Source organism: Bidens hawaiensis, unplaced genomic scaffold, assembly GCF_021521415.1.
Source record: "Bidens hawaiensis isolate Kalapana, Puna unplaced genomic scaffold, B.hawaiensis_p1.1 tig00022519_1, whole genome shotgun sequence".
Taxonomy (NCBI): Eukaryota; Viridiplantae; Streptophyta; class Magnoliopsida; order Asterales; family Asteraceae; genus Bidens; species Bidens hawaiensis.
Window position 1 is genome coordinate 236431 of NW_027493510.1, and position 72089 is coordinate 308519.

Consider the following 72089-nt stretch of genomic DNA (forward strand, 5'->3'; position numbering starts at 1 on the left):
TCCTTACCCTCACATATTATTATCTTCTCCCACAAATACTTATTCTCACACCGGAGGGTTACCCCAAAGAGGACCCCTCTGTCCCTTTCATAGGGGTAAGTTTACGGTGCTGTTCATTTTGTAGGTGGAAGAATCCAGATCCAGGAGAAACCATCGGTGAAATAGCATAATCACACCCGAGGAAAGTAGATCGTCTACCAGTGAGTCGATTCACGTTTCTTCAGCTACCAACTGAATCTCGTTGCGTACCGCTGCAACGCATGGCCTCTTCTACTCGTATAAGTAAATATTTATTCATAAGTCCGTATTAATACTTTTAATGTAAACGGATACTTCAAAATAAATTATTAAAACTTTTATCTGAAATTTTATTTTAAATTTTCAGCTAGAATTAACAATTGGTATAAATTAATTTGTAAATGCATTAGCTAAGCATGTGCATGTCAAGAAACATTGGCTCTACATCTAGAATACTCCACGCGTTTCTACTTCTAGTAGGAGTGTACATAAGGCAACATGGGTCAGTTTTTCCTCAAAACTTTAATCATTTTGAAGGTTAAATAAACCAGTTAACTACGAATTTAGTATAGTTAAAAAATAGCTCAAAACGATATATTTGAACATTATTTTAACCTGAAAGTTTGAATACGAAATATTTTAACATAATAACAAATTGTAATTACGTATTTGTATATATTGTTATGTTACACAACGATAAAAAAACATACATATAATTGGTTTGGTTTAGTTTGGCGGATATGGAGACCTATATTAATCGTAGCCAACCTACTATAGTCATTTTAAAATAATTCATTTAACCGATCGCCGATTTTCGTATTATCTGGTTTCAACAATTAATTTGGTTATTGGTTTAATAATTTGATTTTGTATACACCTTTGGTTTCTAGTAAGACCAGACATACTGGTCTCGCTATGGAGGCCAAAACGTGATGAACACCGCCCCCACCCTTGTTTCCTCTTCATTTTGGCCAGGGTGGTTGTGTAACAACGGAGGTTAGGGGAGGGTTGGCCAATAAAAACTTTTTAATTTTAATTTATATTAAAAAAATATTAATTGTGCAAGGATTGAAAAGAAGTTACGAAACATTTTTTCACTAAGCCAGTTTTACAAAACAAGCTATTGCTGACTTGTATGTCACATGTCACACAATTTTACTATACGCATGAGCGTTAGTCTTAAATTTTTATCTTGTTTAGTAATTAACGGTTAATTCAAAAGCAAAAAAACAATATATATATCTCATGGAAATATGATAACTTGTAAATATAAAAATAATAAAAATCAAAGAAGATAAGGGCATGAAATTTGAAAATTGTATATTCCAATGCAAATACAATACCAGACGTCAACCTAGAATTCAGCAAACCCATTCAATATTCCAAACTTCATCCTTCGGTCACCAACAACACTTTGCACACGTGTCAAATTCTCCTTCATTGAACATCTAACCACACCGTCACGTTAACCTTCTTTAACGTGCAACATCCGCTATAAATAGAACCCTAATTTCACCCCCAATTCTCATCTCATCAATCAATCAAACAATTAATAATAATTCTTCATCAATTTCCTCTCTCAGATCTCTTCAATTCTCTCAAGGTATGTTTTCGCTTAGATCTAGCGCCATTGTATCGATTATTAATCCTTTTTGTGTATTGGTATAGTATGAAATCCTTTGATCTGCTCTCAATTTGTACGATTTTACGTCTGATTTGATGCGCTGGTTTAGATCTAGCAGTCACGTATATTATTAAGATCGGATCTGATAATTACACTACGTTTTAGGTATTAGTGTGATGATTATGAACGGCTTTGTGCTAATTATATGAACTAATCGATTATGGATATTGTCAGATCTAAAGATTACGTTGTGCTTTCATGTTGATTTTAAGCATCTTTATGCATAGATCTTGTAATTTTATTCATTCGTTATGAATCTGTTTTGGACCTAAATTTAATATTATAGCGATGCTTGTAGTTTTATATTGTTAGGTTATTTTTATGTTATAGAATTCTAGGTCAAATTTGATATTTGATATAATGATTATTAATCTGTTTGTTTGTTAGAGAATTGCTTAATGATTTTGGGGTTCTTTTTGTTGATTCCGAACCGTTTTGTTCAGAACTATTGATCTGATTGATTGTTGATTCAGCTTTTGTTCGAAATTATCACTTGGATTAACAATTAGTTTGATTTATCGAACTGAGTGCAAGATTATTTTAAAATGAGTTTTGTATAGGAACAAGTGAATTAATCAGTTATTGAAACTGATTTATGTTCATCTTTGTGTATTGTAGAAGGTGAGTTTGTTTCCATATTGTTATTAATAATTCTTATTTGTTGTTTTTGAACAGATGCAAATCTTCGTTAAGACTCTTACCGGTAAGACCATCACTCTCGAGGTCGAGAGCTCTGACACAATCGATAACGTCAAGGCTAAGATCCAGGACAAGGAAGGAATTCCTCCGGACCAGCAGCGTTTGATCTTTGCTGGTAAGCAATTGGAGGATGGCCGGACTTTGGCTGACTACAACATCCAAAAGGAGTCAACTCTCCACCTTGTCCTTCGTCTTCGCGGTGGAATGCAAATCTTCGTGAAAACCTTGACCGGCAAGACTATTACTCTCGAAGTTGAAAGTTCGGATACTATTGATAATGTCAAGGCTAAAATCCAAGATAAGGAGGGTATCCCACCAGACCAACAGAGGCTCATCTTTGCTGGTAAACAACTTGAGGATGGCAGGACTCTTGCTGACTACAACATCCAAAAGGAGTCCACGCTCCACCTTGTCCTCCGTCTCCGTGGTGGCATGCAAATCTTTGTTAAAACGCTCACCGGCAAGACTATTACTCTTGAAGTTGAAAGTTCGGATACTATTGATAATGTGAAAGCTAAGATTCAAGACAAGGAGGGTATTCCACCAGATCAACAAAGGCTTATCTTTGCTGGTAAGCAATTGGAGGATGGTCGAACTCTTGCAGATTACAACATTCAGAAAGAGTCCACTCTTCATTTGGTTTTGAGGCTGAGGGGAGGTATGCAAATCTTTGTGAAGACGTTGACCGGCAAGACAATTACTTTGGAAGTTGAGAGTTCGGACACCATTGATAATGTCAAAGCCAAGATCCAAGATAAGGAGGGTATCCCACCGGACCAACAGAGGCTCATCTTTGCTGGCAAGCAGTTGGAGGATGGCCGGACTCTTGCGGATTATAACATCCAAAAGGAGTCTACTTTGCACTTGGTGTTGAGGTTGAGGGGAGGTATGCAAATCTTTGTAAAGACATTGACCGGGAAGACAATTACTTTGGAAGTTGAGAGTTCAGATACCATTGATAATGTCAAAGCCAAGATCCAGGATAAAGAGGGTATCCCACCGGACCAGCAGCGTCTCATCTTTGCTGGAAAACAACTTGAAGATGGCCGGACTCTGGCGGATTATAACATCCAAAAGGAGTCTACTTTGCATTTAGTGCTGAGGTTGAGGGGAGGTATGCAGATTTTCGTGAAGACGTTGACGGGCAAGACGATCACCTTGGAGGTTGAGAGCTCAGACACTATCGATAATGTCAAAGCAAAGATTCAGGATAAGGAGGGTATCCCACCAGACCAGCAAAGGCTGATTTTTGCTGGTAAGCAGTTGGAGGATGGTCGAACTCTAGCGGATTACAATATCCAGAAAGAGTCAACTTTGCATCTGGTGTTGAGGCTTAGGGGAGGCATGCAGATTTTTGTGAAGACATTGACCGGTAAGACCATAACTCTGGAGGTGGAGAGTTCGGATACTATCGATAATGTGAAGGCGAAGATACAGGACAAGGAGGGCATTCCCCCAGATCAGCAGAGGCTGATCTTTGCTGGGAAGCAGCTTGAAGATGGACGCACACTTGCTGATTATAACATCCAGAAGGAGTCCACCCTTCACCTTGTTCTGCGTCTGCGTGGTGGGTTTTAGAGGTTTGTGGTGAAGTTGTATTTGATTGTGTTGGTTTGCTGATGTTTGGATATTGAAGCAGTTGTGTTGCGATGTGGTTTCTGTTTCTTTGAAATTGAATAATAAATGGTTTTTGTTGTTTTATATTATGTGTTTGTGTTGAAACTTGAAACAAATGTGTGTTTGGTTTCTGGGTTCTGGTTTCATGCTTAATGTTTGACAATTATTGATAAATCACACACACTTACCACTAAAATCTAACAAAATTTTGTGTGTATCCTATATTTAAGCTCAACACGGTTCACATGGCACTAAAATTAGCATATAAATTCTGGCACAGTTATATATAATAAAGTGCATATAATCTGTTAGCAATGTTACGTTATTGTAAATGGCATGAATTGGTAAACAAAAACATAAGTAGCTTAATTGTTTGTTTGGTAAGCCATAATATTGCATGTAACCATGGTTCAATGTTTTGGCCTTTTAAATTTATTTGTGCTTTTTCTATGGTGTTTGTCACAACTCAGATTTACGAAGTACCATTTAGGTAGTTTTTTCTTTTCAATATGTTAAAAGTTTTCTCGTAGCTTATTTTTGGACCTTCAAATTCACTTTCGATATATAACCCTCGGGTGCTTTGTTTATTTATTCTAACGAATGAAAATAATTAAAAAGAGAAATAATGACTTTTAATGATGATAGTTCAGTTAGACAAATAAGTTTCAGATTCTTCAACCACACAAGAAGAAATTGTAATAGGATATAGTATATATTCATTTTCTTCAATCAAGCCGTCTATGGACTTTTCTTACATGCCAAATACTGACATCTTCCAAACCCATAGACTTCCACGCATCTTTTTAATTTATAAGTTATCTTTTACAAGTAAGAGGCCGGTGTGCATGATCAGTTAGGTTTTTATATAGAGATGAAACTAAATTACAAGATAATAATTAACGATAAAATGTGATTTAACTATCCCAATATTCAAAGTAGCGAGGGACTACTGACTAGCAATCATGCTAAAAAAAAACCAATAAATTCTACAACAGTTAACAAACTTGGTGAACACACTGATTACACCATAGTTGCGATGAGCAATACACTAGAGCTGGAAGAAGCTAGTTGAGTCCTCTGGGATGAAGCACAAGCAAGAGCCGTTTCATTCTTTGGTAGCGTACACCAGTTATCAATGTAGGCCATCGAGTACATATCTATGCAAGGAAGTTGACGCGCTTTAAGGATCTTCTTCAATCTACCAAGAAGTTGAGCAGCAGACCAGATGCTATTCGCCCTCTCCTCTATTGCATCGTGATGACACTTCATTTTTATGACACGTGGTAAGTTGGTAAAACAAGCACATAATATGTCCGAGATAATAATAGATATAAGGTTGAATAGTTCTTCATCATTTTCCCAATTTTGTTGCTCGCTGCACTTGAGCAGTATGGTTCGACTGATTTTGTACATGGAAGTCGCTGCAATGAACTCATGAAGTGAGTGATCTAGACCGTCCCCTTTGCGGCTCTTGAATTTTATCACAACTTTTACGGCTTCGTCACCCAAACACTGAAGAATCTCCTTTGACGTTTTTGCTTTGCAAGTCTTCTTTTGAAGCTCAATGTGTAGCCACCTGTTGTATACTTCAACTTGTCCACAACCATCTAGCTGATTTTCTCGCCTTTACCAATTCACCATTTGTATTGAGACTTTCTTCAATATGATTTTCAATACGGGGGCCTTCCCTTATGCTAGAAAGTAACCCTTTAACATGGTCATTCGCAATGTTCGGAAATGCAACGGCAATGGCTGTTAAAGTCACTACTACTAGGCTCCAAGAATTTGGCAGTTCGTCTGAATATAAAGGTGGGACTTGGTCATTTTTGAACTCCACAACTCCTTTGAACCCTGTGGACTTCTCTGAAAGATTTATAAGATTTCGTGGCTCCTTTGTTTTAGACTCTTGAAGAAGTCGGTTCATAGAATCGAGCATATTTCTTAATAAGTGCTTTGAAAGGTTCGCCTGATCTTCAAATTGTTGAATATAGCTAGCATACATTTCCATCTCTGATCTCGAATTGTTGTTAGATGCATTTGATGCATCTTTTAACCTTTCAAGAAATGAGAACAAGACAATAAAAGATGCTGGAACAACACATATTAGTTTACATATAACCACAACTATTGTTTGAATAACTATACAAATGTTTAAAATCATGTTTTTGAAATTATGGAAAACTATTTTGCAACGACAGCCTGGAATATGTGAACGGACATGGATGTGCTTCCATTGTTGAAGGCTCCAGGTCCAATATTTTTCGACTCTGAACATGTTTAGATGGTTCATGCTCCGTCTTTTGGTGATGTTGAAATAGAAAAAAACGGTGAAACATCTAGCAAGGGGTGCTATACAACCTATTAAAATCCCAAATAATTGCACACCAAAAATGGCATAGCTTGACCACTTGTAATCTGATTTTCCATACCAAAAATTTGATGTGTACCTCATCTTGTTTACCAAAATAATGCTTACATAAATGACGGTGAATGAGCACATAACCCCTAGAGCATAAGAAACTGGTGAGCAAGCAATCACGAATTGGGGATTACCTGTCTGTGCCATCATCCAGTACTTCTTGACATAATGTACAAGTTCCTTGGACGAGAAGTTGATTTCTTGGTGAGACGTTGAATCTAGTTTGAGAAACTCCTTTTGCCGATGTATTTGAATTCTCCTAGACGTTGGAACTTCCAACGCTACCGAAAATATCCATGTAAGAGGATATATCAAAGTTATGAGACCAAACATGTTTAATGAAAACACCCCGGTAAGGGACTTGATCCATGCATTTACATTAACGGTGATAACGAGGATCCCCAATGCTACGACGTTTGCTAGAAGTTCCTTGTCGCCCATAAGCCCTAACGACGGGACAAAGTTGGCTAGCATGGTTAACAAGAAAATAAGGCTCCCCTCCTTAGCCATAAAACCAATGTAACCGACATCACTCATGTCGGTAGTTAGATCTACCGGCAGCTTCATTGCTATTGCTATTAGCGTGATTGAAGCAGCATTAATGGTGAAAAATTTGCATGGAAACCACAGTTTTTGTTTTCGAATGCCATCGATGGCATCGGCTGCCATTGCAAGTGTGCACACTAATGATGCTCCGAAAATATACAAGCCCAAGGAGATCTCATCTTGCTAAATAATATAAAGATTTAAAATTTAAGTTTTAGAGCTTGATACTTATAGGAATATAAGACTGATATGAAAAGTTATTTGCACCTTCTAGTAAAGGAAAGAAAATTGAAATGGTCATCACTTTTTGTGACTTGTACCGATCAAATTGTTGAAACTTGAAAGATTAGTAAACGCCTTACTATATAAGTCAAATGTGTGAAAATAATAGTAAACACGTTATTGGGATATATTCAAAATGAAAAAAAAAAGAAAATATGCAAATTCAGATTTCCTTTCTAGAAAGAAATACGTATACCCCGTTATATACTCGTGTAATTACATATATACCCAACTCTAAAAAACCACTATGACGTCTTATTCTTCACCCCACAGAGGGCTTAGAACCTTTATGTCTACCAACTTTGTCAAACTTGCTTTTAAAAAAGTACCTCATTTCTCAATTTTCAAATGCACCAGCAAGAAATAAGGATGATGGAAAGAATAATCTTGCGTTTAGAAACCAAAGAGGTATGGATCCAGATTAGGGTACAATTCGAGACAACCAACGAAAGATGGGTCCAAGTCATTGAAAGGAAAACGCCGAAGGGAAGGGACAAACTATAGGCTCGTGATGTAGTCTAAAATATACGTATTATTATATAAATATTCCCTACTTTTTAAATACTTTTGAGCTAAGTTTTTATTAAATATTATTAATATTTGGTTCACATGTGATTTTAATGGTTTTTAAAGATAATGAGCTAAAATGGAGCACTTTTACTAAACTTGAAACCAACGAATGAAGGGTCGAGCATATGTTATATATTACTAATTTCTATTATTATTATTATAATTAACTATTATATATATTAAAGAAAAAAAACGTATCATAACAACAACAACAATAATAATAATAATAATAATAATAATAATAATAATAATAATAATCATGTGAGGTGATGTTAAAAGTTCGATAGAAAAAAAAATAATAAATAAAACAAAAGAGATATATTGATTTAACTGAAGCCTAGATATTTTCTTGAACCCTACATTGGCAGAAAAAATTAGGAAGAAAGAATTAAACAGGAGCAAAAGGGAAAGCTGGGTGAAACCAAGGACAGGAAAGAATTTGCCACCAAGTTAAATTATTATTTTCGTGGTGAGGTTTTTTGACAATGCATCGTAATATTTATTATATTTTTGTGTCGTTGGTTATGACTATTGGCTAAACCTTTATAACTACCTCGGTTGAGATGAATATTGATTTTATTTGACGGCTTATTTGGTTTTGACTTGTTACACGACGTGATTATTATTGAAAAGTTTTATATAATTTGATCTTGGATGTGTTAAAATATTGTTTTTCTATAATTATTTCTTTTGATTCCGCGTATGATTTTAATTGATTGACTGTGTGTCATTCAGTTAGGGTTCTACGTTTAGGTCATAGACTTGGTGTTTTTGATCTTGTTTTGGTTAGCGCGACCATAAGAATCTTTTGTGCAATTAATTATTAAAATTCAATAGGTTCACCTTCCTTGTGACCGAGAGGTAATAGGAAGTCGGTCTGTCTCGTTTCTTTATTCGGCTATGTTAGAATTGTGCGAGAGTGAGTTTTTGTCTTGTCTGGTTTAGATTTGCGTGCAAATAGGTGTCCTAGAGCAAGTTAAATATTGTTACCCCTTTATCCCTAGAGTTGCTAGTACCAACTTTTAGCGGGTTTTGTGTCGTTGAGTCCGAGAGGAGATGCGTCATTAGGGTACCTTAGTAATCCTTACCCGATAGGTTAATCTAATCTTCTTAGACTCGTGAGGTTTAGTTGGTGAGACCAAGAGGTGATCTAGTGAACTTTAGTGAGCCTTAGTTGATTTAGTATTATTTTTTATTAGATCCCGATGTCGTATGATTAGTTAATTCCATTAGTCGTTGAACTGTCAATATGATTCTGATGTGCGAATATATATATATATATATATATATATATATATATATATATATAGAATGTGATTCGCAACTAAGCTTTAAAACCAAACAACTTAACCTAGTTCACACAATCGGCAAGTGTACTGGTCGCGAGTAGCAAAGACAAATGAAGTCCGGATATCGAACTCAAGGACACGTGAGGTGGCTCGAATAATAAGCCCTAACTAAGAACTGCCTAATAACAATATTTGATTAATTATTAATTTTTTTTATTATTTTATTTTAATTAATTTAAACTAATTTAACTTACTAAACTTAACGAAACTAACGAGAAAACTTAACGACACTAACGAACTGTTAACGAATGACGCATCTCCTCTCGGACTCAATGACACAAAATCCGCTAAAAATTGGTACTAGCAACTCTAGGGATAAAGGGATAACAATATTTAAATCTAGAACACCTATTTGCACGCAAATCTAAACCGAACAAGACCAAAACTCGCTCTCGCGCAATTCTAACCTAGCCGGATAAAGACACGAGACAAACCGACTCCCTATTACCTCTCGGCCGCAAGGAAGGTGAACCACTTGAATTTTAATAATTAATTACACACAAGATTCCTATGGTCGTGCTAACCATAAACAGATCAAAAACACCAAGTCGATGACCTAACCGAACGACACAAAATCAATCAAGGAAATAAGGGGAATCACATGCAAAAATTATATAAAAACAATAATTAACACATCCAAGATCAAATTAGATAAAGCTTTTTAATAATAATCAAATCATGTAATTAATCAAAACCAAAAAAACCGTCAAGCAAAATCAATATTCATCTTGACCTAAGTAGTTAGGGGGTTGTATCCAACAATCATATTCAAGAATGAAACAAAATAATCTGGTTTAAAGTATGAATTCATAATAAAAATAATAAGATAGAACCCAGAAAATAATGTTTGGATGAGTAGATATAAAACCCGAGCGCTTCTCTTTATTTTCTTTCTCTTGCTTCGAACTCCCCTAGATCTCTGCTGGTCGGAAACTAAGGGCGGCTCCCACAAAGACAGCCAAGGGCTGCCGTCAAACCTCCTGATGGCGGCTCGGCTCTTGTTCCAATCAATCTCCATCTCACGGCTGCCTTGTCTTTTCAATTATTATATGTTTTGTGGCAGTAATAATTCCTCCCTTCATGCTGTGCTAAAATCTCTTTTATAATATGTGTTGACCTGGCTTAAAGTCTTTCACAATTGAGCCCACTTTGTTTGCTAGCAGCCCATTACGACGTTATTTTCTTTTCTTTGATGACTACAATTGATTTTAACCCATTTAGTCCACAATTTATCATTTAAAATCTCGTAACCTTTATTACAAACTAGCTTTTGAACCCCTATATCACACGAGATTTGTTAAATAATAAAAATAAATAAGGTACGTTTTTTTAAAGAAATGAACAAAATTAAAGGTAAGAAGAAAATGAAATATAAACTACAAATAATAAGCAGTCTATAATCTCAAATTTATAAATTAGAATGAGATGAACCATTACAAGTTTACAACAATATACAATATTTGTTAAAATTATTTTGACTTATTACCTATGGATATATAATGAATGAGGTGATAGATTAGAAAATTAGAAGAAAAATTATAACCCATTTGTCAAAATTGTTTTGACTAATAACCCATAGATATATGTAGGATAAATAAGATAAGGAATTAGAGAATTATAAAGAAAATTATAACCCTTTTACCAAAAATTTTGACCCATGACCCATGAATAGATAGGATGAATGAGATGAAATATTAGAAAAGAAAATTGTAACCCATTTAATAAAATGGTTTTGCCCATAACCCATGAATGGGTAGAATGAATAAGAAGATATATTAGACCAAGAATGAATATGGGATTGCCACATCATTTTTATTATTTTCTTTTATTAGTTAAGTTAGATTTGCAATTTTTAAACAAACAATTAATTGTTATCATAAAAAAAATTACCTTAACTCTCAAATATATTTATTTCCAACTTAAGGGTATCTTTAATCAGACTTGACTCAATGAAATTAAAAACTAATCATGATATACAAATAACATAAAAACTTGAACCCATATTAATCAAATTAGCTCGTTGTCTCTTAAAATCTTAAAAACCGACATAAGAATCAAATAATAATATTCAATAAAAGCATGACCCAAAATTAATTAAAAGTGTAGGAAATATTTATATATTTATATGTATATTTTAGACCACATCAGATTCTTACCAAGGTAGTCGTTTCTCCATATTCGGTAAAAGTTCGTTAGCGTCGTTAAGTTTTCCCGTTAATTTCGATAAGTTAAGTAAGTTAAATTAGTTTAAATTAATTAAAATAAAATAATAAATAATAATAATTAATCAAATAGTGTTATTAGGCAGTACTTAGTTAGGGTTTATTATCCGAGCCACCTCACGTGTCCTTGAGTTCGATACCCGAACTACTTTCTCTTTGCTAAACGCGACCGGTACACTTGTCGATTGTGTAAACTAGGTTAGGTTCTTTTGGTTTTTAAAACTTAGTTGCGAATCATTTTATTAATTATATATATTTTCGCACATCAGCTCTCACCCTTGAAAGACCAACATGGAGAGTTGGAGACACCACCTGAATAGAAGGTACACATGAGGACCACTACGACAGTACCAGACAACAATGCAGGAAGAAATAGCCCGACGGGGAGGCACCACATGTACATAATTTACGGCCGCAACAATTGTACAGCGGAGACAACCCTACACACAGTGGGTCCTGCGCAAAACGGCATCCACTATCTACACTACGTCGGTCACAGACCTTCGACTCTCACTTATTATTACTCCACTGCTTGCTATACTGATTCTCACGCGGAGAACGGATACAGACCCCCCCCCCCCCCCTTTTTTTCCTATAACAAGGCCAACGACGTTGTTAGTTATGCATATCTAATTCATTCTATCAGATTTACGACTTTCGATCCCCATTCACCCTTTGGAAATAGTCATTTAGACTTCTGTTTAGATTCGTGTTTCTTCAATGTTGCAACTGAATTATGAAACTCAACAAGATGTATGCATATAGCTAGCTAAAATCAGTGTTGTATAGGGTGTTAGAACTTATCATATGGACTATGGAGAGAGCTTAGATGATAGGACCTTCCAAACTAGAAGCCACAAATTTCATATTAAATTCATATCGTGCCATAAATTCACACCATTATTTAAATCCTTTTAGTTTGGGCAAGAATTAGTGGTTCCAACAAACAAACAAAATAACAAATAAATAAACCTTTTTACACTTTCCTTTAGTCGCACTTAATGTCCTAGTCGGCCATCATTACAAGTTTGACTCAAATACCACTATTTTGATATTAATCTACATAAACTATTAGCAAATTCAAGAACAAGTGTGATTCGCTAGTGAGATCATTGACACGTATGGGCCATGAAGATAATTCTTGAAATTGCCCATCTCCAAATTCCAATCGTTTACTCATGGGCCTGAAGAAAGCCCAATACTGATTGGTCTGCCTAAGCCCAACATATAAAATAAAGCTGTCCAAATTGAAACATGACACGTCACGTTCCCGGGTGATTGTTCTAGGATCCGAGAAACTTGTCTAGTCCTTACCATTAACCAGGCCAGGTCAGTCTTGGCGTGTAAGACCCGTTTGATCACCCTTAGCAACGTGAAGTGAAGGCCTAAAAGCTCTTTTTCAATAAATTGACTTGACCTACCGGCATCAATTGTTTTTCAACAAGAATGGCCCATGAGAATGAAAAGATAATAAAAATACAAAAAATAATTTTCAACAACTCTGGCCTATGAAAATGAAAGGATAAGAAACATAAAAAAAAAAAAAAAAGTTAAAAAGAAAAAAAAATGGAACCATCACCATTCACCACTATTCCTCTTTAACTTGTGGGAAATATTTTTCTAAATGTTCCTACCTTTCTTATACTTCTATATGCATCAAGCATAGGTAATTCTTGCTCTAGCAAATAAAGTGAGTTGTTTTATTATTGTTTTAAGTTTTGTCTAGCAAGATGACATCTCCTAAGGATGCTATGCCATGAGTGGGTTTGTATATTGGTGGAGCATCTTTGTTTTGCACTCTTGCAATGGCGGCCGATGCCATTCAAGCCATTCGACAACGAAAACTCTGGTTTCCATGCAAATTTTTCACCATCAATGCTGCCTCGGTCACACTAATAGCAATAGCAATGAAGCAAACAATGGATCTAACTACCGAAATGCCTGGATTTTACGATAAGCAAGCGAAGTATTTTGGCGTCTATTTCTTGTTCACCATGTTAGCCAACTTCCTTCCTTCTTTAGGGCTTATGGGTGACAAAGAACTCTTGGTAAATATTATAGCACTAGGTATCCTCATAATCACCATAGTCGTAAATATGTTAATCCAATCATGTACACGAGTAATTTCCCTGTCCTCTATAGATATGATATATTTGATATGTCCCGTTATATTGCCATTTTCCCTAGCTTTGATGGTTCCAACATCTAAAAGTATTATAGAACACAAGTACGCGAAATTGCAAGAATTAGATTCAACTTTACGGAAGGTGAACTTCTTTTCGAAGGAACTAAGACGTAATGTCAAGAAATGTTGGGTGATGGCAACGACCGGTAATCCTCAGTTTGTGATTGCATGTTCACCTATATGTTATGCTCTTGGAGTTATGTGTTTAGGTGTGGCTATTAAGACACTCTTTGTTTTAGTAGACTTGTTTAAGAATGCATCATTAACAGTTTTATGGTATGGAGAATCAGATTATAAGTGGTCAATTCTTTTCATTTTTATCATGCAATTATTTGGGATTCTAGTAGGCTGTATAGCACCTGTTGTTAGATGTTTCATCGATATCGGATATTTCAACGTCTCTATAAGATGGAGTGTTAACCATTTAAACATGTTCAAAGTTGAGAAATATTGGACTCAAAAGGCTTAAGCAATGGAGACACATTCATATTGATTCACATATTCGAGGCCGTCATTTCAAAATAATTTTCCATGGTTTCAAAAACATGGCTTTGAATGCTTGCATAGCGCTTCAAACAACAATTGTGGTCATATGCAAAACAATATGTCTCGTGCCCAAATCGTTTTTTATCGTGCCGTCATGGTATTGTTATTTATGCACACCTTTGCTAGAAAGGTTAAAAGAGGAACCAAAAGCATCTAACTCCAATGCGAGATCAGATATAGAGGAATATACTAGTTATGTTCTGCAAGTCGAAGAGGAGACAAAGCTTTCAAAGTGGTTGTTAAAAGATATTTTAAGTTCTATAGCTCGACTTCTGCACGAGTCTGAAAAGAAAGATTCGATTAATCTAATGAAGCTTCTCGAGAAATCTAACGGATTCAATGGAGTACTACAGTTCGACAATGACCAAGTCCCGCCTTTACATTCAAAAGAAAACCAAAATGCATGGAGTCTAGTAGTAATAACATTAACAGCCATTGCAATTGCACTTCCAAACACACCGAACCAAATTGTTAACGAGTTACTTGTCGGTGTTGGACAAGGTCTTGAATTTGTTAGACACGTTGAAGAAAATCTCAATGCAAATATCGAAGATTTGGTGAAAACAAGAAAAGCATCTACGCGTGTTTGGACTACAGTTGAGTCATGTTGCAAGTGGCTACGAATTGATCTTCGAAATGATGCACACAAAGGAAAAACATCTAGGGAGATTCTTCAATGGTTAGGTGATGAAGCTGTAAAAGTTGTGATACAGTTTAAGAAGTCTAGAATGGATAGCTTAGATCACTCGGTACATAGGTTCGTAGCTGCGAATTCCATGTACAGAATTAGCCAAACCCTATTGTTGTACTGCAATGACCAAGAAAATTGGCCTAGTGATGAGGAAATATTTGAGTTGGTTATAAGTATGATTGCAGATATATTATTTGCTTGCTTTACGAACTTACCACGTGTCATAAAAATGAGTTGTCATCACAAGGCAATAGAGAAAAGAGAAGACGACATTATAACTGCGGCTCGGCTTCTTGGTAAGTCTAAAAAGATCCTTAAAATTCTGAAAACACGCCAACTTCCCGACATAGATCTAGACACAATGGCATGCGTTGATCAATGGCGTGTATTAACCAAGAATCAAATATCTAATGATTGTGTTTCTTCAGTCACGATTTAACGAGGTTCTTCATATGATTATGTAACGAGTGTGGATGTATCATATTTCACATCAAGCATATTATGTAACGTTCGTTCGTTGAAGCCAGTCAATATTATTTACTTTGTCCTTAAGGGGTTGAAGATTTGTTTCTTGTTGGCCAAGTAAAAATTTTCCACAAGGAAACACATCATTGTATTACTCCTACTCAAGCACACGTAGTTGTGGGGTTCTTTTTTTCATCCGCATCCAATACACCAAAAATGTGTTGATGGTATTTGAGGCGAGATCTCATTTGTCCACAATCAACGTGGGATTTGCCTATGGTGTTACTCTCATCCTCGTACGAACTCATAGTCCTCGACAAAGTTTACTCCCTCTCAATCACGAAAGTTGGATTCCCCTAAAGTATTCCCACAAACACCATGAGGACTCGTATGCCTAAAGGCTTACGCTACTATACCTGACGATACAAAACATCTCTGATACCATTTATAACATTCAACCTCTCGTACCAAATGTATGTTTTCTTTCACCCACCAGTTCACAGATTTACCTCATTGATCTTCAACACAAAAGAAATCCAAGCCCTTAAACAGCATACAGTATTTCTTTTTACCAAAACCGAGTTTAATAACGAATATAATACTATACATGACCTTAATAAACCCCTACAACATATTTAGGTCTAAAAAAAACCAAATTTTCATGAAAACAAAAACAATCAAAAGAATGCAGCCTAGAAACACAGCAGGTTCCAAACAACTTATATAAACACCGAGCGCTACCGACAACAATAAATAATCTTCTGACTTCAAACACGGGCTTGATTCAACAAACTGTACATATATCATCATAATCATAATCATAATCATAATCATCATAGCTTCTTGGGCAAGTTGTAGGTTTTCTTGAGAAACTTTGAAGCAGCGTCATCATTTCGGTAACACAAAACACGTAAAAGCGTGTTCGGGTCAGAAGGGCCCCACTGGCCCGTGGTTGCAGGTAACGGGAGTCTAGATTTAGCAGATGACCCGTAAGTCTCTAAAGTCAAACGTCTAAACCGCTCGATGATGTTTTCAGTTTCGGTTCTGAAAAGTGGAATAACGTCTCTTGCAGTACTCGAGAACTTGTTAATGACATCCATTGGCAACCCGTCACCATTCGCCCAAAACAAATCTTTAATCGACTTGAAATCGTCTTCAATTATTTGACAATCTTCTCGGGTAAAAGACCGAGACGGGCCACCCGCAAGTAAAACCAACAAAAACCCTTCGAGAGACGCTTTCATTATTTCAGCAACAAACCGTGTCCGAACCTGCTCGTGAACCGTTTCGGCTATAACCATTAAGTTCTGCTCAAGCTCTTGAATAAACTGTTCGATTGTGGAAGACGCGGGTTCACCGACATACAAACCGTCCCATAAACAATGGCTAAGATCTTGGAACACGATCTTGTAAGCTGCTGACTCACAAAGTTGTTGGATTCCTTCTAAACATGCACCGGGTGTGAGCTCAAAGCGTTTTGATAACCCGCTTGAAAAGTCTTCGACGTGGGCAGATTCAGAGTTTCTTAAAAGGGTTATGATTCTTTTTTCTAGAACTTCGAGCTCGGTGCGTATACGTTGGAGTGTGTTTATGCGTACGCATAGTTGTGGTACTCCAAACCCGTTATTGTTGTCGCCGTTTGTCGTGGCGACTTGAGAATTCCTTCTTTGTAAGTTGGTTGGTTTTTCCTTTTTCTTAAATACACCGTGGAATTTTGCCTCAGTTGCACATCGGGTTAATGCTGGCATCTGTGGAATAAATGTATTCCTTGTTCCTGCACATAAATAAATAAACAGTGAATACTAAATATAGGGGATGCAAATGAGCCAAGCCAGGGTGGGCTTGAGCTCGGCTAGTTCATATTGATAAAGCTGAAATGATGAGCATGAGCACAGCTTGTCAAAAGCTCGAGTCAGCCGGTGGATCGTCAAGCCGGTTTTTTTTTTTAAGAAGACCTTGGATTTTTAAATTTTATATTTTGCACATAATTGTATATATAAAAACAAAAAATAAATCTGTAACATAAAATTAATGCAGAATTTGTAAACTGCAGAATTCATATATGTACTTTAAAGCCGTATGACATTTTTAATGAAAAGAATAAAAAAATATAGAAAATTCTCTTAATACTGAGATATATACATGCTTGTGTATATATAAAACTAGCTTTTGAACCCGTGTATTACACGGGATTTGTCAAATGATAAAAATTAATAAGATCCGTTATTTGAAATAAGACACAAAATGAAAGATAAAAGAATTGAAATATATAGTCTAAACAATAAGTCTGGAATCTCAATTTTACAAAGTGAGAAATCTCTTTATATTTTATACACAACATTTGTAATTCTATCATAAGTAGGTACTATCCAATATTATAGGACTATAAAACATTTTTTATTTTATGTTTTTATTTTGTATATTTTTTTTCTTTCAAATAATTCACTTTATTAATTTATATATTAGCAAATCATATGTATACATGGTTTTAGAGCTAGATAAAATAACAAATATGATCAAATGAATTTATTTAGATTTACACTCATAGCCTATTTTTTCTCTTAATTCTCTAAGTTATAACCCTTTTGTCAAAAAGGTTTTAACCCATGACCCATGGATAGTTAGAATGAATGAGAGAAGAGATTAGAGAATTAGGAAACAAATTTAGGCTAGGATTGAATGTGGTTATGACTCCTAAGCATCATTATTTTTGTTTATTAAAATAGTAAGATTGGGCCTTGATTTAAACGATCCAGCTAACGAGTGAGCCACGAGCCGAGCCGACCTTGGCCTTTGCTCATTTACAGACTGAGCTGGCCCGGCTCTTGTTTACAAATGAGCCATGAGCTTTTTGAACAGCCCAAATTAAAATTAAAATAACCTAAAATAAAATGTTTTATCGATAAAAATAAAACAATTACCACAGCCCGATTTTACTTTGCTTGTGTAATACTGTAAACATCTATCAAGGCCAACAATCAAATCAGGAAGTAATGCGGGATGCATTGGAATTGGCAGTTGAAAAAACGCATCCAAAGTTTCATCAATAATTCTTAGCACTTCAACAGCCGAAGGCGCGTATCCATCTTGATTGGCTCGGGGATTCCATACCTAATTATTAAAGAATTATTAGCTCGTGACATTTAAACATGAAATAATTACTAGAAGAAACCAAATTAAATGGGGCCACCTCTTGTTGAAGATTTCGGTCAACCCACTCCTTCAATCTATCCAATCTCAACTTAGTCCACCCTTTTACCAAATTAGCGATTGCAACTTCTGCTTCAAACGGTGGCATTTCACGAATGATCCCTTTCCCACCATCATCACTATCAACAGAATCTTCAACTGCTATTTGCACTAGATCTTTTTCTAACTTATCTGCAGCTCTTAAAACTTGTACCAAATCGGGCGTTAATTCAGTTATACCAGAAATAAACTGTTTTAACTCGTTCCCGTAACAAACATGAAGAGTTGCAACTGCCACACCAGCAGCAAGTGGGTGCCATCTTTTTAATATTGGACTAAACATTTTCTTTTCTTTTGTCGCTAATTCACCGACATCTTTTGCAAGAATAGCAAGAATTGGAAACGGGTTCGGTTGGTTTCTAGATGCCCGCCTGCTTGAATCTGCTTTCTCCATTATCTGCATATTAACAGGTCAATATTGAATATTAGGGTTGTAAACGAGTAGAGAACACAAATGGAGCATGTTCATGATCGTTTGTTACCTTTCACCGAACAAAAGATCGAACACAAACAATAAATGAACATGACTTTCTTGCTTGTGTCCGTTTGTTAAGAATATGAACATGTTAGCGTTTGTTTATGTTTGTTTGTTACCAGTGAAAAAAACTGTGATGGGCCTAAAAAGTTATTATAACTAGACTAAGTTGTAATGGGCCAAAAAGATTAGAATGAATATATTAACGAACGTAAACTAATGAACTTACACAAACATAAACTAACGAGCATAAATGGATGTAAACTAACGAGCATAAATTTAAATGAAAGAGCATAAATGAACGAATGAGACATGTGTTCATGTTCGTCCGTGTATTAAATAAACGAACACTTCGGTTTGTTTACAGGCCTATTGAATATATTTACAACTCTAACAAAAACACTTTTTTGTCGATATTTAAATAAAAAGCTAATGTGATAATTACCCAAATTAACACATTCATAACTAAATAGGTCAAAAATACTGACTTAAAATTATCAAGGCATAAATGATGGGTATATTATTTATATTAGAAATGTAGAATCAAATCAATAACTAACGTGAAATCATTAATGACTCAGACTACAACTTTCTCGTTAAAAATATAGAATAACAATAACAAAAACAAAAGGTGTTCATGTTCGTCCGTGTATTAAATAAACGAACACTTCGGTTTGTTTACAGGCCTATTGAATATATTTACAACTCTAACAAAAACACTTTTTTGTCGATATTTAAATAAAAAGTTAATGTGATAATTACCCAAATTGACACATTCATAACTAAATAGGTCAAAAATGCTGACTTAAAATTATCAAGGCATAAATGACGGGTATATTATTTATATTAGAAATGTAGAATCAAATCAATAACTAACGTGAAACCATTAATGACTCAGACTACAACTTTCTCATTAGAAATATAGAATAACAATAACAAAAACAAAAGGTAAAAATAAAAAAATCACCTGAGCAAAGGCCGTTCGCAGTGATGATCTAATGTATGTATCGGTCCTACTTCGCGCCACATCAGTATCAGTTTTCCTTCTTCGGCGATACTCATTAGATATATCTTCAACTAATATTTTAGCAGCTGATACCCCTAAAGAAACAATACTTTGCATAGATTTAATATTCCCGTTATCAAACGTATCATGATACGCAAGGAGTCGTTGTTCAGCCCACCCCAGTATTGAAGTCAACGTGGAATTTAATATTTTAGCATATGTTGGATCCTTTGTTGTTTTTGCATCTTTTGCAACTTCCACTAACTGACAATCAGCAGCATACAACAAATCATTATCTATTTGTCCGGTTGCAACAAACCGATTAAACAAAACCCATGAAAAACATATGTTGTGAAGCATTTGGTTAATTCCCAAAATGCCCCATGTTTTCTTAATGAGTTCCATAACCTCATCAACTTCATCTATGATTGATGACTCATCATTAGCATCGAAGCAAGTTTCTAGAAGGATCTCATAAAGTCTGAGATTTAAAGGGTACCCGTCTGCCCAATGGCATGAGTCGGATGACCCATCGGTGGACCGATTGGCAAGTGACATCACTACGCCACGTAGGATTTGTAACGTCTCGTTGTTTCTTCCGGTTTCAATTGGTTTTTCCAGTGCATTGTGAATGATTTTTTGTAGCCGTTGGTATGCAGTTGTGGAATTGCCAAGTGGCACGTGAGGGTGGAGAAGAAGTCCCGCTTCTAACATTTTTAGGTTTCGTTTCTGCCACGCGTCGTACTCTTGTTGGTCGGTGAAATCTGAAGATTTGAACTGCTGTAATAGCTCTAGCGGAAGAACCATCATTTCAACTCGCCTTCCAACCTGTTATTATGGTAAGTAAATATATTTTCAATTATAAATAACATATCTGGTATTGACATTGATGGTTAATTAATATTTTAATCAATGATCAAACTAAGAGAAATTGTCAATTGTCACTATTATGGGAGTATGACAAAAGGAGATACAATTTGACTTTTGAGTTCTAATACGTATTTCAATAATGAATGTAGAACTTCAAACACACATGTGACCCATCTTTATGCTTGTAAGAAGTCCAAATTGATTTAGGATTCGTAAACTTCGAAGGTTCCAACAAAAAGATATAAACTTTAACCGATCATATACTCATATTGTCATATGATCATATCACACAAGTCACTTTCGGTCAACCAAATTAACGAGCATGAATCATCAACGAGTAAGATTATCATCCACGAGTAAGTTAATTAGGTTTAGATCAACAGAACATGAATACCTTGATATGATTGGCAGAATGGAACCATATGATTAATAACTAAGAATTTCATCAAAACTTATGTACACTTAAATCTATTTTGACTTATTACTAGACTTTTACTACAATTTCAAACACAATTTAGCAAATTGTCTTTTTATACCACAAATAGTCAACTCTTAACACTTAATGAAGCCCATACAGAAATAGACAAATATCTAAAATTAAAGTAAGGTAATTTCCATATCTAATAAGTTAATGAGTATTAAACATCAAAATTATGCAAAATTCTCTAATCTAGGCATTCACAGTAAGTTTAAAGCAGAATATAATCCATTAAGCATATACCAAGTTTAAATGCATTATCTTCTAAGAAATCATAAAAACAACAATTCACATCACTAGATTTAAGCATCTAAAACTTGTTACCAGATACTAGTACCATACCATACCCAACTTGTACCGACTGAACACCATCAGTACCGGTACTTGTATTCGTTTTTTCAGGTTTTAAGTATCAGTCCCATTCAGCTTTAGTATTTTTCAGTATTTTCAATGGTACCGATGAAGTATAAAAATCGGTACGGTAATCAGTATACAGCTTTACTCGTTTTCAATATCGTACCGATCTCATTCCTAAATTCACATCAAATTTAAGGCAGAATAGAATCATTAAATCCCGCAAATTAAAAGCATTATCTCCTAACAAATTCACATCACCAAATCTAAAACCCTAACATTTCAACCAAAACTCAATAATCAATTAATCACACACAAATCACACCTGCAAATTAAAAGCATTATTATATATATTAATATCCAACCAAACACCTCAAAACAACAATTCACATCATCCAAATCATACCTGTCCAGCCGAAATCCTCAATAAGGCCCTACGAATCCTGGAATCCGCAGCCTCAGACACCTTCATCTGACTCCTCATCAACTCTCCAACCGTCTTCTTCACCTTTCCACCAGATCCACCACCATTACCTGCACCTGATCCACCAGAGCCAGGACTTCCGGTACCAGAGCTAGATCGGAGCCCTAACGCCTTCTTCATCTTGGAGGCCGCCGCTGACGTCATCGATCTCTGCAGCGCCGGCGACTGAGGTGACCGGTCGGAAACACTGGCCGGAATGTAGGCTAACGGTTTGGCGGTGGAGGTACGGCAGGTGGCGATGAAGATCTCGTAGGCGGTTTCACGGAGGTCGGTGGCGGTTAGGGTTGGTGTGAGGGTGTCGAATGGAGAAGGGAGGGGATCCAGTGTGGCGGCGGTGCAGGTGGACTTGAAGCTGTTGATCGTGGCTGAGCCGGAGTTGGAGCCGATGGAGTCGCGTTTGGAGTGGCCGAGTATGCGGTCTCTGCTAAAGAGAGAAGCCATTGGAAGAGAGAGAGAGAGAGAGAGTGAAACAAAGAGTTGTTCCAAGTAAAAGGTGTGAGATATTATGATGAATGATGATGACGGATTAGCTGTTTTTTTTTTTTAATACTTATATTGTGGTTTAAATTAATATAATTTAATATGGTTATTTATTCTTTTCATGGGTTTATTAAAACAGAAAGTATAATTTTTTAGGAAGGATAAGTAGTAGTTATTACCATTAATTTTGAACATAGAGGTTGAGATTAGTTTACGGGGAAATTAAGTGTGAACATAAGGGGAATGGTATAAAAGAATAACACATTTGTTGTCTTTCTCTCTCCATATACAAGGCACATGTCAAATTCCTCATCATTTTAAAACGTTCGTAACTTTTAAAACGTAGTAACTTTTTTTACTACGTTTTTATTGAAAAACAAATTCACCATAATAACGAGTGTCTTTTTATCTTTAATATGAGTACCATATTGTAATATAAAAATTAAAAAAAATTAGTGGGTTTTTTACAAATTGTGTTTTACCAAATTGTGTTTTACAATAGTATTTTTCATTGTGTTTTTTTTTTCATTGTGTTTTTTTTATTGTGTCATACAATTGTGTTTTTTATTGTGTTTTTTATCATTGTGTTTTTTTTTCATAGTGTTTTTTTCTATTGTGTTTTTTACATTGTGTTTTTCATAGTGTTTTCCATTGTGTTTTTTCGGACTTTTCCGGCGAGGTGGTGGCGGCGGGTGACGGGTGTGGTGGCGGTGGGCGGTGGAGTGGTGGTGGATGTAAGAGATGAGTGAAGATGTAAGTGGGTTTTTGAAATGAATGTAAGTGGGTTTTGAGATTAAAGTAAGTGAGTTTTGATATAAAAGTGTTAAGACAAAAATACCCTTCTTCCTAGCCTTCTTAGAAAAATCAAACTTCCTAATTGAACCTAACCCTCCTTTTCATAACAATAATCTATATTTTTTTTGCTTGTTGATTATGTAAAACTAGTTTATGTTAATGTCACAATAATTATCGGTTTTGATGAAAAAAATAGCCATAATTAATATGTAGGTAATGGATAACCATAATTAGAGGTGCATAAATCGGTTTCAAACTTTAAATAGGTTCGGGTTGAAACTAGTTCGGTTTGGTTTGCAAAAGTCAAAACCGGTTACGCTCGGTTTTTTTGTTAGTTTTAGCCGGTTTCAAGTCGGTTAACCAGTTTCGGTAGAGAGAATTACAAACAGATTCCAAACCTAATGTTTTAATCAATTCCAAACCGGGTTTTAGATATCAGTTTCAAACCAGCTCGAATTTTAGGGCAATTCGGTTAACTGGTTTTTGTGTCCCCCTCAAACCATAACCATAGTTGATCGGTTATGGAGATTTCAATTAATCTTTTTTAAAGATTATAGCAGGTCTGGTAAATATGAATTTGGGTATGCCTAAAACTAGCTCAAAGCAATAAAGTTTGATATTATTTGGGCTTGAAATATTTTACTATAGATAAACTGTTATTACACATTTTTATATAGTTTGACTATAGTATATTACATGGTATCAAGAAAAACACATATACCTATTAATATTAAAATATTTATATAATAGGTTCGGTTTGATTTTTCTGGTTTTGTTAACTATAACCAACTGATTATTATCGGTTTCTAAAAAATCGTTAATATGACCCACCGGATTTTGTTATTGTTCTGTTTCATCGGCTAATTTAGTTATAGATCAATCAAATTGATTTTATACACACCGCTATGTCACATTATTGTATAAAAATAGTTAAATGATTTTATTTGAAGTATAATAGAGTATAACGTGTGCTAATAGTAAATTTTGTTATTTTTGGTTTATCAAACCAACTATATGGTTTTTCGTTTTGATTCTACGTCATGTTATTTAGTGTTAGTTTCGCTTTTTGTCCATGAAATTTAGCCAATTTAAATGCTAAATACTGATTTTGCTAGTTATTACATCATATGTTTATGCATGTTTGCATATAGATTTTTTTTATAGGTTACATATTCTTACTCATTTTTAGATCTTAACGTCATCTTATAAATGGACCAATTTGAGACTTTGTTAATAAAGAACTTTTTTGATGGGCTTATTCATTTTCAAGGCCTTAAGCAAACATTAAAATTGAGAATTTTTTTCTATAAAAAGTTAGATTAAGAATATTTATAAATTCTAATCCTAATTAGGTAAATATCCAAGAAACGATTAATATATGCGAACCTATAAGAATAATTGTAAGCGAGTTGGATAAATTTCTTTTAAGCCATTGAACAATTCATTTTTGTATCATGTTTGCCTACATATCATGATTGATTCTAAATTATCAAGTTATACTTGTCTCCAATCGTCTAGATTCTCATGCTAGACTCCATATGATTGTCTCAAAATTTTTTAAACGATGATGATCGTTCAAAATATTTATCTAGGAACGGTTTTGATCCTCTCAAACTGAGTAAGATATATTTTACCAAGGTTTTACATACATTTAATATTAATAATCATTTTGAAAGCATTAATTATATAACTTAACCTTTATGTGTAACCCCACTACATTAATAAAAATTAGATTGAGGCCTAAAATATTATTCATGTGAAGCAAGGAGCTTTTAACAGCCCTTCTATTTTTTTTAGTTACAAATAATAAACTCATGTTTATTAAATACATATATTATCCGTTTATTTTCATACTTAATATTATATTATGGTGCCCCAATTACCCCTTATTATAGATCCTCTCTTCATGTAGACGCAAACATAAAGGTAGCAAGCTGGAGTACAGAATAATAAAGCTGTATAATTGATATGGACAGTTTATTAATAGAGCTGGCCACCAGTCCACCACACTCTATAGGTAAAAAATTGTGAACACAATGAATTTCGTGAAAAAGTATTTTAGTTATAAACTGATTGAAAAATCAAATAATTTTGCTACTTTGTCCAGGCTAAACTGTTGTGTAAAGGTTAATTAAAATACTACCTTCATATATCATTGTTATGTAGATAGTGACCAGGGAGACATTAACTAGCCAATCCCAAAACAATTATTATGAATGAAAGATAGATAACCAAGATATTAAAAAAAAAAATGCCTCCATGCTCAGAGAGACGTCTGCGCAGAAACCAACTTGATCCGCAGGACCCACCATGCTCAGAGACGTGACGTCCTTACGCGCAGTACGCAAGCTGTTCCCGCAGGAAATGCCTCCAAATGGTGAAGTACTCCGCCTGTTCCCGCAGCTGCGGATACAAGCCATCAGGGAAGGCCACCCGCACAGCAAGGCTACACGCACAAGGCACTTAGCTCTCAATAATTCAGTTGTCACCTGAAGGAATGAGCAAAGCCGGGAACAATCCCACACAAAGGCGGGAGGGGGAATACTCCCGCCCAAATAAGCCAGTCCGTACGATACGGGAAGATCTTTTGTACTGTACCTGACGAGGTATGGGCAAAAGATCTGACCAAAGATACGACAGCTCATTGACAACAGTGTGGCGAGCAGCATGCTCTTGTACTGTATGTCACTATTAGCCGCTGCCTACTCACCAACTCCTGTCATACCACGTGCATAGCCGGCAGTTGGTGGAAAATGAATAGTACACAGCAGGCCTGGTCATTGTCAGCCGCTGCCTACCCACCAACTACCAGCATGGCACGTGCGTAGGCCACAGTTGGTAGAACAGGAATACTATTCAGCCGGCTATACCTTCTTGGAAACCTACCTTCAGCTATAAATACCCCAAATGGTATGATCATCTCATCTCATGATATCTTATCATATACAATCTTGTATCTTACATAATATACCTGATATCTGCTCTAGCAATCTCTTAATATATATTTATATTCAAGAGCAATCTAGTCTGATTCTCACGCCGGAGGGTGGTCACAAGGAGGAACCCCCCCCCCCTTCTCAGTGACGAGCTCACGATGTCTGTTTTGCAGGTTATCAGAAGAACCATCTTTGCCGGGTCTAACCCCTCGTGGGAAAAATCTATTTAACCCCGAGGTTATCCGTAATTTTCCCGGGGTCCGATTAGTGTTTCTTCATTGGCGCCATCCGTGCATAAAAGCTAGAACTTCATTTTTCAGTTTTTTCAAACTTCTGGAAAGATGGTTAAAGAAACTCCGGTAACCACAACCCTAGCTACGGGGGGGAATACCGGCGACTACACAGTTTTTACGAACACTACCCCGGTTACCCAAGTCGGGGCAAGTGCAGTAAATTTTACGAACACTACCCCAGTTACCCAAGCTGGGGCAAGTGCAGTAAACAACCATCCCCTGGGGTTCAATAATACCCAGGCGGAAAGACAACAGACGAGACTCCCCCGCCAAACACTTGAACAAGTTAAAGCCTGGGCGGAGGCACGTCAGAAGGAATTCCAAGCTGAGTTGGACGAACGCTTGCGTTCCGTCCAACAGGCTGACGAATTTGGAAGCACTCGACAGCTCAACATGAGCAGTGAATGCAAGTCCTCGGACGATGATCGGGAGGAATCCGACACCGACGCAAACCCTCGCCATAGGGCGAAAGGGAAGCGTAAAGAAATGGACTTCCAAACGAGAAGGAATTTTGGAGAAACCTTCAAACCAAAAAACGCGGGTGGAAACCCACGTGACTTCTCCAAAACATTCAGACCAACTGTGGCAAATGCGGGAACGTCCAAATTTGCAAGGGACATTGCGGAAGCAATCGCCCCGAAAAGTGCCAAACAGATGTCCAACATCGGCACTTACGATGGTATATCTGATCCAGACGATCATTTGAACAGATTCATAGCGGGGGCAACCGTCAGTAATTGGAAGGAACCTACGTGGTGTTACATGTTCCAAATGACGCTTGTTGGGCCAGCTAGAGCGTGGTTCGATCGTCTACCGGTTAACCACATCTACGACTGGGCAGACTTCCAACAGAAGTTTAGCCAACACTTCAGCCAACAAAGAAAGTATACCGAAGAGCAATGGACAATCCTCAAATGCATCCGAGAGGAAGATGAATCTTTGCCAGACTTCATCACTCGCTTCAATTCAAAGAAGCTAAGTCTGGGTAATATCAGCGAAGATCTTGTTCGCGCTGCTTTCATCCAGGGCGCGAACGACCCAGAGCTCATCCGCACCTTAACGGGTAAAGATGGCATGCCATCCACATGGGATGCCATCATGACAGCAGCAAAACGCTTTGCGGAAACGGAGAAGCAACTGGGTAGAGATCTCCCCCAGAGCACAAACCTCTACACCCAGAAAACAAGGGAAAACAACGTCCTTACCGCCCGACTAAACAAAAAGCGGAAGCTAGGCATTTGGCAGTCAAGGGTAAACTTTGACACCTCATCCGGCTTGCAACATCGGTTAGGCGGAAGGGATAACGTACAGTCGAACCAGAACTCCAGATGGACGCCACTCACCAAGAGCGTCACCGAGATATTCGCCACTGAGGAGCTCCCATGGCCAAAGGCTCCAATAATCCGACATCGTCACAATGCTGATCGGAGCAAATACTGTGACTTTCACAGGACAAAAGACCACAACACTGAAGAATGCACAGACGTAAAGGACATGGTCGAAGCATTTGTCAGAGATGGGACGCTCGCGCACCTCGTGGCGCAATAAACGCTGAGCAGGCTGATGCGTGTAGAACCCCAGTTGGGGAAAACACGAATAAAATTGCAGCTTCAATGTTGGAGACTACATACTGCGTAAACAACGAGATCCCGAACCAGGTGAATATCGGCTCGATGGCACTCCCATCCCAACAACATGGAAGGGAGCTCAATTACACAGTTTGCATGTAGATCAATTCCAAATTTGTAAAGAAAAGGCCCAGAGCCACTTCTAATGGAAATGATTCTCCTTAGAACATTGACGCTGATGATTTTACATTTATACTTTATGAACTTTCCACACGGATATGCCGGTCTTCACCGCATACACGTGTGAAAGAAGTCGTTGTGTGGGGAAGGCGGCAAAACCCGCATAAACCCAAAAAACGGCAAACCTTCACGCAGGTCAGTTAAAGGTAAAGTTCAGTCATCCCACTAAATGAAAGTGCCGGTCCTAACCGCACGAATCATGATAGAGGAAACTGAACACTAACCTATTAACAACCACGCGTCGAACGGTTAATTTACTCAACACTGATATGCCGGTTTTCACCGCATAATTACGTGGAAAGTCGTTGCGTGGGGAAGGCAGCAAAACCCGCATAAACCCAAAAAACGGCAAACCTTCACGCAGGTCAGTCATAGGTAAACTTTGGTCATCCAACTAAATGAAAGTGCCGGTCCTAACCGCACAAATCATGAGAGGAAACCGAACCTATTGACAACCGCGCGTCGAACGATTAACTTATTCAAAATACATAGAGAATTTCTAACAAAATGATGAGGAAAACCTCCACGCAGGTTAGATGTAGGTAAAGTTTAGCCATCCTACTAAGTGCAAGTGACGGTCCTACCCGCACAATCACGAAAGAGGAAGCAAAACTTCAACCTATTATCTACCACGTTCAAAGGTTAACTTATTCTAAACACTTAGAAAATTTCTAAAAAGATGAGGAAAACCTCTACGCAGGTCAGATATAGGTAAAGTTTAGCCATCCTACTAAGTGCAAGTGACGGTCCTACCCGCACAATCACGAAAGAGGAAGCAAAACTTCAACCTATTATCTACCACGTTCAAAGGTTAACTTATTCTAAACACTTGGAAAATTGCTAATTTAAACTAAAGTATGCAAGTCATATAACGTTTATAAAGCAAGGAATCCAGTGAAAATAGCGGTCTTACCCACACAAAGATTTATATTTCATAATATTCGTTACAAGAATGGCCGGGTAACTACCCGCCTACAAGAATATAAATCTATACAAGCTAAACCTATCCTAACAGTGGGAAGGGATCTTCAGGATCAAGCTTCAGGGCCACTTCCACTTGGACCAGCACCATCAGTAGAGCGTGGCGGTTCAAGGAAAGCTTTAAGGATAGCTAACCCATCATCAGCAGCGGCAACTTCGTTTACCTTCTCCACCACCGGATGCGGGAAGGCGGCATACTGATTCACTGCTTGGTCGTATACAGCTTCAGTATCCACATTAAATAAAGGGAAGTTGGAAGGCGGGATGCCTTTCTCAACGAACCCTAGACCAAGCAGGAAGCCGGCATTTTCCCCATCCTCATGAGAAGCGCTGAGGGCTGCGCTCATAGCATCGTCATAAGACGTATCCGTGAAGACTCGATGCACAACCTACAAAAAAAATATACAAGTATCAAAACCTTTTCTATTTACAAAGAAAAGCGTGAAGACGTTATGAAGCTAAGCTTACCTGAGACAACGCTTCTCAAAGAAGCCATTCCTTGGCAACCAGAGCTTCTTGGAGGGCGGCTTGAGCTTGGTTACAGGCGCGTTCGGCTTCACTTTTATTGAGGTTGGCAAGCAACACTTCCTTTGCAGCAGCCTCTTCAACGCCTTTTAGCTTCCGCTCAGTGTGGTCAAGCACGCCCCTCTGGTCCAGGATCTCTTGGAGCTTCTTCGCGTCCTCCATCGCCAAGGCATCATGAGCCTGTTGGAGCGCCTCTAGTTTAGCTTTAAGTTCCTCATTCTCGAGGCGTAGAGGCTCAGCAACAGCTTCAGCCTTGGTGGCCCTTTCAGTTGCGTTCCGAGCAGTTTCCTTAGCCAGCCGAAGCTGTTCGTTAACAGCTTGGGCAGCCTTGGAACGGGCCTCGAGACGGGCCTGAACTTCAACTTCAAGGGCCTTGAACGCCTTCTCCTTCTCCGCAGCAGCGGCGGAGAGCCTCCTATTCTCCTCCCGGACAGCCCGCGCCTGAGCTACTTCTTGAATGCGAGCTGCTTTTAACTTGTCGTTTTCACGACAAAGCAGCTCGACGCGCGGCTGCATCCGGGCCAGGAGAACCCGAAGCTCATTGGTTAGCCTACCCTCCTGGTAGCTAGCCATGGCTTCCCCCAACGCACCACTGGGAGCTGCGTGACGAGCCCACTCCACGCACTCCACAGGTGTGCGAAGGGTTGTTCCTCGGCGGATGTTCCATCGTGGAACATACACTTCATTGGAATCCGACACTGCAAAAAACAAAAAGCAGTTAGGAAAAGATGATATATATATAAAAAAAAAAGGCCAAAAGAACCCTACGCACCTGTAGGGTCAACAACAGGCCGATAGCCGCCAAACCCATCACCTGAACCCAAGGGAAATCCATCCAAGAGGTCAGGCAGATGGGAAGGAGGCAGAGGTTGGCGAGAAGCCCCATGCATACCTGAAGGATCGGCCGTCGTTGCCGATGACGGAGGAGGCATGGTGAAGGCCGCTGCGGTAGTAGAAACCAACGGAGGTGAACTCACTGTAGGTGAACTCACAACCGTGGTCGCCGCTGCGGAGTCCGCAGAAAAAGTAACCGCCGGCTCAGTGAAAGATGCGGTAAATATGGCACTGACAGCCGGCGGTGATGTCATCACAGTTGGAACAGTTGGCTCAACTGGGTGAGCAACTGAACCAACTGAGACAGGCGCAGCCGCCTGAGTCGTCGCCTCAGGTAGGCTGACCAAGCCTACCGTCATGGGTCCGGAGGTACTCCTCCCCGCTCCACCCTGGAATGCGGTAGCATCCACGCCTGCGCAAAGAAGATAAGTATTAATAATGGAAAGCTATGAAGTTAAAAATAAAGGAAGTTTGTACTTACGGGTTTTCTTGAGCCTAAAGGTGCGGAGAGGCGGGGACGAACCCGATGGAGCCGGCCTCTTTACGCCGCTCACCGTCGTCATCCTGGGCTCTCCGGAGGTGACAGTCGTCGCAGCCTCCGGAGCAGTGGTCTTATCACCACCCGGGTTCCCCGCCACCTCCTCGCTCTCGGTCTCTGAATCAGACCGAGGCACCGGATCGGCAGTGGAGGCCTTCGCCTTTCCTTTCCCGCCGGCAGCCTTCTTCTTCCGCACCAACGGAGGACCATCTGCGGATTCCTCATCAGAACACAAGATTAGAGGAATTCCAGCAGAGGTTTCAGCATTGAGGGGTCGAGGGTTGAATAACGCCTTACCTGGCCGCCTGGCGCTCAGGATCTCGTGGCCTGGCGGGTAGACCTCCACGAACCGATCCGCCGTCTGTTCAAGGATGGGCAACTCGTTCTCATCTAGAGCACGAGTACCCATCCGAGCGGGACTATCAGCCTCCCGCGGATACAAGAGCGACTGCAAGTCGTTCCCCTCTGAAATAAAAGAAAAACAGTTAGAAGACAAACCTATACAAACAAAGAAGACAGAGCATACCGTAAGGAACAGAGTTCAAACCGTATTCAAGGACGATCGGGATCTTTTGCGCCTCCGCATCCTTCCACACCCGGCTCATCCCGAGCATCACCATCCCGGACTCCGCAAACCGGTAAACCGGAGATTGGACTCGGGATATCTTTGAGAATCATTCCGCCTCCTGGTAGTTGGAGGCGTGAAGGCTGGGGAGTGCTTGCCCATTCTTGAACTTCATGGCAAGGGGGATGGCGCGAGCGGAGATATAAAAGAACTCCCGCTTCCATGAACGAAGACTGCGCTCGGTTGCGCAAATCTTCAAACCCTTGATCCGGGTTATCAGAGTATACCACCCCTGGATGCACCTCCAAGAGTAGAAGGTCATCAGGCGGTCGACGAAGGGCTCAATGCCCAGAATCCGGCACACCCACTCGAAGTGGCGAATCTTCGCGATCGCCATCGGGTGCACCTCGGTCAGGTGTACACCGTGCCTCTCTAGGACACGGTACACAAACTTTGTCAAAGGGAACCTAAGATTCCCATAGACAAAGAATGAAGCATATACTCCGATCTTGCCTCTGGGGGCATCATACACCGTCTGATGAGGTTCAGGAAACTCAGGCTCGAGAGACTCGAGCATGAACTTCCTGACGATGTACTGATATAGATCGACAGGCAGAGCACACTGGCACTCGCCAACAGTACTCTTGTCATCGGCGTACACCCCAGCCTCCTGGGCTGTAGCCTCAAGATCATGAGAAGACATCTTGCAGGTATGAAAGAAGAGAACGATTTCAAGAGAATGCTCGACTGAAAATGTGAGTATTCGCCGGAAATCGTTTTGAAGATGAAGAGAAAAGTGAAAGTGTGGATTACAAAGGACCCTCTCCCCCTTTATATACTAATCGCAATTAATGCGATGAATTTAATGCGGAAGAGAGAGAAATCGCAGGTGCAATGAAACTATGACACGTGGCAAAAAGCAAGCTGGCAACAGCTGTTGAAAGGACGCGTGCCATTAATTTCGCGGCTACGCGCCCGAAAAATCGCGCCCACGCGCCTGAAAAAGCGTCTGGAATGACCATGTACTGTCACGTCACCATAACTTCCTGCACGTCCTGACACAGTCGGAAGAAACGTCGCACGACGTTTCAGCAGTTTGGACTGTTCTTATCCTTTCACCAACTCTTCGAATTTCAAAAATTCAAAAAGATTCAAAAGCGGGAAAATACCCCTTAACTTGGCAAACAAGTAACTGTAAGACAGGTGCGAGTACAGTGTTAAGGCAAAACCCTTCACATACTTAGCACCTGCAGGGAATTGAAGCCAAGAATACCTCGGCAACCAAGTAACTATAAGACGGGTGCGGGTACAGTGTTAAGGCAAAACCCTTCACATACTTAGCACCCGCAGGGAATTGACGCCAGGAATACCTTGGAAGTAACCGTAAGACGAGTGCGGGTACAGTGTCAAGGCAAAACCCTTCACATACCTAGCGCTCCGCAGGGAATTGAAACCAAGAAGGATCTTCTGGGCAATGCTTGCGGAAACGGGAATAACATCCCCGCGTAGCGGGAACGTCGAGAACTACATTGTTTGAAGCTCCAGGATGGAATTGGTGGTTTTAACATAATTGATTACTATGTTCAAAACTACCAAAACCTCATGGAGAATCCACACAAGTGGGACTCAACGCTCCTGACTTGCGAGGAGGTTACAGACCTACCCGCATCATACCCAAAGATCAAGCAGGAAAGTCGGGAATTTCTGAAAGTGACATAAGGACTTCCGCGGGAAGAATCCCCATGGAAAACCTTAAAACCAAACCCTTTTCAAAAACCCTTTGCTTAAAGTCCAAAAGTTCACCTCACTTTATTAAACATTCATGAGAAGAACATTGGACTGGGGGGACTTGAAGAGGTAGGTCCCAGCAGAGCCCAGTTGGACCCACAGGACTCACCTTGAAGAGAGACGTCTGCGCAGAAACCAACTGGATCCGCATGACCCACCATGCTCAGAGACGTGACGTCCTTACGCGCAGTACGCAAGCTGTTCCCGCAGGAAATGTCTCCCAATGGTGAAGTACTCCGCCTGTTCCCGCAGCTGCGGATACAAGCCATCAGGGAAGGCCACCCGCGCAGCAAGGCTACACGCACAAGGCACTTAGCTCTCAATAATTCAGTTGTCACCTGAAGGAATGAGCAAAGCCGGGAACAATCCCGCACAAAGGCGGGAGGGGGAATACTCCCGCCCAAATAAGCCAGTCCGTACGATACGGGAAGATCTTTTGTACTGTACCTGACGAGGTATGGGCAAAAGATCTGACCAAAGATACGACAGCTCATTGACAACAGTGTGGCGAGCAGCATGCTCTTGTACTGTATGTCACTATTAGCCGCTGCCTACTCACCAACTCCTGTCATACCACGTGCATAGCCGGCAGTTGGTGGAAAAGGAATAGTACACAGCAGGCCTGGTCATTGTCAGCCGCTGCCTACCCACCAACTACCAGCATGGCACGTGCGTAGGCCACAGTTGGTAGAACAGGAATACTATTCAGCCGGCTATACCTTATTGGAAACCTGCCTTCGGCTATAAATACCCCAAATGGTATGATCATCTCATCTCATGATATCTTATCATATACAATCTTGTATCTTACATAATATACATGATATCTGCTCTAGCAATCTCTTAATATATATTTATATTCAAGAGCAATCTAGTCTGATTCTCACGCCGGAGGGTGGTCACAAGGAGGAACCCCCCCCCTTCTCAGTGACGAGCTCACGGTGTCTGTTTTGCAGGTTATCAGAAGAACCATCTTTGCCGGGTCTAACCCCTCGTGGGAAACATCTATTTAACCCCCAGGTTATCCGTAATCTGCCCGGGGTCCGATTAGTGTTTCTTCAGTTATAAACTGATTGAAAAATCAAATAATTTTGCTACTTTGTCCAGGCTAAACTGTTGTGTAAAGGTTAGTTAATTAAAATACTACCTTCATATATCATTGTTATGTAGATAGTGACCAGGGAGACATTAACTAGCCAATCCCAAAACAATTATTATGAATGAAAGGTAGATAACCAAGATATTAAAAAAAAATAAAATAATAAAAAAACAAAAAAAAATGGAGATTATATGAAGCAAGGTGGACCCTACCTTAGGCTTTATTGGCTTGGCGAAAGTGAGCATGCAGTTTTGGCCGATGGCATCTCAAAGAATCTCTAAGGTGCTGTTTGTTTTTGCAGACATAAACTGTCTGCAAGCTGATTTCATCTGTTTTCATGTCTGCAACTGAAGATGTGGTCTGAAGATCTGCAAGCTGAAAATATAAGACTGTTTGTTTTTATAAGCTGATACTGTCTGCATAACTGTCAAACTTATCTCACAAGATAGAAGTCATTTATTCAAGTTACATCTAGTTTTTAGTCTTTGCTTGCCATGCCGATTTGGTTTTGGTGGGTGGTGGAAGGTGGTGGTGGTGGATGGTGGTAGTGGCGGCGGACGGTGGGTAGTGGCGGTGGACAATGGGTGGTGGTGATGGATGGTTTTGGTTGGTGGTGGACGGTGGTGGTGATGGATGGTGGTGGTGGTGGGTGATGGATGGTGGTGGTGGCGGTGATGGATGGTGGTGGTGGTGATGGATGGTGGTGGTGGTGATGGATGGTGGGTGGTGGACGGTGGTGGTGATGGATGGTGGTGGTGGTGGCGGACGGTGGTGGTGATGGATGGTGGGTGGTGGACGGTGGTGGTGATGGATGGTGGGTGGTGGACGGTGGTGGTGGCGGTGATGGATGGTGGTGGTGGTGGCGGTGATGGATGGTGGTGGTGGTGGGTGATAGATGGTGGTGGTGGCGGTGATGGATGGTGGTGGTGGTGGCGGACGGTGGTGGTGATGGTGGTGATGGATGGTGGGTGGTGGACGGTGGTGGTGGCGGTGGATGGTGGTGGACGGTGGCGGCGGGGTACGGGGGTGGTGGTGGCGGCGTACGGTGGGTGGTGGTGTTGGCGGACGGTGGTAGGAGCAGTGGATGAGAGGGTGGCTGCAAAGGGAGAAGAGTAGGGTTTTTTTGTGAAGATGTTTTAAGCAAGATTTCCTTGCTTTTCTTTTAAGATGAAAGAAGATAACTTCAGATCTGTTTTAAGAAAAAAAACAAACAGTCTTCAAGGGTAATGTCTGCGCGCCTGCAGACATTAGCTCCCTTGAAGATGTTTGAAGAAAAAACAAACACCCCCTAAAATTTTGATGCTTGGGACAAGTGAAAAAAAAGACCCTAAAAATTACCTTTTAAATTATGTGATATATAATATGCAATTTTACCAATTTGGTTACATTTTTAAATCCTAATACGGACCAAAACAAAATAATAATAATAATAATAATAATAAAGTTACTAAAATGACTCCTAAAAAACAAAAAAAACTACTCAAAGTAATTGAATTCATGGCCTTTGGTTATATATAATAGCACTCTCATCATTACACCAATGAGTCATCTTGTATACTTTTGTTTTAAAACAAAATCATATATAAAAAATATATATAAATTGTTTAGCAATTATGGGCCTCTTGGGAGACCGAGGATTTGTCTGTCGGAATCGTCACCCTCCCTTTGGGTCGATTCTGGTTTTGGCACTCGGAGGGCGTTATGGTTTTTTAGCGCCATGAAAGGTGATGCCGATCAGTTATGAATCGGTTGTATTACCAGTTCACTAGTTGGGTCGTTTTTGACACGTATAACTAATTTTAAACAAAATATTAAACTAGTTTTCTTTGAGCGCGTAAAAATTACTAAAAAGTTAGAAAGTAATAAATGGATCAATAAATAAGAGATTTTGAAAAAAGAAGGTTAAAAGTTAAAAGTTAAAATCGGGTCCGACCATCTGATCCAGTTCATCGATCAACTAGTAACCGAACGATTCAAATGAAAGTGATTTAAATATGGTAAAGATATCATTTTGCTTAATTGAATATACACACACTTGCACATACCCTACATGTACGACATATTTATGTTGCCATAGCTTTTTTTTTAAAACAAATCATTTTTTTTAACATTTTCGTTGAAGTATTACGTATATGTGCTTATGTATTTTTTATTTTATATTTTTCAACATAATACTCGTGTATTTTTACATTTTTCAGCATAATACTTGTTTTGAAGTAAGTACGCCTATATATATATATTAAATATGGAACTAATTCATACAATTTTGTAAGTAAATTAAAGCATAATTGAATTTGTGCTTCATTTGATAAAAGTGAAGAAATATAAAATAGACCGATGTTACATACGAACTACTATCTAGTATGACAACGAAAGTCTTTGGATTAAATTATTATCTAATTATAAAATATAACTTCAAATCTATATCTATAATATATATAAACGAAAACCTTAAAATCCTACGTGTCGCGATGTGGTCGCTCCCAGTCACACCCCGACCAATAAAGGCGGAAACGTCGAGGCGCGACATGATTGCTCATTGCACAATGACACTATAAAGTTAGAATATTTAAACAACTCATTTAAATCCATATCATCATAAATAACACAACAATTGTTCATACAAAATGCCAAATAGATAGATAAACAAATAACTTGTTCTTTTATTTTCTAATATCCTAAAGCCAAGATAATAAGTTTCTTCAAGTAATCCAATCAAGCTAACATCAAACCTGTAACATTGCATAAAATAGAGTTTGTCAACACGAAGGTTGGTGAGCAATTTTCATAGTTTTGGACAATAAGTATATAGTATGAAATCCACAACTAGTATATGAAAACAATAAATAATAGCAACAATTTAGAAAATAAAACCGTCAATAAGAATACATTGACGACAATAATGAAATCGTCAATAAGAATACATTGACGACACCTTTCTATATGGGGATACCATATATACTCGGAATTAACGTATGATCATACTTTGATGAGGCTACCCGTCTTAGCATTCAAGAGGTTACCCGCCTTAGCATTCAAGAATTTGCACATAATCATGTAAATCATATAACACCAAATCGAGCATTTATTTAAGTAAACATATACAATACATGTTGTGGTTTAAGACTCAAGTATAAATCATTTGAATTTGAATAAGTATGCAATGCCACCCCCAAAACGAAAGATGGAAAACGGCGGATGAAAAAGTACTCACATTAACAAGTAACTTGAAAGATAGTGTCGTGAATAATCGGAGAGATCGGTTTAACGAGCAAGACCTATATTAAACGGGTCTTGTGTTAGTAGGTAGTCTTGGAAGGATTTAAAATAAAATACATGACAAATAAAGTAAATAAATAAAGTTTAGAATTTAAAATGTAAATATTTGAGAAATTAAAGAAACGAGTTTTGTAAAATAAGTTTACTCGAAACCGGGGTCTCGGTATTCTATTCATTAGTTTTTTTCTTTTTTTACTCAACCTATGTTAAGTAATAATGTGGGTTAAAATGCGATATTGCAAAACCTTTGGTTATAAGAATACCAAAACGAGGTTTAAACGAGTGTTCGGGTTTGTCGGTTCGAGACTTGATAATTGACCAAGCTCACAGTTAACTTCCCAAAATAATAAATGTTATGAGATAACTCAATAAAATCAAAATAGACTTAACCAAGTATGTAGTTCTATTGTGAAGAACCTTAACGTTCGTTAAGCGAGTATACGACCTTATCGGTTCGAACTTGTTATAAGATCAAGTTGGTTACCGACATGCCAAGTATGTTTAGAAATTAACTAAAATTGATTTAAAATATAATCTTGAAGAAAAATATGAGTTTTGGTGGCTAAAAACACACTTGTGTGTCTTAAGCGAGTGAACTCGGTTTAGTTCGGTCCTTGACTCGGAATAAGACCGAGGATGGTTACCACATATCCAATTACCATGGAACTTGTAAAATAACTTATAAATAATAATATTCAAGTTTTACATTCAAAAAGTTAACAATAAAGCTTTTAAACAAAAATTCGGTTTTTGATTCGGTCCTTGACTCGGAATAAGACCGATGATGGTTACCACATACCCAATTACCATGAAACTTGTAAAATAACTTATAAATAATAATACTCAAGTTTTACATTCAAAAAGTTAACAATAATACTTTTAAACAAAAGTTTGGTTTTTGGTTCGGTTCTCAACTCGGGATGAAACCGAGGCTAGTCACCACATACCCAATACCATGGAACTTGACAAATATGAAAAATAAACTAAAATATTTAGAATTTAAGCAAGTATAACAAGTTATATGGTTAGATTTGTTAAATATATAAACAAGGACTACAAAGTCCTCCATGTAACCTTGCCTTACTAGTCCGACATTTCAACCGGCCGAGACCGAAGAAATGAAAGACCGAAGGTAAACAAGGAGTGTATATTATATATATGTTGTAACATCAAGCTTTAAGTATTGATAAGTAGTTAAAATGAAATATTAGCTTATGAAGAATAACCTTAGAATTCAAGAATTTGAGAGAGAAATGAAGAAATGAGCAAGCACAAATGAAGAAGATGGGTGTGTATATATAGGGTAAGTTGAATGGGTCTTTCATAAAGGGTGTTTCATGAAAATGAGTTGGTTATAGACCCAAGAAAGCACAAACTACAAATGGGTCCTTCAAGTCTCCATTTTGGTAGTTTTAGTCCCTGGAGTTCGTTTTGAGCGTTTTCGGAGAATTTTAAGAACCGAAAAGGGTGTTTTTTTATCCAACAACTATAAAACAAATATTTAACATACAATTCATCATTTTGATAATATCGAAAGGTTCGGGATACAAAACGGGTCGGGTTTACATTAAGAATACAAGTATAAAATAACCCGAAATTGACAAATGTCACACTCCCCCCTTTTCTGGAAGCCACCAGATTGCTTGATTTTTAAATGGAGATCTCTCATTGATTTAACCCAAATTCATGGGTATGGGTCTTACCAAAACCAGATAGCTCTTAAACGGGTTATAACATCTCATTAAATTAAAAATTAATCTTACCAATTATTTGATATGAAAATCCTATAAAATAGGGATATACTAAAATTTAATATCCAAATTAAAAAGAAAAATATATTATTTATAATTAATAAGCAATTTTATAGTAAAAAACATAAGCGGGTAATGGGTCACCAAATCCAGATAGCTTTTAAACTGGTTATAACATATCATTTATTTATGAAACACTTTTATCATCAAACCCTAAGTATATTATTAACTTTATTACAATAAAGAAAACTAAAATCCTAAAAATAAATACTAAAAAACAAAAAATGTAAAACAACAATTATCTCAAGCCATCAGATTGCTTTATTTGTAAATGAAGCTTTCTCACGCATTTTACCCGAATTCACGGATAAAGATCTCACCAAACCCAGATAGTTCTTAAACGGGTTATAACATCTCATTACATATATATATTAAAAATTAATCTTATAAAATATTTGATATGAAAATCCTATAAAATAAGTATATGCTAAAAATTAGTATCCTATTTTATTAAAAAAAAAGATCTTATTTATAATTAAGAAACAATTTTATAATAAAGAAAATAAACGGGTAATGGGTATCATCAAACCCAGATAACTTTTAAACCAGATTATAACATATCATTTATTTATGAAACAATTTTATCATCAAACCTCAAGTATATTAATTATTAACTTTCTTACAATAAATAAAATTAAAATCCAAATATACATATATAAATATTAAAAATGAATAATGTTAAACAACCTCCGTAATATTCATATTGCCATTCATGTGCATTGATATTTTGGTTTGGGATTATTATAAACAAGATATTGATTATATTAACATTGATATTAGTAGTGTTTTCAATTTTTTATGACGGACAGAACTGACCAATCAAATCAGAGACTGAAAATGTCATATGTTTATTGGTCAAGACCTTGGGGTAAGTTAGCCTTTGTTTAATATTTTAGTTTCAATCCAAACCTCTAAAGGTGAACGCAGGAAGTTTGGGAGAATCATAAAGAAAAATACTAGTATCATCGAGAACACCACTCCAGGTGTCCCGGTATTTAGTGGTAAAGCTTGATTCAGAATATAGAGAGAAACCAAAAGCCAATACCGTGATGAAGAGAAGGGGAGAGTCAGTACCGTCTCCAACCACTCCGTGCATGCCTATATAAATTTGAGTCTTTGCTAACTCTTGAAGAAGGAAATTGATATTGTAACAACAAATATATAAACTAAATATACCTTAAATTTAGTTAATCTATTTTATTTTAAATGTCATTTGACTAACAAAAGTCAGTTTCGATAATAATTTAAGATGTTGATAAATGATAGTTGGTGGAAAAGGACAGTTGATAAGTTTAGAGACAAGGGAAATGACAAAAATGCCATATGTGGTCTTGGGATACCATGTTACGATGTATTCCCATTGATTGTAATTAGTATTAATAAGTTAAATATAAAGAATATGCTAAGGGGGGTTTTGTTAATCATGCTTCTTAACCATCCGACCATCGAGTGAAATAGCGAATCTTTACATGAGAAGTTATGTGTATGTTCATTTATTAATTAATCGGCACAAATTTAAATTAGATTTTATAGTTATTAAGTTAAATGAACAAATATGAGCATACATCACATAAATTTTTAAAATATGAGATAATGTCATAATGGTATATTAAAAGTTTAGAAAAGATAAAACTTAAAAGCTATAACTTAAAAAAACAAAAAAAGAAACAAGAAGAAAAACATGTTATAAGTGGGACACTTGCCACAATATGATTGAGCCAAAAAAATATAAAAAAGTATAGGTTTAAATTGTTGGACTCGTAACTTAAAAAATCATGCTTAACCAACTTGTATCTAGTGAACAATGAAATGTTAATAATATCTCCTCTTTGGCTCTAGCAAAGACATGTACTTGATATCTTAGGTATAAATTTAGTGAAGATCACGCTTTAATCTTCCACGGTCATGCATTCGATGGACCACTATAACATATTCAACTTGATATGAAGTGGCCCTCCATTTTGTCTATATGTCACCTATGTGACATCTACACATCGCAACACACATATTTTAAACAGAATTACAAATTTTGTCATTTAAACATATACGATTTACGGATCTAGTTCCTTAAAAAGTTACTTACAGGTGGTGTCCTTTACATGACATGTTTGTTTAATTTTAGTCCTTTTGACTAACGAACATCCAAAAACTCAGTTAAGTGTCAGCATGTTATAAACATGTGACGGGCAAAATGGTAATTACACATTTACTTAAATAAAAAAAACTACTTCATTATGTGAAAGATAAATAATAAATGGATCCACATTATAACTTCATCTCCCTCACCCCACGCACACTTCACATCCGCCCTTCATCTTCAAAATTAACACCACTGCACCACACAACTATCACACCCCAACCTAAGCCGGAAATGTCGGGGCATGATCCGATTGCTCACAGATCAAAGATACCATCATAGTATAAAAGTGATACTATCTAATTAATTATTTTAATTCCAATATACACACACGTTTACAAATACAGTAACCAATTTAAATAAACAGATATGAATTCAAATAAAGTTTAACTTGATTTCATCCTAAAGTCTTGTCTACGTGTCCAAGCTTCAATCTTCCATACAAGTAATCTGCATATGCGTACAAAATGGAGTTTTTGTCAACATAAAGTTGAGTGAAAATATCATCAGTTTGACACAACAATAAAATAAGCATAACGTGATAAGTGCGAATAATGAAATCAAACCGTAAACAAGTATGTGGACCGTTGCCAAGCGAATCGGGCATTGGTCACCAGCAGGAACACCCGCTATATGATTGATTGAATAGTAATTCCAACATACGAATGATTGAATGGTAACACAAGTAAGCAAGTAGCACGTATGATTGATTAAATCACTCAGAATAACACGTATGCATTTGTTTGAATACATATGTAGTATACAAATACGAATACGTACGCATATTTCCCCCAAACGTTTGAAAACAATGTATAAAAAGGGGAATGACAAACTCACCTGATTGAATAAGCCAAACGGGAATGTATACAACAAGAAAGCGGAAATCACGCTCTTCGAGAATTACCGGCAAGAATCCTAATTAAATAATATTATGAATGAATTATAAAGGATGTAATACGTATAACGAATTTAGGATTTCGATGTGGATTGAGTTACAATGATGATTTGTACGTTTATGGATCTACGAATTTTTATTATCGTTTAATTATAAAATCATTGTCTATTATATAATCGAATCTACAAATAATTAGTTTAAATAAATCTGGGTTGAGGTATACTATAATAATACATGTTCAAATATATAATTATTATAAAATTTATATTTTAAAATCCTTAACGAAGTTTGATGGTAAGAATATAGTTAACACTATTAATATGTTTAAATACATTTATTATAGTTTTGCTTTAAAAAAATAATACATACATACACACACACACACACACACACACACACACATATATATATATATTCATGTATATATGTAAAATATATATCTAATAAATATGAGTGATTTATAAAGACGTTCTAACAACAAAAAAATCAATATTAGTGTCGATTTTTAATAATAATAATTGTTGGTTCTTTAATAATAAAATATATATATTTATATATATATACATACATACATACACGAAAACTTGTAAAGAAACTAGCCTACACGAAACGTTTAATCTTTAAGATGTCAGTTCAGATATAATATTGTTTATTTAATAATTAATATATTAATTATAATACTTTATAACAAATAAATCCATTAAAACAATTAAAAACCAAAAATAACAAAAAAAAAACATAGCAGGCCGGACTCGAACTCGCGTTGGACACCGGCACATAAGTTTTGAATACACACACACCAGCCAGGTGTGCTGGTGTGTCAGTTGCTTAAGATCTGGAAACGATTTATTATATATAGCAATTAATTAACCTAAATTGATCAAGAATCCTAGATTTTGAAATCAATTAATCTGCTTAATGTGGGTTTAATTAATGTTAGGGCTTGTGTTTATCGTTGTTATACGAACAATCTGAATAGTTTAATTACCTCGATCCCTGATGAAATCAGGGAGGACGACGAAGCCTGCAGCCGCGCAAGAAGGAGAATCGAACTGAGGGTTACGGCCACAATCAACACAATTAAGTTTAGGGGTTATGCTCGCCGAGTTATATAGGAGATGCAGACGAGTTTAATTGACTTTTGATAAACCCTAAGTTATATAATTAGTTTTAGGTTATGACGGTTTAACTTAACATATCAATACAATTTATAATTGATCTTGTTTCCTAATTCATGGAATTGTTTAGGCCGATTATAGCAAGAACCAACCCAAACCTGATTTAATTCCTTGTTTATAACGAAAATTGAGCTTCAAGTAACTAAACGGGTTTACAGATATGGTTAAACGGGTTAACGGGTCATGGGTTTTGGATTTGGTTACATGGGTTATAAAAGAATTTGCATTTTAGTCCTTGGAAATTGAAGATGGGAGCAATAGGAGGTAAAAGTTTACATTTGGGCAAAATATGTACATTTTTTAAAGTTAAATATAATATATAAATATAATTTGTATAGAAATTCCTCGATAAACGTGATACCCTTTTAGTGTTAAAAATTTCCCGAACCTAAAACGGGTCGGGTTATGGATATAAGTTGTATGTGGAAAACCCGAGTTGTTACAACAACCACCACCACCATCAGCCACCAAGAACATCACACACAACCACCACCACCACCACTAAATGCAACCACACACCAAGCCTAAACACTGACTTGAGTTGCATGTTTCCAGTTTGAAGAATCGGTGGCTATAACTGCCGGGCATCACCGTTTGTGGCAACCACAGCACACCGCCACAAATTTCGCCAGAACGACGAGACCCCATTTAGGTTCAATTTTTCAGATTCAGGAATGAGTTGGTCTGTAACCTCCGGTTTAGTCCGATTCAGGTGCAATTTTGGGTATTTTTTTCCCTAATTTGTCACATTCTTCACAAAATTGGGGGAAATTGGAGGTGGTGTTCGGTTCAAAATCAAGTTAGTCATTCTACTGATTTGTTTCGGCATCCTGAAAACATCATATCCGCCGACGATGTTTTAGGCTGAGGTAGTGGCTATGTGATAGTGAATGATGATTCCAGATTCGAGATTAAGCAGGTGGCAGCAATAACTTTGTTCACTGTCTTAACCAATCCTTCAGTGGTGGTTTCAAGAATGGAAATGGCGATCAGAGTAGTGGTGGGGGTTGAATGACGGAAGAGTAAACGTTTTTTTTGGTGATAGTGATAAAAACGAAGATTTAATTTGTTGAATATGATGAAAATAGTGAGTGGTACCGTATTAACTAATTAGTTTTTTTATTTAAGTAAATGTGTAATTACCATCTTGTCCATCACATGTTTATCACATGCTGGCACTTAACTGAGTTTTTAGATGCTCGTTAGTCAAAAGGACTAAAATCAAACAAACATGCCATGTAAAGGACACCGACTGCAAGTAAATTTTTTAAAGGACCTGATCCGTAAATCGTATATGTTTAAAGGACAAAACTTGTAATTATGTCCATATTTTATTTTGCATATCTTGTAACACATACCCTAATAAAAGATCTCTCTAAAAAAACATCTACCCAAGACAAATGGTAGGGTCACCAACAAAATCTCCTTAAATACTTGGTAGGGTCAGGAGTAAAACTTCTCCATAATTCACTTGGTACATATGACCACCAACTTTACCAATGAGCGTTTATTGAGCGGATACAATACCACACATAACTCCCTTCTTGTCTTGCTATTTTTGTTCTTGAAATCACTTGTGATAATCTATAAGAATGGGCACAATTGCACCATAGTCAAACTAGGTGGAAGGTCCTATATGCTTGTTTAATAGGACCATCAAGCATATATCTCACTTTCAAACACTTATTTAAACATCTATAAGAAAGAAGTTTTGATCACATGAAATTAATGAAGATTTCAAATACTCAAGATTGATGTAATTAAGTCCAAAACTAAAGCAACATTTTCCCTTCATAAAATGTTATCGCTTCATCCGTTTTTTAACTAAACTTTTTCATACTAAGATTATGTTGAAAGACATCTACAAGTATAAGAGCTTGTTTAGGATTGACTTTGAAAAATGCTTATTGGCTTCTTCAAAATGTCAGGATTTGAGGTTTTTGGAAAACTGCTTTTTAACCCTTTCGAAAAACTAAAATCAAAAAGATTTTTGTGATCGCCAAACACATTTTAACTTATTGGCTTTTTTAAAACACCAATAAACCAATAAAAATTTTTCAAACTCCATCCCAAACATACTCTAAGTTTTACTATAAATTTTTTAAACTTTTAAACTAACTGTTTGTAAATGTAATATAATAAAGTTAGGAAAATTGAGATTTATTTATAACTAGTTTTTAAGCCGGTGCGTTGCGCCGGGCAGGTCAGTAAAACTCGGACAGTGGTAAAATCCAAGCATTGAGCCAGTAAGTCGATGCGAATTCGGTGACACGCGCTATCGTATCGGAATTAAAACCAAATATAAAACAAAAATTATAAAAAATGAGCTGAATCAATAGGGTGGCATCGGTCGGTAAAACTCGAGAGTTAGTAAAACCCGACCGTTGTAGATCCCGGGCGTTGAGGCAGCGAGTCTACGGGATTAAAACAAAAACCTTGGCGTTACAACGACTCGATGCGAATTCTATCGATATCAATTAGGTTCATTACATGTACGAGAACTAAAGCTAAAAAAAAATTGCATCATTAAAGAAATAAACAAATAAAACATAATTAAAAAACCTAATACAACAATCAATACATAGATGTATACAAAAAAAAAAAGAAAAAAAGAAAAAGAAAAAAAGAAAAGAAAAAAAATGTGCTACAATGGAGACTTGAACTTCGGTCAATTAGTATATTGTGAATTAGGAAGCATTTCATTAACCATCAAACCAACTCAATCATTTGAATAAATTTGAAAGTAATCATATAAATAATTAAAGTTATAGCCTTAAAAAAACTTTCCGACACAAAAGTTATCAATTATACTAATTTATAATACTTGTTTGATTGTGTATCGACCATCCTCGTTTGTTCACATATTATCGTTTGATATATCTCATTATTGGATATATTATATTAAGTATTATTAGTGTGAGCCCAAGGACTCACCGTCTCTAGGGTTTGCATTCCGTATGTATATATATATATATATATATATATATATATATATATATATATATTGTAATGTATTATCAAGAAATAACAACCCGGTAGTTACCATTGTCTTACAATCATTTGGTACTGATATGGACTTGTAACATTGGTGCGTTTGATTTTTCTTTTTAACGAACAACAAACAGTGAAACTAGAACCACACCACGCATACATGCATACAACCAACAAACAAAATAGAATAACATCAGCACAAACAATGAAAACAAACTATAAATTGAAAACTTGTCAATCCTTCATGACATCGCAATCTACCTCGATTTGTTCCGAACCCAAAGAAAACCGACCCATTTGATCTCTTCCAACACATTATCAAATGGTAGGCTTCCGATCGAACACCACTGCATTCATTGTCTTCTAAGTACAGCAAACTGAGACCAATATAACAACCTGAAATACCTTCGCTTTTCTCTTCTGGAGTTGTTTACATATCTAATATATTTATTACTATACATCATAGCACTAACAAATACTAATTTAATTTATTTTAGCAGTACATCAATTAATATTTATAAAAAATAGTAAAACTTCATGTAACAACATATATATATATATTACAACACTAGGCCTAGGGATCTTTAACACCAAACAGGCCGAAGTGGGCATAGACTGAGCTCGAGGCTAGAGCCAATTTTACAGGTCTATAGTCCATTAGCATAAAAAAGGAGAAGCCCATACTTATTGAGTTATTGTCACACTAGGACATAGCGTGTAATACGCGGGTGGTTAAAAATACAACAAAAAAGTTAAATTTAATAATATACGTAATAGCATACCTTAATAGATTCATAATATATAAATAATGATAAATAAAATTATATATTTCATAAATTTCTAAAAACCTCATTTAATACAACATTTAAAATTACATTTGTAACTTTGTTGGTAATTCTATAAATGAAAATAATATTAGTTGGCTACTCTGTCTCTAATTGAATAACATATAGAAGGATAGTCTTGCTTTAATAGTATATAGGTAGATTTGACAAATTACTTGAACACAATTAACCAAAGGTGGCCAAATCGGATATTTTCAGGAACCGGAATCAGATAGGAACCGATTCCAGGTATGGTTGGGTATTTGACTGGGTTTTCCAGGTTTTATTGGTTTTGGGTGGGCCTAGTCTGAGTTTAGACCGTGTAGAGGTGGAACTAGCCTCAACGGGTCCGGTACGAAATCTAGTTTGTACCCCCAACTCGATTAAGACGGGTCCGATTCCAGGCAGGGCTCTGAATTGGGTTTTTTTTTCCCACCTCTACAATTAACAATTGAGGAACTATGATATAATTGTGCCCAACATAAAGAAGACATAAGTTGAGTTACGCAGCCAAAGGCGGTTTGGCTTATCTGTTGGAGTCGACTTTAATCAATTAATTAAGGCTTTGAATTTGTAACTGGAGTTTTTAGTTGCCATTTTTGTGATTTCCAAATCTTTCACTTTCAGCATGAAAAACGTAAATCACCGATTGCCTTAATTTACACAAGTATTTCTATGCTTTAGTTTTAGTATTTATTTGACAGTTTTTTTAATCATATAATATTTACTTTAAAATTCATGGACCCTCATATAATGTTTCATTCATTCAATAAAATTCTATATGAAAATGTATCATACTTGCTTTACTGAGTTATATCGCATATTAATACTGGGTTGTATTAAACCGCCTGTAACATATATAGTGTTTGCATGTCAACCGATTTGAAAAGATTAAAATTATATGACATAATTTATTTCTAGTGGATATAAGTTCTTTCATGTTTTATGCCTAGATTCGTGCAAGTGTCAAATGGATATTAGTCTGTCTATTGTTAAATTAATCTGAGTACTAATTAAGATTATATATTCAAATTCATTATTGTATACATAATGTGACATTGTACAAGGAAACTAGTCTACATAAATATGTATAAACCATTATGTACACCAACTAATTAGACAGTTTAACTATACTTTTTAATAAAGTATTCCTATGTTCTTGACTAATGAGGTATACATATATAAACATCTTTTGATACATGTTTCCTTTATGTTACCACATTGCCTCTTTAACGCTTAGGAACCCAGCATCCGTGAAGTCCATATGGAAGCCCGTAAGGGAACTTTGCTCTTGCGATTTCTTCAAATGATGACGCGTCTAATATTAAGGCGTAACCTTCACCATTTTTGTCACTTACCATCGATATGACGACCCCTAAACATTAGTAACAACAAAAATAAAATGGTTAGCTTAAAACCTTACTATTACAAGTTTATTTGATATATAAACTTAATCACTTACCATCATCCTCTTTCGTTGCACCAGGGCGTGCAACGAAAAATGGTTCAGATGGAACCGAACCTTCGTCATACCAACTCGTTGCTTTTTTATCTTGTAAGTCGATCTGTAAAACATTTATCAACGTTACAACAATTAGATTCTTTCTAATTTTAGTTTCAAGAATGTATAACAAGCGAAGTGTAACGAGAAAATGTACCTTAGCGATGGTGTTGGGGAAGTTACAAGGACGTCGAGCACCACAAGCGTAAGCATATCTATATTTCTTACCTAAATAAGTCGGATTGATGCTACACATATCCATCCCCCTTCCATGTTCATCGGGGTTTAGAGCATCTACTAGTTCTCCATACGGGCTTCCATCAAGCGGTATTTTAAATCGCCCAACCCTATAATAACAAAGTTCGGTTTTAAAAACTGTTATTTAAGGATAATGAGTTACAAATGACAACCTTGTACCTAGCATCGGGTAGAACATCCTCGCCGGACCATGACCGAAGATTTTGAAGCCGTAGTTTATCGAGGAATGCTGGGTTGGCATTGTGCTCACAACAATCAACTATAATTCCGGTTACCCTCCCGTCTTCGTCTTTATCTTCATATGCATTGATGTAGTGAAATGTCACAAATAGAGGAACTTCCACACTTGCCACCTTCAATGTTTCATGACAAATAAAAGTTATTTACCACAACTTACAACCAAATTTGAAAAAAAAAAAATTGAAAACATCTACCAATCATAATAAACAAGAATTTAGTTGTGTTTGTAGGTGGTTTAGGATTCATCGCGACTATTTTTTGAACTTTTGTACTTTTAGGCAGTTGGATACCTCTACAAGTGAATTCAGAGGGTATGGATAAAAACCGTATTGTGTTTGCTTGTCATCCAAGTGAACTTGCACAGTTTGTTAACGGACTCCAAAAAAGGATGTTAGAACTTGCAAGAGTTCATTTGTAGGTAGCGAACCGTTTACAAGTACAAAAACTTTCGAAGAACGACTACAAGCCAAGTACTTGCTAAATCCTAAATTTAAACCAAAGTACATGTACTCTAAAAAAATTGTTAGAACTGACATTAGTTCGCTTATAAGGTTAGCGAACTGCTGAAAAGTATAAAAACTTCCAGAAACGCGTAAAAATATTAGTTTGAATCCAAAACCACCTACTAACTATAATAAAAAAAATTAAAAATAAGTAAGACATTGCATGTTGTTTATTAATGGAGCTTACCAATTTGCCACTAGCTTTGCACATAACATGCATGAATCCTTTGGACTCTGGATGCCACTCAAACTTGTACAATGGTGTGGGTTCAGCCCTTAACAAGTTTTGTGCACAATACCTTAAAGGCATCTCAGGCACAATCACATAATGTTCCGTCACAGGGAACGAATGGACCCACCCTGGTGAGGGGCCACCACGACAATCAACCCGACCAATCACCTTCCTTTCATTTGAACCGGGCTCCATCCTCACCACTAAATAACCCGGGTTCAACAAATCCGGCAACAACGTTAAAAATTCTGATTCAGTCACTATAGGATGCGCCGAGTGGACTAAGGTACCCAAAGAGTCGCTATACTCGAACTTTCCTAGCGTATCTAAGTTATTTGGGTTGATAATAATCGACCCTTTGATTGTCTCAGTAAGACAAATCACTCGGCCGTCCCCTAACTGAACAACACCAGTATTGGCATTATCAGTTAGGGACGCGCCCGAGAATAAATTGGCCAAGTCTCCTATATATGCTAGGAAGTTGTCATGTTTTGGGACCTCGGAAAATTCACGGTAACAAAGTTTATTGTTTTTTCTTGCGGCCTTGTAGGCGTCGGATTCAATTTGACGGTGACCCATAACGAGACGGCTGTTCTCGAAGTGGAGGCGAACAATGGTGGCGTAGCCATCGAAGAGGTGGCGGAAGTTGTAGTCTCCTATGTGCCATAGTCCTGGTCCATTCCTCAAGTAAGTCCCATTCTGCATGGTTGTCAATCAAAAGTTGGCATATTATATAATTCCATGATGTTCAAAATAACATGCATCATAAGTTTAGTATAGTGAAAGCAGCAGACACAGAAAGACATTAATGGGTGGCAACAAACATGTTTGTAATATAATAATAATAATAATAATAATAATAATAATAATAATAATAATAATAATAATAATAATAATAATAATAATAATAATAATAATAATAATAATAATAAAACTTTTGACGTATATACCAATAATAGTTTATAGTGATAATTTGAACAGATGACTGATTTTTATCTCAAGCAGATACTGTAAATTATTTTGAAGTGACATAAACAAAATGTTAAGGGTAAAGTTATTATCCTTGGTTACGGGAAGTGAAGTTATTAGTGTCAATATAAAAAATTGCTAGTACTGATTATTATCGATGGACGATCAAGGAGTTGGTTTCAATCAATAAATTCCAATCTGTCTATATATACTCTATCATTGTTTAATCTTTGTAATTCCTTTTAGTGATGCTAAGATTATGAGAAGAAATTTAACATATTCTCCGGATTATAAACAAATCATAACATTTATGGGCATGCATATTTATTAATTTTACTGATTTATATTAATAAAATTCTGTAAAATATCATTTATTTAGAAAGATCTATAGATCGAGTGTCATGTAGTACTATACTAGAATAATATTATGGGTGTTAACTAAAGTGGTGCACTACAATTGCTATCAAAAGATTTGCACTAGCCTATTGAATAATAAATCAATGCATCATGATTCAAGCTTTGCACATAAGACAATCTCACGAATGTAAACACAAACTTACCAACCACTTAGGGATCTCTCCTTCTACAACAAGCTCGCCTTCCCACCGATCTTGTTGGACACTAGTCCAAGCGGCCAGCTTCCGCTCTTTTGCCACCTCTTTCCATGGTGGTTGCTGAACAACCGGCCGCAAATCAGTTGCTACACTCGCTATTCCTAACTCCCCACTCTTACTATTTTTCCGTAATATAGTGTGCCCAAAGGGTGCACCACGACTACCTTGGTCTGCAACGCTCATGCATGATTGCGAACAATAGTTTTTGATGGTTGAAAATGAAGGGGAGAAAGCCATGGGAAAGGAGGAGGTTTGCTAGCTCCTAGTAAGGTTGTGAAAATATGTTGGTATATAAACATACATAATTTGAGGGGTATATATAAGAGTTTGTAAACACTATGTGTAGATGCTCTTGAATGATTAAATGCATTTTTATAAGTTAAGGGCATTAAAAACTATATAATATACAATATAAAAAGGGATAGTTAGAGGATACGGACTCGTCTCACCATTTCTCGGACCCCTGATCCAATTTCTAAGAAAATGTCAGCTAAAAGGTACAAAAGGTATCAAAATCATCGGGAAAATTGATGAGTATTCCACAAATTCAGTGGAAAAACCATTCTAGACAAACCCCTAGGGAGGGGGGGGGGGATTCCCTGTCGGCCCTGTTTGTTTTTCTCACTCTTTCTCAACTCTTCAAGGTCTCCATTCCGTCCCCTCTTATAAGAATAAATCGAGTAGGGAAATAAAAACACATTTCTTCGATAATTACGAGAAAATCATAATAAAAAAAATATTAATTTTCACTTCATCCGCGTTGCCATTATTTTAAATCATCGTGCTACAAACTTTTCACTCGAGAATAACTATACTCTGTGTATATAATTCTTAGAGAAAAAAATTGTTTTTTAGAAAAATTATTTGTTAAAAATAACAAATTTGGATTCTAACTTTTAAAAGTCACATGTTTGCTATTTATAGTTGTTAATTTGTAACATATTTTTGGTTAACACTATGCAAAAAATTTATAAAATAACGGTTTTAGTTTTCTACTGCATATAAAGTTTGGGATCATATGTATAGCAAACAAATGATATAAAAACGAGATACATGTAAGCATATAAACCAATGATTCCTGTCCTAATTGTTGGGTGAATCACCTAAAGACTTCAATTAAAAAGAGGAAGATCTTGAGTTCAAGTCTCATATGTAACAAAAATAACTAGAGGTTCTAGATTGGGACATGGGTTTTCATACATGGTAGGTTTCGTGAGTACCAAGATTCTGTGAGGTAGTTCCTAAAACTGAATCCAATGACATTCAGGATTATGCTGATTCAGATCTTAAATATATATTAACGAAACCTTTAAAATATTTTTGGCTGTTTTTAATATTCTTTCAAGCCATCAGATTGCTTTATTTATAAATAAAGGTCTCTCATGCATTTTATTTGAATTCACGGTACGAGTCTCAACAAACCCAGATAGCCCTTTAATGGATTAGAGCCTCACATTAAATTAAAAATTAATCTCACCAAATATTTGATATGAAAATCCTATAAAATAGGGATATACTAAAAATTAATATCAGATTTAAAAAAAATATTATTTATAATTAAAAAAACAATTTTATAGTAAAAAAAATAAGCGGGTCGTATGTCTCACCAAACCTAGTGGCTTTTACACCGGGTTATAACATCTCATTTATTTGTGAAACCATTTAATCATCAAACCCTAAGTATATTATTAACTTTTTTACCATAAATAAAATTAAAATAAAAAAATATATATAAGTATTAAAAGAAATAATATAAAACAACCCCACATAATACGGGAGATAAAAACTAGTATATAAATAAAAATAACTACACGGACGCTCATAGACATATACATATTGCATGCTTGCACTTCACTTTCTTATCTTAAAATTATTTCTATGATCTTTTGACTGTTTCTAAAACGTAAGATAGATGCTCATGCTCCTTCGAGTGAATGAATGTTAAATTTTTCAGTTAAGTGCATGTGAAATGTCTAAAATGCCCATACTATTAACAAATAAAAATAAATAAAAATCAAATAAAATGAAATGTAAAATTTATTATTTATTAAACAAAAAACAATGGATAGTAAGAGTAAAGTTAAAATACAAAGGAAGACAAAAATGAAAAGTGTGAGAAGGATTTGTGGCCACACAAAAATCCTCTTAAAAATAATTCAAAAAATTAATAAAAAAATCAAAACTCAAACTATAAATAAAAAACCAAAATGTTTTCCCGTCCGTTCCAAATAAAAAAAAAGACTAAAAGACACAATGCCGAAAATGAACAAACAACAAAATGATAAATAAAAAAAGACACAGTAGTTCGCAAAATTTAATACATTGCCGAACAAATATAACATAATATTGAGTAATATAACATAATGTCAAGGAAAAAAGACACAATCAATGACGAAAATAAACACAAAACACAATGATAAATAAAAAGACACAATAATTTTTTCCTCAACATTGTGTCTTTTTGTTAGAACGAGGAAGACGGTGGAAACATTTTTGCATTTTTACATTTTTTTATTAAAATTTTGAGTCATGATTTTTTTTATTAATTTTTTATTATTTTTTCTAATGGGTTTATTTTTATCTAGAAATCCTTCTCATCCTTTTTATTTTTGTCTTCCTTTGTAAAATAACTTGACCCTGGAAAGTAAAGCAGAGGAAAGTCTAATCAAACCGAATCAAACCAGAACACTAAGCACAAGGATACGTCTTCGCGAAACATGGGGGTCGATACCGTTTTCTCAACATCTGGTGCGTAAATGTTTTGTACTCAAGTCATAATCACTTTTTACTCAAGCTGTTTGTTAGTAAACTAGTGTTGATAACATATTGTTGTAGCACCGTAGTTGGGAAATGAAGAAACACTAAGTCGAACTGGATAGTCCGACCTGTTGAATCCCCGACTGTGAGTATTCTGGTACGTGATGAGAGCAGATCCAAGCTAGCGCCTGCAAAACAGAACACCTTTGAGTCTCGTTACGGGAAGGACGGAGTGGGGGTCTTCCCGTAACCACCCTCCGGTGTGAGAATAAGTATCGTATCTTAATCAGAAATAATACGAGTACCGGTATATTGTGTAAGGCTTGAGAGTGTGAATGAATACCTTGAAGAGATGATCTTCGTATTTATAGCCAAGGGTGTGGGAAGTTGAATGGTGGAGTTGTCACTATCAAGTTATTCTCTTTCTACCTTAATGGACACGTGTCGAGCCTTTATTGGGTGTGAAAGCCTGGACCCATTTATGGGGCAGCTGTTATCTGTGCACGTCGTGGGATGGCCATTACGTGTCCAGGTGTTACCTTTCCATTGGTCGATGTCGCTATCAGGAGGTATTGGGGTAAGTGGCCCGCGGGTGGTGAATGTCTTCTGACGATCCGCAGGCCAAGTAAGGGATCCGTGGATAGCTTTACTACCCTACCTCTATAAGTCCCCCTAGTCCATTGTTGCTCCCGCGAGGCAATGTCGTGGGTGGAACTATGTACTCTGTCGAGGCCTTTGTTCGCGGGTTGCTGCTGCTGACTCTTGAGATTCATGTTGCTTTTGAACTGAGGTACTATTTTGGCATCTGCGATGTGATGTCTCCCGTCTGAACTGTGTCAGGAGCGGTGCTCGAGGTTGGTGCACGAACTTTTAGGCGGCTATTTCAAAATTATTTCGTTTTGTCAGTTCCCGCCTAACGTGTTGCCTTATGACTGGGCAGTTCTTGACGTGTGAGCTGGATCCCTCTTCCTTCGCATTAATTGCGATGTGTATATATAATAGAAACTGTCCTTCTTCCCAATTTACTTGCAAAAAACTTTTCCTTGAATCTGTTCATCTTCATCTTGTTTCTCTGCATATTTTCGTACTTTGGATCGCAATGGCAGGTGGTAAGAAAGGGAAGACGAGAGGTCGGGAAGGCAAGAAAGACTCATCCAAGGGACTTGTAGAGAACATCTATATAAACTGGAAAGTCACCGACTTCCAGGATATCGTCAATCAGTATGGGTTGGCGCCGGAGTGGGAGCTGGAGCTTCTGTCTCCGGGTTCAATGGCTGATCAGCCACCGGCCGGAAAGATCGCCCTGTATGGTGAATCTTTCACCACGGGCAATTTCCGGTTGCCTATTACCAAGTTCTTTGGTGATATCTTGAGTAAATCTGGGATTCACGTTTCCCAGCTGCGTCCATTCGGGTTATGAGGCTCCGGCACTTCGAGTTTTGCTGTAGGGCTCTGGAGATATAGCCCACTATGGATCGTTTTCTTGCGATCTACAAGATCCACGTTCGTGGGAGCTGGTTTAGCTTCGCCTTGCAGGGGAAGGTAATAGGGACTGAGCCTCTGAGGAGTGCTCATGAGTAGAAGAATAAATTTTTGTGGATCAGCGCGGATGTCATTCCGTTGGCCAGGACCCGCCGCTCGCTGACTACCAAATTGTCCCTTCCTGCTGCCGATACGGAGGGTCAGGAGGGGTATGTGAAGCTTACGCGGACTCCGACCTCCACGGTCTTATTCCGGAGTCGGCCTTGGTGCAGGTGGGGATGAGCCGCTTGTGGCGATACCCGGATGAGCATCCCTATTTTTCTCGGGATGACGATAGTAAGTTCCTGCACCTTTGTTCCCTTTGACGTTTGCTTGTATTTATGTTTCTTTCTTCCCTGCAGAAGGGAACTCGCTTTTTGAAGTTCTTATTCTGACTGTTGCGGGGAACATGTTCCGCATGCCTCTGGAGATAGACCAGAGGCCTGTTCTCGAGGCTACTCATGGGAACTTCCTGTTCCCGACCCGCGGTCGCACCGAGCCTATGGCCAATATGCTTGTGGTGGCTCAAGGTGTGTATATTCTAAACCCTAAACCTCTTACCGTTATGAATCCGGACGGGACAATATTCCTTTCTTCTAGTGAGGAGTCCTCTAGTGAGGGTTCCCCATCCGGTACCCCGGAAAGTTTTCATTCTGGCGTATTGCGTGCTATTGCAGATCTGATTCGCCGCAACAAGAGGAGGGCGGATAGTGCTAGTGTATCTGGCCTTGTTAAAGATTCCGAGGCCGATGATCCCGCTGGTGGGGAGGCTGATGAAGACACTGGGGATCCTACCGTTGCGGAGGCCTCAGTTGCTGCCGATGGTCCCGCTAGAGGGGAGGCTTCAAGAGTTGCCAATGATCCCGCCGGTGGGAAGGCAATTAAGGGTGCCGATGATCCCGCTGGAGGGGAGGCTTCAAAAGTTGGGGGGGGGGGGGTCCTCCCCCTAAGAAGATAAAGCCGACCCGGCTCTAAGACCGGGTCAAGAAAAGGACCACCGTCCGACTGCCTGCAGATATTCGTAAGTTTGATTTTCTATTTCTTGTGAATATCAATAACTTTGTGTTTTTGGATTGGCAGCTGTCGTGGTTCCCCGCCCGCCTTCTCCGCCTCTGGAGGTTTTGCAGGTGAGGGTTGACGAGGATGTGCCTCCTAAGGATGCCGGTACGCCGCCACCCGAGTTAGTGGTGGAAACTGAGGTTGTGCCCCCCCGAGGATGCAGCTGAAACTTTCTCAGTTTCCATGGGTGAAAAGGGGGAATCCTCGAATCCTTTATCTCAGGATCAAGGGGATTCCCTTTTTCGTCCCTCATGGAATCTTGGCCCGGACGCCCTTTTTACTGATCCGCGTGTGTGCCAAGAGTTCTTTGAGCACTTCCTCCACCCTCTGAGTGTAACATGATACACTTCCAAACTCAGGCTAGCTTGGCTCAAGCACTTAGCTATCATCTAGCTTATGTGTTGTCGACTAGCCATGAGCTTGGATTAAAAAAGCGTGAGGCGAACAAAAGGGAAGAGGTCCTCAGCTGAAGCGAAAAGCGAAAGCGCAAAAGCAAACGCTTTTTGAACACGAAGCGACCATATTTAAAAAAATATTTAATTATTTATAAGCCATATATATTATATACAAACCACATTATGATATATATTAAACGTCTAAAACATCAACATATATATATATATCCCAAAATTTCAAAAGTAGTGTAGAACAATTTTTCGAGTACCACATTCATCGTTCAAAATATAAAGTAGCATAAAAACAAGTTGTCGAGTACCAAATTACTCGAAAGTGTTTCAAAAGAACACAACTTAAAAGTGTTTTAGCTTTTAAAAGTTTATTGTGAAATGTGAAAAGTATGGAAATGGTTAATTATAAAGGTTAGGTTGAAAATGGGCTAACTGGTCGTTTTTTGTATATAAAGCCTTCGCCTCCTCGCTTTTTTGCTTCACACAAAAGGGCAAAAAGCATTCGCTTTTTGCACAAGCTTCACCTTGGGTAGGCAAAAGCGTTGAGGTGCTCGCCTTGAGTTGCTTCTCGCCTTACCTCGGCTTAAGCGCGCTTTTTTAAACCAAGGTCGTGAGGTATTTAAAGTTTGGGTTGTGGGGCAGACCGACCTTGAGCGTGCTGTCAGCCGCATGGTCGAGGCTGAAGCGGCGAGGGATGTCGCCCACGCTGAGGCCAAGAAGAGAGAGGCTGCCATCCTGGCTGCTCAGGAAGAGAATAAACTTTTAAATGAGAGGATAGCCTCTCAAGTTGGGTTCATTGCTGCCCGGGACGAGGATGTCCGGAGGCTCGCGGTCGAGGTAAAGGAGAAGGATGACCGCCTTGCCTCTGTTACTGAAGAGAGGCCATCCTTCTCTTTTACCTCGCCCGTGATCCTCCGGACATCCTCGTCCTAGGCAACAATGAACCCAACTTGAGAGGCTATCCGCTACTTTAAAAGTTTATTCTCTTCCTGAGTAGCCAGGAGGGCAGCCTCTCTCTTCTTGGCCTCAGCTTGGGAGACATTCCTCACCGCTTCAGCCTCGACCATGCGGCTGACTGCACGCTCAAGGTTAGTCTGCCCCACAACCCAACCCTTAAATACCTCACGGCTAGTCGACAACACATTAGGTAGATGATAGCTAAGTGCTTGAGCCAAGCTAGCCTGAGTTTGGAAGTGTTTCCTGTTACACTCAAAGGGTGGGAGGCAGTGCTCAAAGAACTCTTAGCACACACGCGGATCAGTAAAAAGGGCGTCCGGGCCAAGATTCCATGAGGGACGAAAAAGGGAATCCCCTTGATCCTGAGATAAAGAATTTGAGGATTCCCCCTTTTCACCCATGGAAACTAAGAAAGTTTCAGCTGCATCCTCGGGGGGCACAACCTCAGTTTCCACCACTACCTCGGGTGGCGGGGTACCGACATCCTTAGGAGGCACATCTTCGTCAACCCTCACCTGCAAAACCTCCAGAGGCGGAGAAGGCGGGCGGGGAACCACGACAGCTGCCAATCCAAAAACACAAAGTTAGTGATATTCACAAGAAATAGAAAATCAAACTTGCGAATATCTGCAGGCAGTCGGACGGTGGTCCTTTTCCTGACCCGGTCTTGGAGCCGGGTCAGCTTTATCTTCTTAGGGGGAGGACCCTCCCCACCAACTTTTGAAGCCACCCCTCCAGCGGGATCATCGGCACCCTTAATTGCCTCCCCACCGGCGGGATCATTGGCAACTCTTGAAGCCTCCCCTCCAGCGAGATCATCGGCAGCAACTGAGGCCTCCGCAACAGCAGGATCCTAGTGTCTTCATCAGCCTCCCCACCAGCGGGATCATCGGCATCAGAATCTTTATCAAGGCCAGATACACCAGCACTATCTGCCCTCCTCTTGTTGCGGCGAATCAGATCTGCAATAGCACGCAATACGCTAGAATGAAAATTTTTCGGGGTACCGGGCGGGGAACCCTCACTAGTTGAATCCTCACTAGAGGACTCCTCACTAGAAGAAAGGAATATTGTCCCGTCCGGATGCATAACGGTAAGAGGTTTAGGGTTTAGAATATACACACCTTGAGCCACCGCAAGCGTATTGGCCACAGGCTCGGTGCGACCGCGGGTCGGGAATAGGAAGTTCCCATGAGTAGCCTCAAGAACAGGCCTCTGGTCTATCTCCAGAGGCATGCGGAACATGTTCCCCGCAACAGTCGGAACAAGAACGTCAAAAAGTGAGTTCCCTCCTGCAGGGAAGAAAGAAACATAAATACAAACAAATGTCAAAGGGAACAAAGGTGCAGGAACTTACTATCGTCATCCCGAGAAAAATAGGGATACTCATCCGGGTATCGCCACAAGCGTCTCATCCCCACCTGCACTAAGGTCGACTCCGGAATAAGACCCATGGGGGTCGGAGTCCGCGTAAGCTTCATATACCACTCCTGACCCTCCGTATCGGCAGCAGGAAGGGACAATTTGGTAGTCAGCGAGCGACGAGTCTTGGCCAACGGAATGACATCCGCGCTGATCCACAAAAATTTATTCTTCCACTCATGAGCACTCCTCGGAGGCTCAGTCCCAATTACCTTCCTCTGCACGGCGAAGCTAAACCAGCTCCCGCGAACGTGGATTTTGTAGATCGCAAGAAAACGATCCACAGTGGGCTCTATCTCCAGAGCCCTACAGCAAAACTCGAAGTGCCGGAGTCTCACAACCCCGAATGGATGCAGCTGGGAAACGTGAATCCCAGATTCACTCAAGAAATCACCATAGAACTTGCTGATGGGCAACCAGAAATTTCCTATGGTGAAAGATTCACCATACAGGGCGATCTTTCCGGCCGGTGGCTGATCAACCGTAGAACCCGGAGAAGGAAGCTCTGGCTCCCACTCCGGCGCCAACCCATACAGATTGACGATATCCTGGAAGTCGGTGACTTTCCAGTTTATACAAATGTTCTGTACTAGTCACTTGGATGAGTCTTTCTTGCCTTCCCGACCTATTTTCTTCCCTTTCTTACCACCTACCATTGCGATCCAGAGTACGAAAATATGCAGAGAAACAAGATGAAGATGAACAGATTCAAGGAAAAGTTTTTTGCAAGTAAATTGGGAAGAAGGACAGTTTCTATTATATATACACATCGCAATTAATGCGAAGGAAGAGGGATCCAGCTCACACGTCAAGAACTGCCCAGTCATAAGGCAACACGTTAGGCGGGAACTGACAAAACGAAATAATTTTGAAATTTCCGCCTAAAAGTTCGTGCACCAACCTCGAGCACCGCTCCTAACACAGTTCAGATGGGAGACGTCACATCACAGACGCCAAAACAGTACCTTAGTTCAAAAGCAACATGAATCTCAATAGTCAGCAGCGGCAACCCTTGAACAAAGGCCTCGACAGAGTCCATAGTTCCACCCACGATATTGCCTCGCGGAAGCAATAATGGACTGGGGGGACTTATATAGGTAGGGTAGTAAAGCTACCCACGGATCCCTTACTTGGCCTCCGGATCGTCAGAATACATCTGCCACTCGCGTGCCACTTACCCAATCTGCGGATCGTCGAAAGACGTCCGCGCAAGGAACACGTGGACTGGTAAAGCCATCCACTCTCCAAGACACGCTTTGTGGATCTCCTCCATAACCCGCGGATCATCATGCGAACATCCGCAGAAGGAACCCGCAAACAACACAAGGGACTCATCACGCGTATGATTCACACGTGATATAGAAGAGCAGTTGTAACAAACTATTTCTAGAAGATTCCCCCAATACCTCCTGATAGCGACATCGACCAATGGAAAGATGACACCTGGACACGTAATGGCCATCCCACGACGTGCACAGATAACGGCTGCCCCATAAATGGGTCCAGGCTGTCCCACCCAACAAAGGCTCGACACGTGTCCATTAAGGTAGAAAGGGAATAACTTGATAGTGACAACTCCACCATTCACCTTCCCATACCCTTGGCTATAAATACGAAGATCATCTCTTCAAGGTATTCATTCACACTCTCAAGCCTTACGCAATATACCGGTACTCGTATTATTTTCGATTAAGATACGATACTTAATCTCATGCCGGAGGGTGGTTACGGGAAGACCCCCCACTCCATCCTTCCCGTAACGAGACTCAACGGTGTTCTATTTTGCAGGCGCTAGCTTGGATCTGCTCTCATCATGTACCAGAATACTCACAGTTGGGGATTAATCAGGTCGGATTATCCAGTTCGATCTAGTGTTTCTTCAGGAAAGGAACCCACAATGGTCGAGTTGATCGTGAGGATCGACACCAAGAAGGATCTGGTGACGGATGAGCAGGAATGGTCTTAAGAAAGACATAATAAGTCTGTATAAGTATTTCAAATAAAATACAATTTTGTTATATGATTTTGTGCTTTTTTTAATAAACTGGACTTTGTTTTGATTCATAAAACCACATGAATAATTTGAAAAACGGAAGGTCAACGAGGCGTCATCATCTTCACACAGATTGACGAACTCAACATGTGGTCTAAGTGTTCTAGAGATTGGAAGAAGGGTTGTGCATTAGGGACCGGGACCATTGCCGAATCCCTAATATCATACCCTCATGAGTGAGCCTGGGTTCAACGTTACCAGATTGTAAGACCTCCTTATAATCCACTTGAGCATCGAGTTGCCTAACCCAAGGACCTTACACGTCTTTTTTACGCTCAAATAGAGCAAGTTAAAAGAAGAGATAACAAAGCCCAGCAGGTACTAATTCTTCAACCGACCCTCCTTGTGACGATCTGGTCGTTTAAATGCTTTTGATCCTTTATATTTGTGAATACAAACATTGTGATTAATAGCATTATAAATAATTTTTTATTACAGTTTGTTTGTTTATTTACATTTTACACGCAAGAATAATAGTTTATAAGTTGTAGGAAAAAAATGCAATTTCAATTTGTTTTTGATAAAAATAATTGCCTACGGATTATGTATGGCATGCCCGTCAAGATCCAAAATTTAGCTAGAAATACGATAATCGATAATCCACTGGTTGGAAAAGTTGACAATCGATTATCCATCAGAAAGAGAATTACCCACGAGCGTCATACACATAAAGTTTCACCAATAGAGTCCATCAGTAATAATTAACTTTCACTGATAAAATTGTGACGAAAGATACTTCTAGCGAAAGTCCAGTTTTATAATGGTGATATTGTTTATGTGAATATTAATATATCCATGGTCCTTAATTGGTCTTAAAATAGTTTTTATACTATTTTCTTTATAAGACATCACCTACAAAAGGTTATTTTCTTCATCTAATAGAGCACAAATTTAAACTTGAAAAATGTTGTTGGTATTTTTAAATTCCTATAAATTAAAATATAATAAATAAATAAATAAAAGCATATATTACCATTGAGATCGAGGACTATTTAATTTGTAGAATTAAACGCAATTAATCCGGTGTTCCTTTTCTTATTATATTGATGAAAAACACTTTTGAGCAAGAGGCGGTCAGCAGCAGACCATTGAAAGTGGGCTACAAATTAAAGAGCGGTTTCAAATCATGACGAACTCCATGAATATGTAACGCCCATCGTTCATTCCCAATTTGGAAAGTTCAAATGTGTTCCAAGTTTAAGATTATACTATTTTAGACGGCACTCCCATGTTGAGGCTGTGTGGCCACAAACAATCCCACAATTAAAATATTGTACAATAATAAATAATAATGTGTGATAATGTAATTTGTTTACTGACATGTCAAATGTGTATGTGCCGACATGTCACATGCGTAATTGCGTATGTGCGTGCATAGATTTAAGTTTTATACGTATGCATGTTAGAATTAAGTAGTGTTCGTCTCCAGCGTTAGAATCCAACCCGGTTGCAACGACGGTGTTAAGCACTCAGATCAAGTATTGATCCAGTTTTGTGAATCCATTATAAAATGATTGCATCAACCTCCCACTATTATTCATCATTTTCTCCGGTGCAGGGGTGTCATCGATGAGTTGTAGTACTTTGTATCCTTTTGCGTGAAGTTTGAACAATTTAACCCATGAATGCATGATGAATAGGTCTATATAGAATTTTGTTCCATCTAGAACATGCATTTTGTTATGGACGTTGGTGACAGATTAAACAGGGTGTAAAGATTTCTATCTCGGTCATGGCCTAGCTTTCAGGTTATTGCGGGCTTTAGGTTACGATTGGCACCAAGGTATTTGATCAAGGTTGTGGACGGCAAAGGTATTTTAGGATTTTAGTTTCAGGCTTTGCTACCATAAAAATGTTTATGGTATCATTTCTTAGGGAAAAGTTTAATATACAAAGAGATACAAAAATGAGAAGTGTGAGAAGTATTTGTGATCATACAAAAAATACTTAAAAAATTAAAAAACTAATAATAAAAAAATATAACTGAAAATATAAATAGAAACGAAAAAATTTAAAAAACTAAAACGTTTCCACTGTCATTCCTGTTAAAACAAATGTCGAAAAAAGACACAATAACGAAAATAAACAAAAAACACAGTTATAATTAAAAAAAGACACAATAAATCGCTAAATATAATACAGTGGTGAACAAAATACAATATAATGTTGAGTAATATAACACAATATCAAGAAATAAAAACAGTTAATGAAGAAAATAAGCACAAAACACAATGATAAACAAAAAGCTGACACAAGGATTTTTTTTATCCTAACAGTTCTTTTTTTTATAAGAACGAGGAAGACGGTGGAAACATTTTTGTGTTTTACTTTTTTGTTTTTTTATTAAATTTTGAGTTATGAATTTTTATTAAATTTTTTTTAATTTTTAAGAGGTTTTTTTCAATGACTACAAATCCTTCTTATTTTTGTTACATTTATAGAATAACTTGACATCACTTCTTAAAGTTTATTAATTAATAAACCCCTTATATGGTAGAGGAAACATAACCCTAAACAAATATTAAAAGGTTAAAGATATCAGGATCAATATAATTCAAATTTAAATTAGTCTACATTTTTTTAATAATATCTCTTAATTTATTGTTATATTAACATCTTATCTTAAATATATATAAACGAAACCATTAAAAGCTCCCTAGTTACTTCTTACACACCAAATTGCTTTATTTGTAAATGAAGCCATTTCATGCATTTGACCCGAATTCACGGGTATGGGTCTCTCAAAACCCAGATAACCCTTAAACGGGTTATAACATCTAATTATATTAAAAATTAATCTCACCAAATATTTGATATGTCAATCCTATAAATAGGGATACGTTAAAAATTAATATCCAATTTTAAAAAAGATATTGTTTATAATTAAGAAACAATATTATGGTAAATAAAAATAAGATGAGTCTCACCAAACCAGATAGCTTTTAAACAGGTTATAACATCTCATTTATTTGTTAAACTCTTTCATCATTAAACCCTAGGTATATTATTAACTTCCTTACAATAAATAAAATTAAAATCCAAATATATATATATATATATATATATATATATATTATAAACGAAAAATGAAAGCAACCTCCGTAATACGGGAGATAAAGCCTAGCTGTATATATTATAAGAGGCCTATATATTTTTTCGAGCGACTAGCAAAGTCCAGCCACCTGGGTAGATACATTGGCAAGAGGTCATCTATTCCAGCGATCGCATACAACGATGGTACCCTGACCCGTCATCAATTTCAAGAGAAACCCACTGCCCTAAGACCTACTATGATAAAACCACTGTTTCACGCAAAACATTTTGTCATAAATGAGACTCGAACTAGCAACCTTCTTTAAAGGGCACATAGGTACAGGTAAAGCTGGAGCACAACTCTTTTGGTTTTGGTTATAGGAGGCCTATTATAATTTATAAATATACTTCAATTACACTTGTAAGATGCATGAATACATGTTACCTAACAAGGTTACCAGATCAAAAACCAGCACCGTCCACATTCTTAATTATACAATTACACTTACTATAAACCTCCACTTATTATTTTCTACTAATCACTTTCGTTGCTAATTCTTCTTTAATTCAAGTGGGGAATCCTCATTTTGTCCGCCATTAAACCTTGATTTCCCCATTTGCTTGCATCATTTTGTGGGAAAATTAATCAAACATGTAATGATTGAAAATAACGAAAGTGTTTAGTTCATTGTTGGAATAAAATGTTATTTTAAATGTTTTAGTGCCAATTTACAGGATTTAATTATCATCGTGGCCTAAGCATTTGAGTCTAAAAGATTCATTGTAGCAAGTTGTTTGATTTTGGTGGCCAACTAATATATAATGGATCTAGCAAAGGTCAAAGTCTATTATGATTCATCGTACCCTTTTTATTATTTATATTGACACGTAAGTAATTACATATGCGAAGTATTTACGTTGAAAGCAAAAAAAGAAGAATCTTTCCTCAAAAAAAGCAACCTGTTATATGGAGCACATACGAGTAGTGGAGTACATCGTCAGCCCGGAGGAGGGGCGAGGAAGACGGCTTGCCAAGACCCGCTCTTTTCTGGGGGTCTGGTTTTCTTAATATATATTTTAAGTTTATTTTTAGTATATTTTTCTTAAAAAAAGAGGATATTTTCGGGGCCTTTTTTCCTACTCGTTTCAGACCACAATTTTTTGAATTCTCGAAGATGGCTCTGGACTTTAATAGACTTATTCTATAGTTGGAGAAGATAAAGTAATTGATATTTGAAGTGGTTGTTAAAAATGACAAGGAATTATAGATAACAAAAGGAATTATTGACTACCCAAAAGGAGTTTAATCTGACTTATTCCTATGCATGAAACATTTGAGTCGTATAATAATTACAAGATTCAGCCAATAGATAAAGATCATATATGATATATCTCTTACTGTTATAGTGTTATCCAATTTGGTTTAGAAACAAAGTGTTATATAACATGTTACCACGCTTAAGAAATTTACAAGACTCCATTTGTAGCAATAAAAATGAATTATATTATGGAATAACTAATAGAACCTGACTTATAAAAAAAACTGTTGCAAATGTTACTTGAAGAGATGCATGAGAAGTGTATTGTTGGGTGTCCGGTAATGAGGTTCTTGGTACTTTTTTTTGAATGGCTGCACCTACTCATTTACAGTTACTTCTACCTCTAAACTACTTCAAGAAAATCTACTTTGATGCCAGCTTTTGATCCATGGTATTTACTTCCAAAGGCAAGAGCCTTTACCATCCAACCAATGCTAAAATATGGTTCTATTGTATTAAAAGATGAATTGAATCATATATATATTGAGAACCATCTCCCTATTGCATGTTATGGAGTAGATCTAAAAGGCAGAATTGTAGAAGCATCTCAAAAAGAAGTTCAGCACATGTTGAACAGTTGAAGGTTGAACGAAACGACACAAAGACCAGATGGATGTGAAGTAAATGAGCACATTTAGGCTTATTTGAGACATCACATGTCAAGACCAACCTGACCATGGACCACCTCTCAATAGAGTGTTAGCTAAATGATTCAGTTCTTGTTGAACATATTTTTTGTATTTGTTATGCAATTTGATCAAGATGAACTTTTTATTAGTCTTGAAGTGGAGACTAAATATTTAGAATGTATGATTTGCGTTTAAAGAAGATATGCAGTATACTTAATTTTATCACTGACGAAAGAGGTCGACGTTGATTTGACGGTAATTTCCCTTCGCAGACCTGCTAGAAAACTTATTGCAACTTACCTGAGACGTTGATTTGACGGTAATTTCCCTTCGCAGACCTGCTAGAAAACTTATTGCAACTTACCTGCATGACAAGCGCCAAGAATCAATATGTGACCCCTCTATAAAATATGTTGTTAAATTCTTTAACCCCGGCATCTTTTCTGATGTTCATCACTAAAGGATCACTACTGGAATCCACCTTCATCGGGGGAACAATGATTAACCACTACAAAAACGGATATTAGCACCGGTCATAAAAGTGTTTTACAATGGTATGAAGGTCAGTCATTGAATAAGATGTAATCCATAGTTTTAAAAAAGAACCATTTTCTAAACCCGTTGTAAATAGAAGAAACTAGCGTTGTTTATTAAACTTATTGAAAAGTAGCTTTGTTTATTGATAACTAGCGTTGTTTAAAATGCTGAGGTTTCCTTCACAACTGAATACCGTTGTAAATAAGAAGAAAACTAACGTTGTTTATTGAAAATATTGAAAAGTAGCGTTGTTTATTGAAAACTAGCGGTGTTTAAAGTTTTGAGGTTCTCTCCCACCGTTGTAGATAAGAAGAAAGCTATCGTTGTTATTAAACTTATTGTAAAGTAGCTTGTTTATTGAAAGCTAGCAATGCTTAAAGTTTTGAGGTTCCCTCCCACCATTGAATACCGTTGTAAATAAAAAGAAAACTAGCTAGTGTTGCTTATTGACTTATTAAAAAGTAGTGTTGTTTTGTGAAAACTAGCGTTGTTTAAAGATTTGAGGTTCCCCCTCACCATTATATACTGTTTTAAATAAGAGAAAACTAGTGTTCTTTATTGAATTTATTATAAGTAGCGTTCTTTAATACTTTGAGGTTCCCTCCCACCAATGTATAGCGCTTTCATTTTCCTCATTTGAAAAGTTTTATAAATTTTATCTTCCCTTTTTAACCTTTAAATATGGCTTTCTCAAGTACTCTCTCTCTTTCTCAATCCACTCTTCAAATTGCATCTGCGTTTATCGGAATTTGTTTAAAATGAGGTATACTTCATTGATTGTGTTTATAATTTTAGTTAGGATTTATGAGGCCTGATTTTGTTATGTTAAATATGTAGATCTCAGTTTACTTTATGTAATTTCAGTAAGGATTAGTTTATTCTATGCATATGTTTAACGACTGGAATATTGCATCTAGGGTCATCGCTATGGTGAGCTTGTTGATTGCTTAATGTCTCTGATTTAGTTACGTAGCTACATATCCATTTCGTGATTGCCTTCATTGGCTAAAAATAACTTTGCTGATAAAAGGAAGAAGCTTTTTCTGCAATAATTCACTATAGGTATGTATCTCGTTCTTTCACATTTTGTAGTTTTATTCGTTTGGATAACTAATATTTAAGAAAGAGAGTGATATATTAGTTTTGGAGTTATTTGATAATGAAAGAAATATAAAATTAAAGGGAAACATAATGAACACCAAGTGTTTGATAAATAACTTAAATAAGGATTATATATCGTTACACCATGTAAACGAGATGTTAGTGATCAACATTGTCTGTTTTGAACAACGTTAAATCTGTTTTTTTTTCTAATCCAATACAGTATGACTTATTGAACCACACAAAGTAACTTTCACATAAACTAATTTGTGTTATACATAAAATGAATTTATTATGTGTTGTAACTTTCATATGTTATGTTCTTTCATAATGTACCTAAAAACTCGTTTAATTTTTGTTTCATATATAACTTATAATGCACACTAATTGTTTGATAGAATGCTTGAAACAAAACCTACTCTAATAAAGTTGTAGTCTCATGTAAACGGCTAAGTGATCCATTTTCACATATATTATATAGTTGGTTTCCTTATTTTGATGGATATTCTAATATTTTTAAGTTTTGTGAAACTGGTATGTGTTGTTTTTATCTTTAACTAGACCGAAGATGGACATAGTGTTACTAGAAGAAGAGAAGGAAATAGAGTTTTTTGCTCAAACTGTTAAAGAATATGCATATGCTATTTTGAAGATTTTAAGGATGTTATCCCGGAAATATTTTGAACAAATACGAGGAAGTAGAAATAACATTGTATATATATTTGTTTAGAGTTTATTTGTGGGTTAGACAAGTTTTGTATAAATGTAGATGATTTATGTATATAAATTGGATTTTGGGTTTTTGGTTACTACAATGTGTTGGTTACTACAAATATAAATTTAAATTTCAAAAGAAGCCAAATGTGTAGAAGCGTTGTTTTTGATATATTCAAAGAAGTGTTGTTTTTTAATATTGAAGCATTGTTTTTTAATACCATTTTGCAACAGTTTCTGAAGTGATGTTTTTATGTACCATTTACATCTCTGTTTTTAGCGTTGTTTTTAGATACCATTTTACACCGGTTTTAAAACGTTATGTAAACTCTATTTAACCGTTTTAAATGAACATTTTCTATACTAGCTAGTGATTGATGTGTATGCAATTAATTGTTAGTGCACTTGTACGATGTGTACGTGTTAGTGTATGCATAATGTATATGTATGTGTGTTATGAGTGTGCATGTGTATGTACTTGTGTATGCATGTGTATGTGTATTAGTACTATAAATGTGTGTTTGTGTATATGCGACATGATATCATGTGTATGTGTATGTGTATGTGTATGTGACGCAAACTCACATAAAGATGAACTAAACTATTATTAGTCAACCTCATGCATATAACAACTATATTAATCAAATTATATTATATTTCAAAATATTATAAATCAATTACATCACATTTACAAATGTAATATTCTTACCTTTATAAAACAATTGACTCTATGTCATATTTCAGTCTACAGATCATAGAAATTACATCTTAGCTTGTGATTGCTCATAGTAGATAACATTTTTACTTTGGGCAGTTTTATTTTCAAATTGACATTAGTTATAAATATATTACATTATTTATCCAGATATTACAAATTCAGATGAGAAAGTTAATAACTATAGCTTAGAACTTTGTGCGCATTCGTGTGCTAATAAGCTATGTGGGGGTGTCCCACCAAAGGCAACATGCTATCTTCATGTTTTATGCCCACGATCTCTAATGGCTAGAATGACAAATAGGGTTGGCTCCATAATTCGAAGCCATTAATTCAAGCCCAATATGACATCCCGACACATGACAAACCACTATGGGATAGAGGTAAGGCTGTCTACATTTTTTGACGTTATTTTACTAATTTTGACATTAATTCAAGCCCAATATGACATCCCGACACATGACAAACCAAAAGTGCACTAATTTTGACGTTATTTTACTAATCTCGTGAAAATAACGTTAAAAGTGGCGGAAGGTTAATCAGGCATCATGTGGTGGCGTTGATAGCCGAAAGACAAGGGCACATGCACCAATCAGCCGGTGTCCTTGATGATTGAGTGCTATGTGCCTTATGTCCAAGGCTTGATGCAAAACTACTATCGAGCCGGGGGTCTCACCGGAAGCAGCCTCTCTATCCCTATGGGATAGAGGTAAGGCTGTCTACATCTTACCCTCCTCAGACCCTACCATAGCATTGCTATTGGTGGGATATACTGAGTACGATGATGATGATGATGATGACACATGACAAACCACCAATTGTCCAATTCCAACTAAATTGCTAACATTAACTCACTTACATGTCTTCCGCAGATTGTGTACATCCCATGTCCAAACAACAATCTTCCATGTTTAGAAATATCGAGACTTTGTCATTTTCAGGTTTGAGATTTGACGGTTTTGTTTCGGATTTTTGGAAACAAAATGAAATTGATATTTTTATAAAGTTATCGACCGGCTTTCCGTCAGAATTAGGTGATTTATAGGAGTAGCCTAAGAGCCATTAGAATAAAAGGTAGATTGGAAAATAAGGTGTTTTACTAATGCTTGGTATGTTAATATGGTTAGTGAAATCTTGCATAAGTGCGAGGACCTAGTTGTCGTACTTACAAGCCTAGGGGGTTTTTGAGTTAGTTTCTCCTATTCTTGTCTAGCAAGGTATTGTATGGCTATAAATATGGGTTATTTGTAATCAAGTAATCATACAAACAATAATCAATACAATTGAGGTTTACACTTGAAACCTATTTGTCTTCAATTATTAAAGGCGATGTCACTTCCACAAGATCTATGGGGAGAAGCGGTTCATCGCTCGTTTTATTTACTAAATCGGTCACCAATAAAACCCTTGAAGGATTTGACACCGTACGAGCGTTTTAAAGGAAGAAAACCGAACCTTTCACACGTTAAAGTGTTCGGATGTACGGAGCATGTAAAAGTCCTTAGTACCGGTCAAAAGAAATTGGACGATCGAAGCATTGTGATGATTCACTTAGGTACTCAACATAGAACAAAAGCCTACC

At 37.3% G+C, this 72089-nt stretch overlaps 6 protein-coding genes across 7 annotated transcripts; 3 read left to right on the plus strand and 3 right to left on the minus strand.

Annotated features, from left to right (window-relative positions):
* Positions 1 to 1582: 1582 nt before the first annotated feature.
* Positions 1583 to 4023, plus strand: LOC143565753 (polyubiquitin-like). Its single transcript, XM_077052626.1, has 2 exons — positions 1583 to 1621; positions 2378 to 4023. The coding sequence occupies exon 2, from the start codon at positions 2378 to 2380 to the stop codon at positions 3977 to 3979; it is 1602 nt and encodes a 533-aa protein (XP_076908741.1). The 5' UTR covers positions 1583 to 1621; the 3' UTR covers positions 3980 to 4023.
* A 1015-nt stretch (positions 4024 to 5038) lies between these two features.
* Positions 5039 to 7106, minus strand: LOC143565762 (uncharacterized). Its single transcript, XM_077052632.1, has 3 exons — positions 6572 to 7106; positions 5725 to 6106; positions 5039 to 5642 (listed from the first exon to the last, which is right to left on the minus strand). Exons 1-3 carry the CDS (start codon positions 7104 to 7106, stop codon positions 5039 to 5041), a joined length of 1521 nt encoding a protein of 506 aa, XP_076908747.1.
* Positions 7107 to 13211: 6105 nt separating this feature from the next.
* On the plus strand, positions 13212 to 14060 carry LOC143565763 (uncharacterized). Its single transcript, XM_077052633.1, has 2 exons — positions 13212 to 13473; positions 13594 to 14060. Exons 1-2 carry the CDS (start codon positions 13212 to 13214, stop codon positions 14058 to 14060), a joined length of 729 nt encoding a protein of 242 aa, XP_076908748.1.
* A 76-nt stretch (positions 14061 to 14136) lies between these two features.
* LOC143565764 (uncharacterized) lies at positions 14137 to 15267 on the plus strand. The gene has a single exon (XM_077052634.1). It carries the CDS (start codon positions 14137 to 14139, stop codon positions 15265 to 15267), a length of 1131 nt encoding a protein of 376 aa, XP_076908749.1.
* An 859-nt stretch (positions 15268 to 16126) lies between these two features.
* Positions 16127 to 22661, minus strand: LOC143565754 (protein unc-13 homolog). Its single transcript, XM_077052627.1, has 5 exons — positions 22132 to 22661; positions 19985 to 20851; positions 18484 to 18939; positions 18215 to 18404; positions 16127 to 17067 (listed from the first exon to the last, which is right to left on the minus strand). Exons 1-5 carry the CDS (start codon positions 22648 to 22650, stop codon positions 16127 to 16129), a joined length of 2973 nt encoding a protein of 990 aa, XP_076908742.1. The 5' UTR covers positions 22651 to 22661.
* A 26502-nt stretch (positions 22662 to 49163) lies between these two features.
* Positions 49164 to 52535, minus strand: LOC143565749 (carotenoid cleavage dioxygenase 8 homolog B, chloroplastic-like). Of its 2 annotated transcripts, XM_077052623.1 has the most exons (6): positions 52230 to 52535; positions 50656 to 51399; positions 49885 to 50078; positions 49625 to 49814; positions 49429 to 49531; positions 49164 to 49341 (listed from the first exon to the last, which is right to left on the minus strand). In XM_077052623.1, the coding sequence occupies exons 1-6, from the start codon at positions 52518 to 52520 to the stop codon at positions 49196 to 49198; spliced, it is 1668 nt and encodes a 555-aa protein (XP_076908738.1). In that variant the 5' UTR covers positions 52521 to 52535; the 3' UTR covers positions 49164 to 49195. The 2 variants fall into 2 exon arrangements, with proteins under 2 accessions (XP_076908738.1, XP_076908737.1); XM_077052622.1 differs by having other exon boundaries at positions 49429 to 49814.
* Positions 52536 to 72089: the final 19554 nt, after the last annotated feature.

What these genes read in the sequence shown, in the direction of transcription:
- LOC143565762 (XM_077052632.1), bottom strand. Translation starts at nt 7,106, where the DNA reads ATGGCAGCCGATGCCATCGATGGCATTCGAAAACAAAAACTGTGGTTT. An exon ending in CTGGATGATGGCACAGACAG is followed by an intron (nt 6,107 to 6,571) that starts GTAATCCCCAAT and finishes GTGTTGTTCCAG; the next exon opens with CATCTTTTATTGTCTTGTTC. An exon ending in GCGAATGACCATGTTAAAGG is followed by an intron (nt 5,643 to 5,724) that starts GTTACTTTCTAG and finishes GAATTGGTAAAG; the next exon opens with GCGAGAAAATCAGCTAGATG.
- LOC143565754 (XM_077052627.1), bottom strand. Translation starts at nt 22,650, where the DNA reads ATGGCTTCTCTCTTTAGCAGAGACCGCATACTCGGCCACTCCAAACGC. An exon ending in TGAGGATTTCGGCTGGACAG is followed by an intron (nt 20,852 to 22,131) that starts GTATGATTTGGA and finishes CCATAATAACAG; the next exon opens with GTTGGAAGGCGAGTTGAAAT. An exon ending in CAAAGTAAAATCGGGCTGTG is followed by an intron (nt 17,068 to 18,214) that starts GTAATTGTTTTA and finishes ATTTATGTGCAG; the next exon opens with GAACAAGGAATACATTTATT.
- LOC143565763 (XM_077052633.1), top strand. Translation starts at nt 13,212, where the DNA reads ATGGCGGCCGATGCCATTCAAGCCATTCGACAACGAAAACTCTGGTTT. An exon ending in GGTAAATATTATAGCACTAG is followed by an intron (nt 13,474 to 13,593) that starts GTATCCTCATAA and finishes CATTTTCCCTAG; the next exon opens with CTTTGATGGTTCCAACATCT.
- LOC143565749 (XM_077052622.1), bottom strand. Translation starts at nt 52,520, where the DNA reads ATGGCTTTCTCCCCTTCATTTTCAACCATCAAAAACTATTGTTCGCAA. An exon ending in GATGTTCTACCCGATGCTAG is followed by an intron (nt 49,815 to 49,884) that starts GTACAAGGTTGT and finishes TTGTTATTATAG; the next exon opens with GGTTGGGCGATTTAAAATAC. An exon ending in TGCAACGAAAGAGGATGATG is followed by an intron (nt 49,342 to 49,428) that starts GTAAGTGATTAA and finishes ACTAATGTTTAG; the next exon opens with GGGTCGTCATATCGATGGTA.
- LOC143565753 (XM_077052626.1), top strand. Translation starts at nt 2,378, where the DNA reads ATGCAAATCTTCGTTAAGACTCTTACCGGTAAGACCATCACTCTCGAG.
- LOC143565764 (XM_077052634.1), top strand. Translation starts at nt 14,137, where the DNA reads ATGGCTTTGAATGCTTGCATAGCGCTTCAAACAACAATTGTGGTCATA.